Here is a 72,089-nt window from a genome sequence, read left to right as displayed (position 1 = left end):
CATTAACACTTATGCATGCTTCTGAGACTGAATCTGTAGAGTTGGCCTCATATAGACTTCGCGACGTGGCGGTACTATGGTATAAGAATTGGGTGATGACAAGAGGGGAGAATGCACCACCTCCCTTGTGGTAAGAGTTTGTAGATGCTTTTCTTCGTCACTACTTGCCACCCGAAGTCCGCTGAGCTAGAGCGGACAAGTTCCTGAATTTAAAGCAAAGGGGTATGAGTGCCTGGGAGTATAACATGCAATTCAACTCATTGGCTCGATATGCTCCGACTATGGTGGCCGACATGGGAGACAGGATCTATAGATTTGTGAGTGGTCTGGGGCCACATTTGTACAGAGATTGTTTGACGGCCTCCCTGCAAGACGGGATGGATATTTCTCGGATACAGGCTCACGCCCAGAGTCTTGAGGAGCGACAGCAGCAGCAGAGAAGTGAGCGTGATGGTGACAGAAGTAGAAGACAAGGTAAGAGGGCTAGATCTATGGGAGAGAGCAGTGAGTATAGAGAGGGACCGAGACAGACACATCCCAGGCACTCAGGTCAGTCCGCGACTAGTGCGCCTCCCAGATTCTCAGACGGAAGGTTCGATCGCTCTTTCCAGTCAGGGCAGGGTCAGAGTTCGAGGGCCCCAAGTTCTCAGTATCAGGGAGATTTTAGTCAGAGGAGACCTCCAGTACCGCGGTGTAGCCAGTGTGGCAAATTACATTCCGGACGGTGTCGTCAGGGTTCGGATGCTTGTTATGCTTGCGGGCAAGTTAGTCACATGATGAGAGATTGCCCCTCAGCGAGAGATAGAGCTGGGACTCAGCCTACAGGTTCAGCAGCGGGTTCTTCTTCAGCACGCCCGACAGCACAGACTCCTCAGACTACAGCAGGTAGAGGCAGAGGTAGAGGGGGAACATCTACTTCAGGTGCTGTTCAGCCCCGTGTGTATGCTTTAGTGGGGCGACAGGATCTTGAGTCTTCCCCAGACGTTGTCACAGGTACCTTAACTCTATTTTTTCGTGATGTATATGCTCTGATTGATCCGGGTTCTACCTTCTCATATATTACTCTGTATATCGCTGATTGTGTTAGGGTGAGACCTGAGCAAATTAAACCTTTCGAGGTATTCACTCCGGTTGGTGATCCCGTGATAGCGAGACAAGTATATAAGGACTGTGTAGTGGTTATATGTGATCGTCAGACGAGAGCTAATTTGATTGAACTTGAGATGATAGATTTTGACGTATTTATGGGTATGGACTGGTTGGCATCGTGCTATGCTAATGTTTGTTGCCGGACAAAAGTAGTTCAATTCCAATTTCCGGGAGAGCCCGTACTTTAGTGGAAGGGCAATACAGCTTCCCCAAAGGGTAGGTTTATTTCCTACCTTAAGGCGAGAAAGATGATAGCCAAAGGTTACATTTGTCATCTAGTTCAGGTTCATGACACGGAGGCGGAAGTGCCAACTTTCCAGTCGGTCCCGGTAGTGAATGAATTCCCAGATGTGTTTCCCGACGAGTTACCAGGTCTTCCTCCAGAAAGGGAAATTGATTTTTCCATCGATGTATTGCCGGACGCCAAGCTTATCTCTATTCCTCCCTATCGAATGGCTCCAGCAGAGTTGAAGGAGCTAAAGGCACAGTTGAAAAACTTGCTCGAAAAGGGTTTCATTAGGCCCAGTTCATCACCATGGGGAGCACCGATCTTGTTCGTGCGGAAGAAAGATGGGTCGCTACGAATGTGTATCGATTATAGACAGTTGAACAAGGCGACTGTGAAGAACAGATATCCCCTCCCCAGAATCGACGACTTGTTCGATCAATTGCAAGGTGCTAAATGGATCTCCAATATAGATCTGAGATCGGGTTATCATCAGGTGAGAATTAGGGAAACAGATATTCCCAAGACTGCCTTCAGGACAAGATATGGTCACTACGAGTTTCGAGTAATGTCGTTCGGGTTGACGAATGCCCCGGCAGTGTTCATGAATTTGATGAATAATGTGTTCAGGCCGTTCATAGACCTTTTGTGATAGTGTTTATCGACGATATCCTGGTATATTCTCGCACAGAATCAGAACATGCATATCATCTAAGAATTGTTCTTGGTGTTCTTCGAGATCGGGAATTGTATGCAAAGTTTTCAAAGTGCGAGTTTTGGCTAAATTCTGTTGCATTCCTGGGTCATATTATTTCAGATGATGGTATCCAAGTCGACACTTAGAAAATAGAAGCTGTGAAGACTTGGCCAAGGCCTACGACGCCCACAGAAGTTCGTAGTTTCCTTGGGTTAGCAGGATATTATAGAAGATTTGTAGAGGGCTTCTCATCTATTTCAGCCCCGTTGACAAGGTTAACCCAGAAATCGGCTAAATTCCAGTGGAGTAATGCCTGTGAGCGTAGCTTTCAAGAGTTGAAAAACAGGTTGACCTCAGCACCAGTGCTAACACTTCCAGAAGGATCAGGTGGCTACGTAGTATATTGTGATGCCTCCGGTGTGGGATTAGGTTGTGTATTGATGCAGCATGGGAAAGTCATTGCATATGCCTCAAGACAGTTGCGAAAGCATGAACAGAATTATCCCACTCATGATCTTGAATTAGCCGCGGTCATTCATGCATTAAAAATATGGAGACACTACTTATATGGTGTGCACGTGGACATCTATACGGATCACAAAAGCCTTCAATATATTTTCAAACAGAAGGAGTTGAACCTGCGGCAAAGGCGATGGTTAGAATTACTGAAGGATTACGATGTGAACATTCTGTATCACCCAGGAAAGGCGAATGTAGTGGCAGATGCACTTAGCCGCCGATCGATGGGTAGTTTATGTGGAGTTCCTTCGGAAAAGCGAGAAATGGTTTGTGAGGTCCATCGGTTATCAAGTCTTGGCGTGCGGCCAATTGATTCAGGAGATGCAGGTATTAGCGTTAATAACCCCGTAGTTTCATCATTGAATCTAGAAGTGAAGGAACGACAATATGAAGATCCTCAGTTAAGCCATTATCGACATCTAGCTCATGAAAAGGGAAAGTCTCCATTCGAAGTTTCCATAAAAGGGGTCCTTAGATATCAGGAAAGGTTATGCGTACCGGATGTGGCAAACTTACGCCAACGGATTTTAGAGGAAGCACATTATTCTCGGTATTCTATTCATCCAGGTGCAACCAAGATGTACCACGACCTTAAGTTGCTATATTGGTGGGATGGCATGAAGCGAGACATAGCAGGGTTTGTAGCCCAATGTCCAAATTGTCAGCAAGTGAAAGCCGAACATCAAAAGCCAGGAGGTTTATTGGAAGCAATGGAAATTCCTATGTGGAAATGGGAAGAAATTAATATGGATTTTGTGGTAGGATTACCCCGTACGCGAGGGAAGTGTGACTCTATATGGGTGATCGTGGATAGACTCACGAAATCAGCTCATTTTCTCCCCGTTAGAACCACATACTCTGCGGAAGATTATGCTAAATTGTATCTCAAGGAGATTGTACGACTTCACGGTATTCCTTTGGCCATTATCACAGACAGAGGGGCACAGTTCACAGCCAAGTTCTGGAAGTCCTTTCAAGAAGGTCTAGGTACCCAAGTCAAGCTCAGCACGGCGTTCCATCCGCAGACCGACGGACAAGCCGAGCGTACTATTCAGACCTTGGAAGATATGCTAAGGGCATGTGTAATGGATTTCGGTGGTGGTTGGGATGAGCATTTACCTCTTATTGAATTTGCCTATAATAACAGCTATCATTCCAGCATTCAAATGGCCCCGTATGAAGCCTTATATGGAAGAAAGTGCAGATCTCCAATTGGATGGTTTGAAACCGGAGAAGTACAATTGATAGGCCCCGACTTAATCCAACAAGCGGTTGAAAAGGTTAAAGTGATTCGAGACCGACTATTAACAGCTCAAGGTCGCCAAAAGTCCTATGCGGACAACCGCCGACGAGACTTGGAATTTCAAGCCAACGATTGGGTATTCCTGAAAGTTTCACCAATGAAAGGAGTAATGAGATTCGGTAAAAAGGGGAAGTTGAGTCCAAGATATATTGGACCTTATAAAATTATCCACAAGGTGGGTCGAGTAGCCGACGAATTGGACTTGCCTTCAGAGCTCGAATCTGTGCATCCAGTGTTCCATGTTTCGATGCTCCGCAAGTGTATGGGAGACCCAACGAGAATAGTTCCGATTGCTGATGTGCAAGTAACAGAGAAGCTAACATACGAGGAAAGGCCCATTGCCATTTTGGATAGACAAGTACGAAGACTTCGGAACAAAGAGGTTGCTTCAGTTAAAGTTGGGAAGAAATGACTTGGGAAGCGGAAGAGAAGATGAAAATCAAATATCCGCATTTATTCCACTCCCTGGAAGAAACTCAAGAAGAAACGTCGACGATATAAGGTATGTATACTTTAGTTTTAATGTTTTTGGTCGTGCGTGGCCGTGTATGTGTTGATATTGTGATATAGCCTTGTGAGGCGATGATATAATGGGTCGTTGTGGTAAATTAGTAGTGCCCAATTTACGAAGGAAACTTTGGAAAAAATTTTCCAAAATCCCCAAGTGTCGAACATCCGAGGACGAATGTTCCTAAGGGGGGGAGAATGTTACACCTCGGAAGTTTTTCCGTACTGGTATGATGAGTGTATGGTGTTTCACTAAGTCGGGAATGGCTAATTACGAATCTCGGAAAATAATTACAAAGTTGCAGAGAAATTCACTACCAGTGGTCGTACGTGGCACTATACGGACCGTATAGTGGTTTACGGACCGTATAGTGCACTCGTCCTTCAACCTGCCAAAAATCTCAACTTTCTGGAAATTGTTGAATATGGTTAAATACGACCCAGTTTACAGCCCGTAAACTGGTTTACGGACCGTAAACCAGGTGGTAAACTGCCCTGTCCACCAACCAAACATTCTGTTTCTTGGAACGCTTAAATACGTTCACTGGGACGGACCGTAAATCAGAATACGGTCCGTAAACTGCACAATACGGTCACTGTTCATCCCGACAGAAATTCATTAAACATTAGCTTTTGAGTTATTAAAAGGAACATTGGCCTCATTTTATTTCATTCATTATTCATGCAACTCAGGAGACCTCTAGAACTTTCCAAATATTTTCTCCACAAGAATTCAAGAGAATCACAAGGAACATCAAGATCAACACCACCAAACTTATGAAATCAAGTGTAAGAACACCATAAAAGATCATCCAGGTCAAGAAATCCCACAAAGGGTGGAACTAGGGTTTTGGCTAAGTGAAGAATTTCAACTCAAGGGTTGTTCAACCACTATCCAAGGTACGTTTCATGATCATTCTATGTTGTTTGAAGTATTGAAAAGCTTAGACACTTGAAATGTAGAAGAACATACAAATGGACCATTACTGAGTGAATAGTGCCATAAATGAATGATAGTGGGATTGAATTATGAATGTTGAAGTGTTGTGAATACAAATACATTATGAATGATGTTTACATCATGAAACAAGCGTTAAACGCATGAAAACGCAATGACGAGTCATAAGGCTAAAAATGGGGAAATTGGAGGAAAATGGTGGATTTGCTAAATGTACGTAAATGACGATAGTCGATTGTGATATTATGAGTAATGTTAGGAATGTTAAGAGTTGAGATAAAACATGAGAAAAATAGTATAAACAAGTGAAGCGCTGTCCGACTTCTCCTAGAATTAGCGACGCATTCTTGTAGTTAGTATGCTAATGTTGATATGAATTCTTATGAAGGTAACGACGCGATATTGAAGGAGAACGAGTGAGCGATATCTTAGCTAAACGACCAAGGTATGTGAGGCTAGTCTTTCTTTCTAATGGCATGAATCTTTTGATGTAATTTCCTATTCCCTTCATGAGCTCTCACTTTCTATGAAATTAAAAGCCTACGTTTATGAATGTCCATATGAGATAAGTTATACGATATGATGATGCTAGTATAATGATGATGTTAATTATCGCTTACACTCACCTTATGTACTAGTTCCTTCAAGGTGAGGCAGAGTATCAATAGCTGTTCCATAATGGAATCGGGGGATCACGACCTTACGTCACCCCGATAGAGTAAAGTTGATCTTGAGCCTTATGCATGTATTACAATGAGATAAGTATTTTATGAGGAGTATATAATTATTATGAGCATTTTATGATAAGCATGACATGAGCATTTCACAACGTGCCTAGTTGGCCGGGCAGTCACCGCCAAGGCGGGCAGCTATACGGATACACCATGACCTTCGGGAATGGGCAGACACCACTAGTGGGCGGCATGAGATGGTACCCCGGACGCGGGCTAATGATATTGATGATTACACCGTTCCGACATGGACGGGCAGCTTGCATATGATGCATACAGGTTATGATGATGAGTATGAGTACGATAGCATGCAATACTGCATTTATGATTACCAATCAGATCCATATGTTTTATGTTGATGTTTTCCTTCTTTATGTATGCCTCTCATACTCGGTACAATATTCGTACTGACGTCCTTTCTTCGGACGCTGTGTTCATGCCCACAGGTAGACAGGAAGGAGAGCTTGGCCCAGGTCATCAGTAACTGTTAGCTAGAAGATAGCACTCCTTTGTTCGGAGGTGCTTGTGATTACTCTCTTTTGATGTACACTCCTATATGTATATTCTGGGCATGACGGAGTCTTGTTCCGTCTATGGATTCCTTATGTTAGTAGTGGCACGTAGATACTCAGTGTGGGTTAGCTGGTCCCATAAGACGATTTCCTATGTATGTATATTATTTTGACGGCCAATAGGCCAATGTATATGAAGTATGTATGTTTTAAATAAAATATGATTTTCTCACAATTAGTGTGCAAAATGTATAAGAGAGTATTAAGTGAGCAGAATAAGCAGTAGAAAGAGCGGTGCCCGATAAATTCTCCGGGTACCCGTCGCGGCCCCTAGTCGGGTCGTGACAATGTGTTTGGCCTTGTCGGCTTATGTTTTGTATATCATTTTGTCGGCCACGTTGGCCCATGTATATTGATGTGGCATGAATGCCTTTGATGATATAAATGTGCGGTTGTCCATATGGGACTAGTTGACGAATGAATGGAAATGCATGTATGATTATGTGGATCACCTAGATGTAAGTATAAGAGTAAGCTAAGAGGGTGCTCGGGTGGGTTAGCACCGGGTGCTCGTCGCGGCCCCGAGTCGGGTCGTGACATCTATCCATCGGCGTTGCCTGGAATTAAGATCTCTTTGGGTAAACACGTGTTGAAGGTTACGGTGATCGGTAAAAATCTCACAATGGACACCATACAAGTAATGCCTCTAGATATTCAAAGCGAAGGCCACAGCTAACAACTCTAAATCATGGGTAGGGTAGTTCCTGTCGTGGATCTTCAACTGACGGGAAGCATAGGCTATGATGATATGCCGGTCCGTATTTTATCTAAACTTACCTAGTGGCTTTAATGATGTGGCATGTATAAATACGGGCCTTATTAATAACCTTACATTTAAATATGGCCCGCACTTCCCGTTGTATTTTGGATGTCACCAAAAAAGTGAGCAGGTTTTCTCCCCTCCTTGGTACTATTCAAAAGTACAGTCCATATAATTAAATATGGCCCGTACTTTCCTCTCTTACTTAACTCGTTTATGCACATTGTAGTCCTAACATACAAGTAAACATCAAAACAGTATAAAAAAATAAGAAGTGCATGAATGTAAATGTCACGACCCAACCCCGTGGGCCATGACTAGTGCCCGAGCTGGACACCCATATGTGTACCTGTTAGACATAGTCAGACTGACATTATAGACAACATGGGAATCGACATAGACCCAAAGGTTCATAGCGTCACATATCATGACAATCTGTCTCCTGAGGAGTCACAACCAATCACAACGAAAAAAAATACGCAAGCCGACAAGGCTGTCACTGTATATCATTATAATACGCAAGCCGACAAGGCTGCCACTACATGTCAATATACTACGCAAGCTGACAAGGCTGCCACTACATGTCGATAACATATGCAAGCCGGCAAGGCTGCCACAACAAACGGAAACGTTCACAACAAACTATATAGACACAGCTGATCATAATCTATATACAACCCACACACACATGTCTACAGACCTCTAAGAGTATCAACAGTGAAATAGGACGGGACAGGGCCCCGTCGTAGCCCTAGACAAACATATATATATACATCAGAAGGTCTGTACCAAAAATCTAGGCTCCAGATTAATGGAGCTCTCCAAGACAGTTGACTGGAAATCCTAAGCTGGGGGATCACCGAATTGAGTGTCTATACCTGCGGGCATGAAACGCAGCCCCCCCGAAGAAAGGGGGTCAATACGAGATATGTACTGAGTATGTAAAGCATGAAATACAGTAAAGAGGATCATAACTGAAATAGGGAGTACAGGAGACAAGTATAACATCCAGAATACCAAAACTCTTGCCTTTATGTCAATATCATATATCATAAATCATTTATGTCAATATCATATATCATACCCGGCCCATTATGGGACTCGGTGAATAAAGTCATCAAATGCCATCCTGGCCGTCATAAACATATCATATATATATATATATACCGTACCCGGCCATCTAGTGAGGGACTCGGTGAACAATGTAGTGAAACTATGCACGATAACATACACGGCCCGGGACTCGGTGAAAGACATATTGAGGCACGCACGAGCAGAGTAGTGAGCAACCATATGCAAACTAAATCATATCTGAGACTCGATAGAATTATCAAAATGAACCATCATTTGAAAACCAGGGCAATAGTCATATTAAGTATCCTTCGAGTGTCACTAGGGAACATATCAAATAGAACTTCAGAAATTATAGATACGTATCAAAGCATAATAAAGTAAGTTCTGGAAATCAAGAACATTAGCCATCCTAATGGCTCTAAGAATAGGAATATCTTTGGAACCATATACACGTCGTCTGTTCGTTTCATAACGATCATGACAAAAAGAAAGAAAGGATAACTTTACATACCTGTTAAAGGTTAATCGTAATCACGTTCGCTTCGTCGCCCCTTTAGCCTATTTAATATGAAAGTAACGCTATCATTAGTAGACTATACTTCCTAGTTTATAAATCTATAACCAATCGCCTATAGGACTCATTCTTTAATTCATACTTTCTTGATTAGGAATTTGGTTAGTTAAGAACTTAACGGAAATCGGGCAGCATTTCCCCTATATACTCGCCTAACCCGAACTTCCAATTAACCTCCTGTTATCACAACAATACCAACAATGACAGTAATAGAGATATGCATATAAAACCCTTACAATTTAGCCCATAAACAACTCAAACAATCCAACAACCCTTCTTAATCCTTTTCCAATCTAAATCATTAACGTTTTAAGATTTTACACCAAATAAACCAACATACGCTTTGTATACGATACGTTATACACTTCTTTCTTCCAAATTTAGAATCCTCATCAACGACAACACGACCACAACACGAACAACAACATATGAACATAAATCATACTTTTAATACTTTCAACTCAACAATTCCATATAACAACGATTTCATGCAATTTCTTACTTCCAATTTCATCCAATCCAATTTTAATCCTTCCATTACAACACCATTAATACAATTATACCACAAAATAAGTAAATCTTACCTTAATTTACTCGGAGGAATTTCTACACTTATTTGCTCAAATTTCAATATTTCTTCTTCCTCAATTCAATATCCAATGTTGCTATCACCTCCTTGAACATGCAAATCACTTGGAACTTGATCAAAACAAGCAACAAAATAATTTTTGCTCAACAACCATGGCTGGCCGAGAGCTTGGCAGCCATGGAAATGTTCTTTTTTTTTTTCTCTAACTTTAATTTTTTGAAATGAAATGAATTGTTCATCATGCCAACTATATATATATGGTGTCCCTCCAATGGACACGTGCTACCCCCCTATGACTCACCAATTTTGGTTTCTTGATTATATATATATATATATATATATTTAATAACGGGTGGGGCCCACAAAACATAATTAAATTAATTAATTTTAATTAATCACTAATCCCTACTTAATAATCTAATCATAATTAATTAGTCCCTAATCTCAAATAATATTTCTACACTAAATAAAATTTATAAGCAACTTGTGTACTAATTAAAATTGAGAATTATGAGTCCTATTTCATATCCAAAAATAATCCCGTCCTTAACTTATGTCGATTAGCTTGCGAATAATTCGACGTATAAAAATACGGGATATAATAGTAAACATGGGTTGCCTCCCAAGAAGCACTTGATTTAACGTAGCGATACGACAGCGTTACCGTTTTACTCTAGGTCAGGAGTGTAGCCATGCCTCAAATGCTGCCTATCAATGACCCTTTATCCATCAATGCACCAATGGTAATGCTTCACCCCGGGCCATTTGTTACACCCCGTATCTTCGAAGAAGCAATTATAAATTTGAAACATATGTACGTTGAGTTATGGTTAAGTAAAACCACTTTCGAATATAAGAAGCAATAATTATTAAGTATATTTAATGAGGAAGGATGTATATAAGGTATACCAGAAGGTTTTATAAGGAAATGAGTGGAAGAAATGTAGTAGTACAACTTTGGAGAAAGGATGGGTAATGTTTTATGTGAAAATTTTTGTCAAACTTGGGGGACGAATATCTCTTAGCATATAAAGTGTTTTAAGGTAAAACAAAAGACTAAAATGAAGTTCGTCGAGTTTAGTTTCCAACGCAACAAACCGCTCATCGATAGGACTTTGGAGTAGAGAATTATGGACGTTACAAGTTCAGCTGACAGAGCAGAAGCGCGTGCTACAGTACTGCTACAGTAACCGACTTGCTACAGTGCTGCTATGAATCTTTATCTTTTGGTATTATTTAAGACTTAATTATGGAGATAAAGTCGCTAAATAATTGTGTAGTAAGATGGTTAGTTATGGAAGTTGGAAAACAGCGTGTGGGCTGTTTTTTGGTACATATTGGTGTTGGAAATGATGTTATTGATGTTGGTATTGTTGTTGTTGTTTTTATTGGTTGCTGAATTGAGATTCCGGGCTAGGCATATTTACAGGGGAAATGCTGCCGGATTTTCAGCAGGATATAACATAGTTTGACTTGAGAGCTTAGCACAAATATAATACGATGAGTCTAACGATTGTGTGAATCCTCTTAAATGTAGACTTGCGAGCTCGGACGAATAAGTGTAGATAATTAGAGGCTGAACAGGTATGATAGGGCTCATCCCTTTCTTTCAAAGGCATGATTCTTTATGATTTCATAAATGTTTCCGTAACCTTCTTTTTTTCAAAAACTAAAAGTCCATGGTTCTTAATGCTTCTCATGATGTGGAGGATAAGAATGATTTTATGATGGTGACAACGATAATGATGATTTCGTGTTTTAAGAACTCAAGTTTATGATTTCAAAGCGAATATGAGAATGTGGAGCTACTTCTAAATTTTCTCAATTTTACTCATTGATGATGACTCTACTTCTAAAGGCTCCAAAATGTATGTGAAGCTATCCCTTCTTTCTTTATTGCATGAACTACATAAAGTAAGCGAACGACAAACATACATGACTCTAATGAACTTTAATTCTCAGTGGTACTTGACATGATAGTTGTCTTTGATTCTCAAGTGTTGGTTCATTCTGATTATTCTGTTGAGTCTCAGATGATGATTTAGTTTGCATATGGTTGCTCATGATATTCTACTCGTGCATAACGTTAATATATCATTCACCGAGTCCCGGGTCGGGTACGTATTCGGGCACAGTTTCATTGCATTGTTCACCGAGTCCCTCACTAGAGGGCCGGGTACGGTATAAATATGATAATTTCACTGAGTCCCTCACTAGAGGACCGGGTACGGTATATATATGACGATTTCACCGAGTCCCTCACTAGAGGGCCGGGTACGGTATATATATGATGATTTCACCGAGTCCCTCTCTAGAGGGCCGGGTACGGTATATTATATATATGCATGACTCTCGTCTCATAAGGCACAAATGCATTGGTATCCTTGATTATCATACTTGTCTCCTATCATCTTCTACTCAGACGTGATCTTCATTATTGCACTTCATGCTTTACATACTCAGTACATTTTCCGTACTGACCCCCTTTCTTCGGGGGCTGCATTTCATGCCCGCAGGTACAGATACTCAGTTTGTTGATGCACCGGCTTAAGACTTCTGCCCAGCTGCTTGGAGAGCTCCATTGTTCCGGAGCTTGAGTTATTTTGGTACAGACCCTTTTTATGTAGACTTTGTTATACTCTTAGAAGTCTGTAGACATATGTGGATTGTGTATTCATGTTTTGGTCAGCTATATCGATGTAGTTCGTTTTGGATATTCCCGTGTATAGTGGCAGCCTTGTCGGCTTGTGTATTTAGTTATGTTTGGTTAGCTGTGGCTTCTCAAGGGACAGGTTCTTTTTGATTTATGACATAATGAGTTTACAGCGTGCTTTTACAGAGTGCCATATTGTTTTCTGTTTTGGTCTGATTATATCTAGCGGGTCGTATATGGGTGCCCAGCTCGGGCACTTATCATGGCCCATCGGTTTGGGTCGTGAAAAAAGTGGTATCAGAGGAGTTCATCCTCGGATTGTCTACAGACCGTGTCTAGTAGTCTTGTTTATTGGTGTGTGGTGCAGCACATCTATAAACAGGAAGCTACAGGACATTTAGGATGTCATCTTTGTTTCTGATCATAGATCGTGTGGTAGAGCCAATGATAGGAAAGCTCGTTCTTGGTACGATATTTGTTAAATTGCAGAATTGTATTGGAGAAGAGGATAAGTTCAGTTAATGGGAGCGTAAGTGAGGCTCCGAAGGGGGACATGAGACTTGTATCGGCCGTCGTCTCAGGATCGAGGATGTCAAGAGGTATAAGAAAGAGCATCAGTTATTCCATTGAGGTGGACCCATTTGAGGATGTGGCTCCAGTAGGAGGAGACCCGACCGAGAAATCATATGACAAAGACCCGTTTAAGGGTCACGAGACTCCTGTGGGCGAAGACGTAATTGAGGAAGTACAGATTTTGGCACATCTAGATTTTCCCTATGTTCTAGCATTATGTTAGGCCAGACTAATAGACGGTGGGAAGACAAGGATGAAGAGAACACTTCACTCTATAGCCCACCATATCAGGCTAAGGACCGATCGGCTATAGGTATACGACTTCTTATTGGAATTTTCTATGTGCGTATGTAATTACTTCAGGGTAATACTGATTAGTGATGAGCGAAAATCCTAAAGGGGATCGGTGACTTAAGTATTTGGAGGTAACTGCGATTAAGGTGTTGTCGCCACCATTGGGAATCTTGATATATAGGATGGAAGGTAGTCATATACACAGATGAAAAAGTGAATATTGAGGATTGAAAAGGCCAAAATAGCATTTGCTTAGTCGGAAGAGTAAGAGATCATTTTAATCCGGAGGGAGATGCATTACGGGAATTTATCGGCGCCCGTTAGAACTTCAACTGATTCTAGGTCATGCAATAAAGGTAACACAGTAGGGTGGATGTGATCGTAATAGCACTAACGCACCGGATCCTATTAGCACTCCAAGGTTAAGCGTTCTGGGGTGAGAGAAATACTAGGATGGGTGACCCCCTGGGAAGTATATCAAGAGTCCTACAAATTCAGACATAAGGGGAAAATGAGAAATTAGAGTAACTTAAGGGAGATTGGAGTATGCGGAGTGGTTGGAAACTCTAAAAGGTCGCGAAGGATGAGGCGGACTAGACCGGCAAAGAGAAAAAAAAAGTGCATCACAGCTCTAGAATTAGGATGAGTTCGAGTAGTGTTGGGAAGTACTTTGTAAGCGAGGCGTTAGTAAACATATATATATATATATGTGTGTGTGTGTGTGTGTGTGGCTGCGCCAACCGGTATATGTGTCCCAGCAACCGACGTTGCGGTATACTGAAGGCATCAATTTAACAGGGTAGTGAAGTTCAAGTGATAGATATTACAAGGTAAGTTGATGATATTGTCCCCACAGGCTAGAGTTGGAAAGTCCTAATGCAACAACATCAGGGAAAGGAAGAAAGTGAATATATATAGAAAGTAAAGAGATCAGAATGCCTTGAGAAAAAAAAAGTGTAAGAAACGAGGGTGAGTGAAGCTTCCAAGAGGGACGACGGGCAAAGCACGAGACTATTTGGGTAAAAATTCGAAGGTAGGCATGTGAAAGAGATAAAATGTGGTAGTATAGAACGAAAGAGTAATGTGTAGGATTGGGGAATGGATTTCGATAAGTGGGACAAGAAGGATAGCGACCACAACGAGGAATATGAAGTAATAGAAAGAATGATTAGGCCTTGCAACGATGCTAAGAGAGTTTCAGCTCTCTCGAGGTATATAAAAGGATAAAATGGATAGTCATATTGACAAATATTGACATGGTTGCCTCAAACATAGAGAAGCTTTCCTAAAAGATGATTTAAGAATAGAACAGATTTGCACGCTTAAAGGAATATTTTACGAACGTTAGGGTCGATACTATAAAATAACAAGTGGAGAACGGCGCTTGGGGAGGAAGGAACTCAAGGAAGGTTTGAGGATGAAAGCAGGAAAGGTATACTAATGGGCTGGTCAAAAGAAGAAGAAAGGAAGAAAAGAAAAATTAAGCAATCACCAAGGACAAGAGAGAGGTTAATGAACTAACAAAGCTAACTGGGAGGTAGTATATCAATGACATGGGATGAGGATAAGGAATACCGAGGTTTAATTATAAAGGAAATAGAAGGATGTATGGGAAATATTCATGAGTATAGACTAGCCTTGGCGGCAGGAAGGAGAAGAAAGAAGAGGGTATATTTGCAAGGAATTCAAGACACGAACAAGAAGTGGCAGAACACTGACTACAACGCATAGGTGGGACGCAAATAAGTAGTCAAGGAAAATTTCTGATAAGTGAGCCAAGAGAATAAAAGGATTGATTGTGGAAGGGGAAAAGTGTAGCATATTAACCCGCAATGATACATTGCAGACGTAGAGTGAAACCGGAAACTCAGAGTAAGAAGAATTTCAGTGATAATAGTTGTGGAGGAAGGCGAGGGATAAAAAGAGCAAAGTGTGACCAAACATTCCGTAAAATGTTTTGATGGATTCCAATGTTTCCATTAACCCGTTGATTCGGGAAATGTTCAGTCATAAAAGGTAGAAGTAGAAAGGCCTTAAAAAAAAGGCAGCGAGAGTGGATCTGTAATGCATAAGCGCTTCATTCAAATGCAAAGCCCTCGATTAGAAGAAAGCAAAATAAGTCAAGCTATACGATGAGAGAATTCCAGTATTATAAGAGACCAAAAGAGTCGAAGGATCGTTAGGTAGGCCGATAACTACAGATACTCGGGAGTTACTAGTGTATAAGAACACCCTTAAAAAGGGGGGAAGGGCAGATCTAGTAATGAAACGAGGTATGGCATTGTCAACATTCCAAGGAAAGAAAGAGGTTAGCTTAAAGAGGCCAAGATTCGGGACGTAGTGGCATACCAAGAATGCATTAAGAGGGAGAAGGAACGAATTCAAGATAAGAGTACCACAAAGCAGATATGAAAAGGAATTAAAATGGATCAAGAGAATACTTCATACGGACGTTAGATATGATATTTCTAGACCAGGGAAGTTTGTGCCGTACCTAAATAGGCAGCGACGCATCCTAAAGAGTAATAAAGAGAGTCAGAAAGCTCTGCAAGCTAACTAGAAAGATAATGACGAAATGGATGATGAGTACAAAGGACACTTTGGGTTACAACGGAAGAAAATCTTGATATTAAAAGAAAAATATAAGAATCTTAACAAAAGGAGTAACGATAAGCGGTGTGGCGATCTCTAAAGAGAGGAAGAACGATGTGGGTGCATATAGAAAGGCAGCAACATCAATAGAAATTAGAATGTATATCATGGGTCACTAACCATACTGAGCATAAGGGTATGTATTATAGAATTATATGATCCATCAGCGTAGGGTTATGCCCCGCATATGGGAATGGACACACCGGAAAGCCAACAAGGAATGACAGCTAACTAAGTGGTCACTGGAATAAGGAAGTCAAGGGTAAGTATACCATACCGATGTTGGAAAGAAGCTGTGGTAAAGTGAGAATTGCCCTAACCTTATAATTATAGTTATATTGCAAGATTTGAGGCAAAGGAATTAAAGGGAGAGTTTGACAAGAACTCGAAGATATTATGAGCTATAGACCAGTTCGAACTATGATTATTGGTTTATCGCAATATATAGTCCTGCTACGACGAATAATAGAGATGGTGATGGAACATTAGGAATGTATGTATTAAAGAAATCGTATTGAGGATATCGTTATAACCTATCATGGAAAAGAATTAAGATGGATGGTTGAAGAAACGTAACCGTTAAGAGTAAGGATTTGTCAGTAGCAGAGTAACATTGAACAAGCAAAGGGACATTAGTATAAGAAACTATGATGAATCAGAAATCTTGGCTGATGAATTACGAGGGGATAATCTAGCACGTATCTAAGCTCAACAAGTACAAGTAGGGATAGTCAAGTTAGCATCGGAGGAGTCAACAAGAGAAAGAAGAAAGTGCTATATTCGAGCAAGGGAGTTATCCGTTAATAAAGAAATGAGGAACGAAGAGGAAGGACGCTCGCAGGACGGCGAGTAATCGTGGCGTGGCTAGTTAAACCACAGGAAGGAAGACAAGAGGAGAATGGAATACTAGCTAACTTGTATTCATGAGGATTGAAGACTGTACGACTCATAAATGAATTTGATAAGGAGATAAGAAAGAGCAGGACGAAACTGACGAAATTATAGTATAAGTATATGGTAATCGAACAAACATTCAATGAGGATATTGAGGATCGGCGCACTACAACATTCTAGGATGAATGTTTTTAAGGGGGGAAGGATGTTACACCCCGTATCTTCGAAGAAGCACTTATCAAATTTGAAACATAAGTACGTTGAGTTATGGTTAAGTAAAACCACTTTGGAATATAACGAGCAAGCATTATTAAGTATATTTAATGAGGAAGGATGTATATAAGGAATACTAGAAGGTTTTATAAGGAAATGAGTGGAAGAAATGGAGTAGTACGACTTTGGAGAAAGGATGGGTAAAGTTTTGTGTGAACATTTTGGTCCAACTTGGGGGACGAATATCTCTTAGCATATAAATTGTTTTAAGTTGAAATACAATCCAAAAATGAAGTTCGTCGAGTCTAGATTCCAACGCAACAAACCTCTCATCCATTGGACTTTGGAGTAGAGAATTATGGACGTTACAAGTTCAGCTGATAGAGCAGAAACGCGTGCTACGAATTTGACGCTTATAAAAAGGGTAAGAACCCCCTTTTTTCATCAGATTTGCCCCAGAAAATTCCAGAAATTTAAAGAGAGAGAGAGAGAGAGGGAATCAAAAAGTGAGGAATTTTCAAGTAGTGGAGTACTGGTTTAGGTCCGGGCAACGCATGTTTGTAATTCTAGAGTTGCTTTGTGGTGGATTTTAGTGTGGATACTGAGGATATTGCATTCTTAACAAGAAAGAAGGTATGAATCTTTCTCTTTTGGTATTATTTAAGAATTAATTACGGAGATAAAGTCGTTAAATAATTGTGTAGTAAGTTGGTTAGTTATGGAAGTTGGAAAACAGCGTGTGGTCTGTTTTATGGTACATATTGGTGTTGGAAATGATGTTATTGATGTTGGTATTGTTGTTGTTGTTTTTGTTGGTTGCCGAATTGAGATTTCGGGCTAGGCATATAAACAGGGGAAATGCTGCCCGATTTTCAGCAGGATATAACATAGTTTGACTTGAGAGCTTAGCACAAATATAATACGATGAGTCTAACAATTGTGTGAATCCTCTTAAATGTAGACTTGCGAGCTCGGACGAATAAGTGTAGATAATTGGAGGCTGAACAGGTATGATAAGGCTCATCCCTTTCTTTCAAAGGCATGATTCTTATGGTATGATTTCATAAATGTTTCCGTAACCTTCTTGTTTTCTAAAACTAAAAGTCCATGGTTCTTAAAGCTTCTCATGATGTGGAGGATAAGAATGATTTTGTGATTGAGACAACGATAATGATGATATCGTGTTTTAAGAACTCAAGTTTATGATTTCAAAGCGAATCTGAGAATGTGGAGCTACTTCTAGATATTCTCAATTTTACTCATTGATGATGACTCTACTTCGAAAGGCTCCAAAGTGTATGTGAAGCTATCCCTTCTTTCATTGTTGCATGAACTACATAAAGTAAGAAAACAACGAACGACGAACATACATGACTCCAATGAATTCTAATTCTCAGTGGTACTTGACATAATAGTTGTCTTTGATTCTCAAGTGTTGGTTCATTCTGATTATTCTGTTGAGTCTCAGATGATGATTTAGTTTGCATATGGTTGCTCATAATATTCTTCTCGTGCATAACGTTAATATATCATTCACTGAGTCCCGGGCTGGGTACGTATTCGTGCACAGTTTCATTGCATTGTTCACAGAGTCCCTCACTAGAGGGCCGGGTACGGTATATATATGATGATTTCACCGAGTACCTCACTAGAGGGTCGGGTACGGTATATTATATATATGCATGACTCTCATCTCATAAGGACCAGATGCATTGGTATCCTTGATTATCATACTTGTCTCTATTCATCTTCTACTCAGACATGATTTTCATTGTTGTACTTCATGCTTTACATACTCAGTACATTTTCCGTACTGACCCCCTTTCTTCGGAGCTGCGTTTCATGCCCGCAGGTACAAACACTCAGTTTGGTGATGCTCCGGCTTAGGACTTCTGCCTAGCTGCTTGGAGAGCTCCATTGTTACGGAGCTGCAGTTATTTTGGTACAGACCTTTTTACGTAGACTTTGTTATACTCTTGAAGGTCTTTAGACATATATGGGTTGTGTATTCATGTTTTGGTCAGCTATATCGATGTAGTTCGTTTTGGATATTCCCGTGTATAGTTGCAGCCTTGTCGGCTTGCGTATTTTGTTATGTTTGGTTAGCTGTGGCTTCTCAAGAGACAGGTTCTTTTTGATTTATGACATGATAAGTTTACAACGTGCTTTTACAGAGTGCCATATTGTTTTCAGTTTCAGTCTGATTATATCTAGCGGGTCGTATATGGGTACCCAGGTCGGGCACTAGTCATGACCCATCGGTTTGGGTCGTGACACCATTCACCTTAAAGGTCTGAGTTCTATCTCCGAACTTCAATTCCATTGCGCCATTAGGTGAAACACTTTCCACTTGGATTGCAATTTTCCCGGGTAAAGCTTCAGCCTTGAGTTGTACAGAAGGACATTATAACCATTCTGGAAGTCCCACTTAAGGATCTTCATATCATGATTGTGCTTCATCCTTCCAATCCATATTTAGCTTCTTCAATACCTATATGGCCTTGTGTTCAAGTTTGACTAGCAGATGGCATGCCTTGACAAACACCAGCCTATAAGGGGAAGTTCAAAATGAACGTTTTGAATAATGTTCTGTAGGCCCAAAGAACATCATCAAGTTTTATAGACTAGTCGGTCCTATTTGTATTGACCGTCTTGGCAAAAATGCTTTTTATCTCCCGATTGGAGACTTTCACCAGGCCACTAGTCTGAGGATGATATCGAGTGGCCACCCTATGCTTGACACCATACTTTTCGAGCAGTCCCACAAATGCCTTGTTGCTAAAATACGTACTACTGTCACTGATGATAGCTCTTGGAGTGACAAAACAAGTTAATATGTCCTTCTTCATAAAGTTGGTGACACTCTTCCCTTCATTATTGGGTAAAGCCACTGTTTCTACCCATTTTGAGATATAGTCAACAACCACCAAGTTGTATTTTATACCGCATGAACTTACAAATGGCCCCATAAAATCAATGCTCCAAACATCAAAAAGCTCTACCTCCAACTCAAAATTCATAGGCATCTCATGCCTCTTAGCAATCAATCCTTGGCATTGACATTGGTCACAAGACCTTGCCATCATGTTTGTATCATGATAAAGCGTCGGCCGTAATGTCTGCACTCGAGAACCTTAACCGTTGTATGATTACCACTATGGTGACCCCCAACTAGAGAGTCATGGCAAGCATTCAATATATCCGTCACCTCAGATTCAGGAACACTACACCGAATGATGTTGTCGGTGCATGTTCGGAACAAGTATGGTACATCCCAATAATATTGCAAGAACTACTTTTTTTGGTATGCCTTGATTTCATCAAGAATAAGCCCAGCCACCAAATAATTTTCTATGTCAGCATACCATGACGCTACATCATATGACACTACTAAAAGCCTTTCATCTAGAAATGCATCATTGATCTCAAGTTCCCCCATCGATCTACCGGCTTCCTCAAGCCTCGATAAATGATCTGCAACCGATTCTCTGACCACTTTCGATATTTGACCTCAAAGTTGAATTCTTAAAACAAGAGAACCCAACGAATAAACCTCGGCTTAGCATCTTTCTTTTCCATTAAGTGCCGCAGTGCTGCGTGGTTAGTATACACCACCACTTGGTACCCCAACAAATAGGCCCTGAACTTCTCGAACGCATAGACAATGACAAGCAATTCTTGTTTGGTCACTGTAAAATTCATCTGGGCACCACTCAATGTCTTGATAGCATAATAGATCGAGTGCATGATCTTGTTGTGAGGCTGACCAAGCACTGATCCAATTGCAAATCCGCTAGCATCACACAGCATCTCAAATAGAAGTGACCAATCTGGTGGCACAATAACAGGAGCAGAAGTAAGTTGCTCCTTCAATTCCTCAAATGCCTTGCGAAAATTTTAATTGAACTCGAACTTAGCCTCTTTTTCAAGAAGCTTGCACATGGGATTGCTATCTTCGAAAAATCTTTAATAAATTGCCGATAGAAACCGGCGTGCCCCAAGAAACTCCGAACCCCTTTGCCTAAGATAGGTGGAGAAAGCTTTGCAATTAAATAAATATTGTCTTGACCAACCTCAACTCCCTGTTTAGAGATTTTGTGGCCAAGAACAATTCCTCATTTCACCATAAAGTGGCACTTCTCGCAGTTAAGAACAAGATTGGTGTCCTCCCACTTCTTCAACACAAGATCCAGATGGTCAAGACAATAACTGAATGAATCGTCGATGATAGAAAAGTCATTCTTGAAGACTTTCAAGAAGTCCTCCACCTTATTAGAAAAGATATACATCATGCAATGCTGGAAAGTGGCTGGAGCATTACATAGACCGAATGGCATTCGACTGAAGGCAAAAGTTCCATAAGGTCTCGTAAATGTGGCCTTCACCTAATCCTTCAAAGAAATATTAAACTGATTATAGCAATAATAAGTCTGCCCTGCTAGCCAATCAAGCATCTGAACAATAAAAGGCATAGGGAAGTGGTCCTTGCATGTTGCAGAGCTAAGATTTTGATAATCCATACACACTCTCCACCCTGTAACTGTTCTTGTCGGAATTAGCTCATTCTTTGCATTGGGCACCACTGTGATGCCACCCTTCTTCGGAACATATTGCACTACGCTAACCAATTTGCTATCAGCAATTGGGAAAACCACTCCAACGTTTAACCAATTAATAATCTCCTTCTTGACCACCTCTTGCATAGATGGATTTAGGCTCTTCTAATGTTCAACACTCAGTGTGCTATCTTCCTAGAGTTGAATTTCAAGTAACCTCTTTGTCTGCTCATCAGTCAGCAAAACAAAATCAATAACTAGCAATGTATTATTCGAACCGAGAAACTCATACCTCAGATGTGCTGGGAGTTGCTTAAGCTCAATCTTAGGAAATAGACGGTTTTGCTGGAAAAGTTTTTCGATTCTCAAGATCAAAAAACAATTTCTTTGGCTGATAAGAATAATATCCCAATCCTTCTAGCGAATTTATAGTGTCTACATACCCCTCCATATCATCTTAATCAAAATTCACTAGGATAGCTGCTAATGTTTCCCAAAGGCACTCTTTTTCCATCTTGAATTCAACGGCCTCGTCTACCATACCTATAGCATCAATAATCGAAATTCTTTCGTAAGCCCTAAGTAGTTTCATTCCCTTGCTAGCCTGAAAAGTCACCTCTTCATCATTAACATGAAATTTCATCTCATTCTTCTTTGAATCCATAAGATCCCTTCCAGTGGCAAGGAAAGGTCTCCCCAGATTAATAGGAATATCTCTATCAGCAACATAATCAAGAATCATGAAATCTGCTAGTAGAAGGAATTTGCCAACTCGAACAAGCACATCATCAACAACCCCAACTGGCCCTTTTATGGATCTATTAGCCATCTGTAGTCGCATGCTAGTAGGTGTAGGCATTCCCAACCCTGATTGCTTTTAGATAGCAAGCAGCATTAGGCTAATTCTAGCCCCATTATCACAGAGAGCACGAGCAAAATCATGATGGCTAACACTGCATGGAATAGTAAAAGCCCGAGGTCCTCCTTCTGAACCCTAGTTATAGATATGACAGAACTAACACGGTGAGTCACACTCTCGGAAGGCATCAAGAAACAGAATATTCATCAATAGCTGCTTCAGTTGATCATAGAAATACGTACACTTAGCATCCTCAGTTTTTTTTTTCACTATCCTTTGAGGAAAGGGAGGTGAATATTTTATCAATTGAGTCAAGGGCCTGAGTGCCCCCGTAACCTTATCTTTTTATTTGTCATCTCTCATATCTTGAGCCTTTGGAACATCTGGCAGAGGATCAACTTCAACCACATTTTGAAATTTCATCTTACACTTCCTCAATCTCACTTGGCACCTCAAATGGTACCTCTATATATTCTTTATCTGCAGGCCCCTTTTCAGCTACTTTTGCACCCACATCTTGAAGCAGTTTCCCACTTTGGGTGCTAATGCCCACACATTTCTCAAGATGATTACCTTTACTGCTCTTTAGATTTGAAATTGTAGCACTCGGGAGGCCTTCTCATTGTGGAGGGCATTTCGCTCTTGAAATGTCTCTCATCTGTGACTCAAGTTTTTGAGGAAGTAGTGTGAGAACCCACAGTTTCGGTCAACCCTTTCAAAGTTTTATCGGATTTCTCTTGGTTGGCTAGCACCTTCTCAAGCATGCTCTCCAACTTAGAACCTTCTTGCTTATTCGATTGACCCTTTGGTGGAACATAGGGATTGGAACTCTTATTTCTTAAATTATTGTGGTTGTTGTTGTTCCCTTAGTTCGAACCACCATAATTATTGTTGTAGTTACCTTGCCCCTGTTGAGGTCTCCACTGATTCTAATTCTGATAACCCCCTTGGTAATTCTGCCTTAGGTAACCCCTTTGAGAGTTATTCATAATTAGCATCTTTATACTGCATAGGAGGTCCCTCTTGATATGGACCTTCTGGAACTTAGTACATTATTTTCGACATATTCTGCACGTTTTCGACATCTAAATGATTAGATGTCCCGTGTATTGGTTCACCCACTAGGATTTAGTTGGGTACCAGTCATGGCGGGTTGGGTCGTGGCAAAAACAATCTGTTACAAACTCACTGAAATACGAAATTAGACCGCAAGTAAGTACTCAACTATCTTAGTAATATTTTCACACCCTATTCCTAGTGGACTTCAACCCTAGCCTAGTTGAGTTACTATATTTGACAACATCCATTTTACGCCATTTAGTAGGTGTAATTTGAGCGTATCAAATTTTGGCGCCGTTGCCGGGGGATACTGTTTGAAATTACTAAGTTATGTGTGCATTTCTTTAAGTATCTTTCTATTCCATCAATCGTTTTTGCTGTTTTGTGTGAACTAGGTGATCATGGCCAACAAAGGAGGACGTGGAGCAGCTGGTGGTAGGGGTGTGCAAGTAGCGCCCCCAGCATTGAAAATTGAGGAAAAGGAGAATGTATTTGCGGATTATATGCAGGAGATGGAATATGCATATGCTATTCTTCCACCTAGGGTTAATGCCACAAGTTTTAAGATCGATGCTACTATCTACTAATTGCTCAAACTTGAGGGATATTTTTGAAACTTTACCGATGATGACCCTCATCGACACTTGAAATTTTTTGTTGGTGTTTGTTCGACACATACCCAGAATGTTGTTATTCCTGATACAATTCGGTTAAGAGTTTCGAAATACTCTTTAGCTGGCGAAGCAAGAGATTGGTTTGAGAAGTTCCCCAAAACACTATTCATACATGGGGTGAGCTGGTGAATTTATTTCTCAAGAAGTGGTTTCCTCAGAGCAAGAAAGCTGAAATCCGTGATAAAATTTATGAGTGTAAAAAGCTTTTGAGGGAGAAATTATATGAGGCTTACGAGAGGTTCAAGCAGTATTTGCCGCGGTCTCCAAATCATGGTATTCCAGATCCTGTATTGACGAATAAGTTCTATATTGGGTTAGATCAAATGACACAAGCGGTGGAAAATAATGCAGCTGGTGGGTGCTTCATGGACAAGACATATACTCTAGTCACTCAATTGCTTGATAGGGTGACTACTCATAATCAAGCATGGCATTGGGGTGGTACTAATAGTGTAGCGCATGGAACTCCATTTATCAACAATATTGTGAAAGAAAACTAAGAGACACAACAAATTCTATCCTAACTTGCAACCAATATTACTTTGCTAACGAAGAGGTTAGATGAAAAAGAAACTTAGCTGCATTATTTTCCACTGCTTGTGTCATTTGATCTAACCCAATATAGAACTTATTCGTCAATACAGGATCTGGAATACCATGATTTGGAGACCGCGGCAAATACTGCTTGAACCTCTCGTAAGCCTCATATAATTGCTCCCTCAAAAGCTTTTTACACTCATAAATTTTATCACGGATTTCAGCTTTCTTGCTCTGAGGAAACCACTTCTTGAGAAATAAATTCACCAGCTCACCCCATGTATGAATAGTGTTTTGGGGAACTTCTCAAACCAATCTCTTGCTTCGCCAGCTAAAGAGTATTTCGAAACTATTAACCGAATTGTATCAGGAATAACAACATTCTGGGTATGTGTCGAACAAACACCAACAAAAAATTTCAAGTGTCGATGAGGGTCATCATCGGTAGAGTTTCAAAAATATCCCTCAAGTTTGAGCAATTAGTAGATAGTAGCATCGATCTTAAAACTTGTGGCATTAACCCTAGGTGGAAGAATAGCATATGCATATTCCATCTCCTGCATATAATCCGCAAATACATTCTCCTTTTCCTCAATTTTCAATGCTGGGGGCGCTACTTGTACACCCCTACCACCAGCTGCTCCACGTCCTCCTTTGTTGGCCATGATCACCTAGTTCACACAAAACAGCAAAAAAGATTGATGGAATAGAAAGATACTTAAAGAAATGCACACATAACTTAGTAATTTCAAACAGTATCCCCCGGCAACGGCGCCAAAATTTGATACGCTCAAATTACACCTACTAAATGGCGTAAAATGGATGTTGTCAAATATAGTAACTCAACTAGGCTAGGGTTGAAGTCCACTAGGAATAGGGTGTGAAAATATTACTAAGATAGTTGAGTACTTACTTGCGGTCTAATTTCGTATTTCAGTGAGTTTGTAACAGATTGTTTTTGCCACGACCCAACCCGCCATGACTGGTACCCAACTAAATCCTAGTGGGTGAACCAATACACGGGACATCTAATCATTTAGATCCAATTTTATATTAACCAAGTTAGGCAATTATACTCATTCACACATCAAGTAAACTAAATAAGTCATGCCATAAAATACTAAAATACATGTGGAAGTTCTAACTATTACAAAATCCCCAAATCCAAAAGTCATCGTACAGGAATCTAATCTAAAATATGTCTAAGAAATGCAATCTGACTAATAAATAGCCATAATGTCCAGAATACGAAAAGACATCATAAGAGGAAGATCTTCAGGCGGCCTGGCATGGGAAGAAGCTCACCCTAAAATCTGTCAGTAAACTTCCACCAAGCTAGATGTGAGGGCGAGTAACGACCTCCATATCACAATCTGCACTCAAATGAATGCAGCAAGGTAGTATCAATACAAACACAATGTACTGGTAGAAATCATAGACCGACTAAGATTAGTATCATGCATGTTTCATCAAATCAATTTAATAAGCAAGCCAGTCAACATAACTTAATATCAATAGATCATAACAAATCAACCAAGGATAATCACAATCAAATCACCAAGATGTCAAGAATCACAATCACGTAAGCTACAACGAAAATAAGTTTACCACAATAACCTCACTCACTGTACACACATGGTAACAGATGTCATTGCTCAGTAATCATGACCTGCAGGGGACCCATGGTGTCCATGTACCATTCGTTCCGGAATACTACTCGGACCCAAGCACAAACCACCACTCCGGAATGAACCTCGGACGCGCGATATATCAATGTACTAGTACACCTCTCACTTTAAGAGAATGAGCATTACACATACTTCACTGTATAAATGGAGTATCGGAGACGTCCCATGAATTTTTGGATGGTACAAGCCATGGAAAGTACGTAGCAATGAAGTAAAAGAAGAATTACGATCTCGTAAGTCATAACCGGGAAGGACAATCTTGGAACCAAAGTATATGACCATTATCAAGTATGATTAACAACAAATATCATGTATGGAGAGTTTCGGAAGATTCCAGGACTAAGCGAATCGAAGAAAATAAGTTGTCGAAAATTTGGAAAAAAGTTGGCTGAATTTTGGACAAATTTTTGGGTCAACTTTAGAGGGGTATATCTCTGGGTATATCAGGAGTTTTAAGTTGTTTCAAAAGCCTAAAATGAATTTCTTTGAGTCTAGTTTCCAACGCAACAAACCGTTCATCAATACGACATCGGAGTAGGGAGTTATGGGCATTTTAAAACGGATAGCCAGAGGAATCCGAACCTGGGGGAAAAATCCGGAAAGCTCACTTAAAAGCCCACATATGTGGTAACCCAGCCCAATCCGAATTTGGAACCTATAAAAGGGCCTCTACACTTCATTTTATTTATTTTTCTTCAACTTCACAACCCTCTAGAAATCTCCTAATACCTCCACACCTCTCTAGAATCTCCCATACTTCTCTCTCCATTATAAGAGTGTTCTTAAAGGTTCTCCACATTCCAAAACATTCTATACCATCACAAAAGAGGATCAATTCCAAAACCCCTAGCTAATTCATGGATAAGGATTGTTCTTGTCTTTACTAAATGTTGTGATGAACTTGGTTTTGGAAGAAGTTGAGTGGGGTGAAGTTCTTCTAGTGTAAGGTATGTTCTCCATCCTATTTCTCATAATTAAGTTGATTTGAAGGTTTAGCATGTCCTATAAATGAAAAGAATCAAAGTGGAGAAGTCACAAAGTATTGAATTGGAGATGATAACTATGGGATGAATTTGAAAGGAGATTTTGGATTAATTTGGGATTAAATTCAATATAATTCATTGATTATGGTATTATGGATATTGTTATGGTTGGTTGAGAAATTAGGGAAAAACATCGCGTAGGATGTTTCATAGAGTATAATGGTGTTGATATTAGTATTGCCATTGTTGTTGTTTTGTTGGTATTATGATTTCGGGCTAGGGATATAAACAGGGGAGATGCTGCCCGAATTTCGGTAGATTTTAAAAGGAATTAATTTGAGGGCTTAAGACAAGCATATGACGATAAGCCTAATAACAATGTAAATTTTCTTGAATGTAGATTTACGAGCTTGGGAGGATGAGCGTTAAGTAGTAGGAGACCGAAAAGTTATGTTAAGGCTAAACCCTTTCTTTCTAAAGGCATGATTCTTTTCTTATGAACTCATACGTGTTTTCCATAATATTCTATTTCCCAAAAAAGCTAAAAGTTTATGATTCTCAAGGTTCTTATGATGCCAAAGATAGATGTTTGTTGTGATGATAACGATGATGATGATGATGATCCCATTCTAGAAACTCCAAAGCTTATGGATTTGATGCTATTATGAGATTATTGAGTTTATTTCATGAATTTCTTGATTTTATTCATGGTTGTTGATCTCACCTTATAATAATTGTTCCTTCAAGGTGAGATATAGCGATGATGATTGTTCCATAACATAATTGGAGGTTACCGACCTTACGTCACTCCGATAGAGTTGTAGCTTTTATTTTGGCTCTCATGCATGCTTATGTATATGTATGATTACACCGGGCCTAGTTGGCCGGGCGGACACCACTACGATGGGCGTATTGGGCGGCTTATGGATAATGATAATAACACCGTGTCTACAGGGCACGGGCAGACACCACTAGTGGGCAGCGTGAGATGATTACCCGGATGCGGGCTAATGATGATAACACCGCGCCTATATGGTCGGGCAGCATAACACCGTACCTATATGGTCGGGCAGTTTACTTATATATATATTTATGATGTTGATTTTAAAAGTTAAAGGTAGCATGCATGGTATCCGCCTTAAGAGGAAATAAGATATACAGGTTATCTCTTTATGTCATGCTTCTTTATTCTTGTTTATGTTACTATTCATGCCTTACATACTCAGTACAGTGCTCGTACTGACGTCCTTTCTTGTGGACGCTGCGTTCATGCCCGCAGGTAGACAGGGAGACGAATCAAATTCGTAGGTGCTTTATCATCGGATTCTCAAGAGCACTCCACTTACTTCGGAGCTACAGTCTATTAGTATTAGTCTTTACGGTCACTTGTATTCTATGTAGAGGCTCGTAGACATGTGTGCACAGTTGGACGTTTCCTAATCCTACCGGTTCATGTCTTTGTGTAACATTTTAATAGCCTTGTCGGCTGGTGATGATGGACATAATTGTTGAAGATTATATAGAGATGTTGTTATATCCCGTATTTCTGTACGTTGGATTATTCGTAAGCTGAGGTGGGGTCCACATGTTGAGATTTTTTTTTAAAGACATATGACAAGTTATATGGATAATATATGTGAAGTTAAACACAACTCAAGAAGGACCCTTGCGCCAAATTAAAATGGATGTCCTCCAAAAAAAAAAATGTGTGTGTTTTTAAGTTACGATTAGGACAGATTGAATCAATTCAAGGTAAGATTTCTTCATCTTGAAATGTAATTGGAGTTAAAGATGTTGTAATGGAGAGATGAATTTGTATTATATGGAATTGTTGAAATATGAATTGGATTAAATTTTCATAAAGTGGTGGACTGTTCTTGTTGAGCTAAAAGATTAAAAGTGTGGTTTTATGTTCATGTGTTGTTGCTCTTGTTGTTGTCGTGTTGTTGATGATGTGGCTCCTAAATTTGGAGGAAAGAAGTGTATAAGGTATCGTATACAAAGCATATGTTGATCTATTTGGTGTATAATCTTAACTATTAAGGATTTGGATTGGAAAAGGATTAAGAAAGGTTATTGGGTTAATTGAGTTGTTTATGGGCTGGATTTTAAGGGTTTGATATGAATATTTCTATTACTATTGTTGTTGGTATTTCTGTGTTAACAGGAGGATAATTGAAAATTCGGGTTAGGCGAATATATAGTGGAAATGCTGCCCGATTTTCGTTAAGTCTTTAACTAACAAAAAACCCTAATCGAGAAAGTATAAGTTAAAGAATAAGTTCTATAGGTGATTGGTCATAGATTTATGAGCTAGGAAGTATAGTTACTAACGATAGCTGTCACGACCCAACCCCGTAGGCCGCGACTAGTGTCCGACGTGGACACTCATACGTACTTACCGACCAAATCTTACTTATGCGTCCTAAATTATAAGCATATCGTTTAAACCATTATTTATGTCATAAAACATAGGTCAACCATATTAACGTAGCGAAGGAACAGACTGGCACAAATCAAACAAACATCGCTGACCAAACACGACCCATGACCCACAAGCATGACTACAGGCCTCTAATACAGACAACAGAATCATATGACGGGACAGGGCCCCGCCGTACCCAACAGAAATCATAAACACGAAACCATATTCAACAAGAGTTCTGTACCAAAAGTATGGGCTCCGGATCAAAGGAGCACTCCAAATAGCAGACCGTGTACCCTAGGCTAGCGGATCACCACTGTAAGCTCCTGTACCTGCGGGCATGAAACGCAGCCCCCGAAGGAAGGGGGTCAGTACGAAATATGTACTGAGTATGTAAAGCATGGAATACAGAAATCAGAACTATAATCGAAATAAGCGGTACAAGAATAAGTAATTAGTCCGGAATATCAAAGTCACTCACTTCCCAGGTCAAGGTCATACAGATCGTCACATATCATATAAACCGCTATAATCTGCCAGACGGGTTACCAAGGGTACAGAGTTCTCAGACGCAACTTATGTCTACCTGATTCATGTGTCAGACGGAAGGCAGGACATACAGAATGCTAAGATAACGCCATATATCAAAAGGAATACGGAACTTACCGAGTGCTCAGACAATATGGTATGCCGATTGGAATACAGGACGAACAGGATATCAAAACTTACTTTCCAGACACAGATCACACATAGTGCACAATAGAGTCGCATCAGAACGCCGTAGCGTATCGAATCAGATATTGCAACCTGAGAATCATAGGATGTTTACAGAGAGTGTACCACCTCGAGCTCAGCCCAGTACAGTGGTCACACCATACACAATTATATCGTATCAGATCATAGCAAATCATATCATATCAAAGTACGCGTCTACAAAGGGTATGCCACCTCGAGCTCGGCCCAGTACAGTGGTCATCCCATGCAGAAACTGCCGTTTTTCCCGCTCGAGCTCTGCCCAGTACACGGGTCACGGATCAGTCTCGGGAGCTCGAGCTCCGCCCAGTACACTCCCAACGCGTTTTCCTGGTATCGAATCACACAGTGCAGATACTATCCGCTTTGGGGATCGAGCGCAGCCCAGACCACCCCTCACGGTTTTATTTCAGAACATCATAGGCAACATAGGAAGGTAGCGCACGACAGCATAGCTTATATAAGCGGATTAGTGAGAGATCAGATACACACACTTTCAGACTCGATAGATGTGAGCACATATTGACATTTGAGGATTTCAGACGTATTTCGGAACGATCAGAATTGATACGTGATATTCACGGACACGTTGACCACAAAATCGTTACGAACGTATCAAAACAGAACGTGTGGAGTCATTTTACATATCCAAGCGTTTCATAAGACTTGCGAGAGTGAGTGAACATACTATCGGAATATTCATAACGGATGATTCGATCAAAATAGTCATATCTGAATACTTATATCAGAATCGCCCTAGCGGGGCGCTTGTATCGAAATGCTTATACTCGGATACTCACGTCAGCAAAAAGAGCATATGGTCGACTTGTCATAATTCGCGTGATCGATAACCGGCCCGAGGACCTATGAACGGTATCAAAATAATGGGCACGAATTGAATCATGGACGGCTAATTCAATTTTTATGGATCGGAATAGCTATAGGGCCCAATATGGTTATACGTCGGCCCGTTAGTCTAACTAAACTGAGCAAGTGGTCATTACGGGGTTTGCTTCACGAAAGTTCTCCCAAGGTTATGTTTATATTTCAAAACTGTAATTTAAAATGTCGAAATACTTTTATAAAGTTAATAAAATCATAAGTTGACCCAGTGGTCGAAGTAATTCTGATAATTAACCAAATCGGGTTCATTTCACAAAATATTTCTAAAATGGTCGTTGTGGTTTAAAATATAGTTTAAATATCGTGGCGAGCCAAACATTATTTTATAGAGGTCAAATTCATAAGTGAAAGCCTTTTCCCAACATTATGTCAAAATAAACCTTATAGGGCTGACAGAGGGGTTTCGGACTTAGCGGGCCCACCTCGGGTCAAGTCGAGGTGGCGGACATGATTTATGGACATTTGAGGTCTATGGAATCATACATAAAGGTTTCGGAGTGATCTGACTACGTTCGCACAAGTTTCGGACATTTGGTTACTTTCTAGCCAAAATAGGGTCATTAGGCTTCAATAGAATTGAATGAATAGTAGTCGTTTTCTAATTCGGATTTCGTGGAGCAGAATTGCTCCCGGGGTTCCGATATCGACCTAGCATACTAAGACATGCCAAAGGAAGAAATAGGTAGCCTTACATACCTTTTATACGATTTACGCTTGCCCAAAACTTAAGTTCCGTTTCGTCCAAAATCTGCAAATGGTCAAAGTTACCAATTAGGGATTTCAAAGCTTAAAATTCGCTTAACTTCATTTTTGGCTACCGAAATTTCGGCAGCACCTCCCCTATAAATATAGCACCCCCGAGAATCATCTCGGCTCAAATAGTAGCAACAACAACCCAACAACCTCAACAAAGTCAACAATTATTACAATATAGCACAATATAAGGCCACTAGTTCTATTTTCCGACATAATGCAATAACGTCCATTCCGACTTCACACTTCCAAACTAAACTCAATATTTTCATGTTCATCGTTAATCAAGATCATCACCATATAGGTTAGAAGCAGTTCAAATAGTTATCACATAATATTCACACAATATACAAGATATACAATTTTCCACCAAGATCGTATTTCATCCAAAACTTTTAATCTTTGGCATACATATCCATAACATGTTTCCATCTTCCAAATCCATCAATGATCATCATAATTTGTATCCTTAACAACTCCATTTTCATAATGTCATAAAATCATCATAAAACGACATAAACTTCTACTTTCCATTTCAATGCAAACTCATTTCGTATTATCTTCATTTACATTGCAAGCATCACCACAACACAACTAACATGTTAAACAAAATTAATTCATTCCCATTTCAATGCCTAAACCACACGGCCATATTCAATTTTTCCATCTTCCATCAAATTTATTCAACTTTCATTTCCAATATGCATTCCATCCTACACACAACTAGAATGCAACCTAAAATTCAACTAATCACAACTATACAATCACTCACCCACACGGCCACACTCTACATCCCAAACCCACTTTGCAAACTTCAATTTTTCCATACTTTCAACTCATTTCTATATACTACAACACAAACAAACCTTCATAACATAACAACATAGAATGAATTCTTACCTTTTTCTTCAATCTTCTTCACTTGAATAAGTTGTCATATTGAACAAACAAGTGCTCTTTCTTTCCAAACAATTGCACCAAGTTATAAAGGGACCTCAACTTAGTATAAATTCACCAAGAGAAAAATTTTAGGAGCAAGATTTCCAAGGGTGAAATTTCTATGGCCAAGCCGAATAGGCCCTTATTTTTTTGCTCTCAATTTCTTGTTTTGCTTCTTTCTTGAATGTTCTAAGGATGAAGTTGACTATATAGCATGCTCCCTTAATTAACTAGTCACATGATCATCACATGACCAATTTAATTCATGGGCTTGCTATTTGTGGGCTATGGCCGGCCACTTTGTGGTCTTGGGCCTCAATTTTCTCTCAATTTTGTTGAGCCCAATTCGTAAAACAAAACTCGTTTTGTAATTCCCGAAACAAATTTCCAAAATCTCAAATTTGCCCTTAGCCTTGTACGACACTCCCGCATCGACATTCTTTCATGCACAACTCCTATGTCAAGTAAAAATTAAATTTTTGACCTTATTTCTCACAAATCAAAGATATCTCAAATTTTTCCAAGCGTGTGAAAACACGGGATATAACAATAGCGTTACTTTTATATTAAATAGGCTAAAGGGGCGACGAAGCGAACGAGATTACGAATAACCTTCAGCAGGTATGTAAAGCCGTCCCTTCTTTCTTTTGGCATGTCATAGATTTAAGTGACAAATGATATGAGCTTTGGGGTAATTCTATTCATATGTTTCGAGTGTGATTCATGATTCTTATTCACATCTTGATGTTAGAACTCTTAAAATGATTGAGCTTCCCTCTTCAGTTTTCTATACGTTGGATAGTAGTCGATATATATATAAGTTCTTATTCTTGGAAACTCTACGATAACTAATGTCCTTGACTTCTATAAGCTATTTCATACTATATTGACATATGTCTATGATTCCTAAGGTTATTTTTATATTATTTATGATGACATTCGAGGGATATTTGATATGATTGTCACTATTGATACTTAGGTGTTAATTTCTTTTTCTTATTCCGTTTGAGTCTTGATAATGTTTTAAATTGCATATGGTTGCTCACTACTCTGCTCGTGCATGCCTCAATATGTCCTTCACCGAGTCCCGGGCCGGGTATGTTATCGTGCACAGTTTCACTGCATTGTTCACCGAGTCCCTCACTAAAGGGCCGGGTACGGTATATATATGATGGTGTTATGCTGTGTTATGGCGTTATGATGTGTTTATGGAGTTATGCTGTGTGATGGCCTTATGATGTATTTATGGAGTTATGCTGTGTTATGGCGCCAAAGATGGGGTGGCGACCATGTTCACCGAGTCCCATAATGGGCCGGGTATGATATATGATATTGACATGCATGCTTTATGTTTCAAAAGGGCAAGCGTTTTGGTATTCTGGACATTGTACTTGTTTTCTGTACTCCCTATTTCAGTCATGATCCTTTTTACTGTATTTCATGCTTTATATACTCAGTACATATTCCGTACTGACCCCCTTTCTTCGGGGGGCTGCGTTTCATGCCCGCAGGTACAGATAGTCGGTTTGGTGACCCTTCAGCATAGGACTTCTACTCAGCTGTCTCGGAGAGCTCCGTTGTTCCGGAGTTTAGACTTTGGTTCAGATCTTATATTGTATATGTATATGTTTGTCCAGGGGTACGACGGGGCCCTGTCCCGTCATATTTCACAGATGATACTCTTAGAGGTCTGTAGACATATGCGTGGGTTGTGTATAAGTTTTGTTCAGCTGTGTCTATACGTTGTGCTATGTATACGTTCGTCTATAATGGCAGCCTTGTCGGCTAGCATATGACATGATATTGACGTGTAGTGGCAGCCTTGTCAGCTTGCGGATCATTTTATGATTTGATCAGTTATGACTCCTCAGGAGACAGTTTATCTGGACATATATATATGATGACGTTGTGAACCTTGGAGTTCCTTTACAAGTTTCCATATTGTTCTTAGATTTTGTATGACTATATTTAACAGGTACGTATACGGGTGTCCAGGTCGGGCACTAGTCATGGCCCACGGGGTTGGGTCGTGACAGATGTGTCGTTATGTTGTGATATATGTCCTTACAGATTATGATATCCACGAGCTATTTTTATGGTTCACCAAAAAATGATTATGAGATGTATGTTTAGAGGTGCTCGGTGTGTTAGCTCTGGGTGCCTGTCATGTCCCTCTAGTTGGGTCGTGAAAAAAGTGGTATCAGAGCAGTTTGTCCTAGCGAGTGTCTACAAGCCGTGTCCAGTAGAGTCTTGTTTATGGGTGTGAAGCACACCACACTTATAAATAAGAGGCTGCAGGGCATTCAGGAATGATTAACCTTTCGTCCGCATCTTAGATCGTGTCGTAGAGCTAAATTATAGGATGTGATGCCCCTGATTCTAATCCTAAATATGTCGCTATGAGGTAATTGATGAGAATTGAAGTTGATACTCCAAAAGGTATGTTTCCTGCCTTATTGATATTGATAGACTTTGATATAAGAACATGAACTAGATGTTACGGGTATTTATGATCGCCTTGTGAGACATTGGATATGTTTTCTGGGCTGTGTGCAGGAATGAGGCAGTAAGAAGTATAGAGGAAACTCTGTCAAAATTTTTACAAATTGAATTGTTTGAATCTATGCTATAAACAAAGAATGAATGGAAAATATGATAATCAGATGTTTGGTAAGGCATGATTGAATGAACCATTATAAGACGCTTTCAAAGAGAAGTTTTAGAATGATTTTAAGTTAAGGGAAGAACCCCGGAAGGGAAAAAAATGATTAGTAATCAAAGGAGTTGGAATGAGTGCACTCGAGATTTCGGAGAATTGAGATTTGTTGAAGATATAAGGAAAGTTGACACTAAGAATTCAAATGCAGTTTTATGATTTATAAATTGGTAAGTAAGAGATAACGAAGAGATATTGATAAGGGAAAGGAAGTTAACGAGTAGGGGAAAGTTTTACTCTAGAAGTTTATATATATATATATATACACAAAACATCATGACGGGTTGATGACAGGCACTCAGACTCGGTTGATGACAGGCACTCAGACTCATATAGATGCACGACCATCATTGATAGGTATGAGCATGCATATTATGTGCCCATAGAGGCATTGTCAGTTACGCAGATTTAGGTAGATACTTCTTCATACAAGTTCATGCAATCAGTCATTTCAGTTATGAGTTCATATCTTATCCATGATTCTTATGTTCATATGTTGTTCTTATGCCTTACATACTCGGTACATTATCCGTACTGACTCCTCGTTGCTCAGGGGGGTTGCGTTCATGCCCACAGGTAAGGGAGACAGGCAGGTGGTCCAGCTCAGTAGGACCTCTAGATTTAGCAGTGGTCAGTATGCTCCATTTGATCCGGAGCTACAGTCAGTTTTGGTATGCCATTTTTGGATGTGTATGCATATGGGCATGACGGGGCCCTGTCCTGTCTTTTCTACAACTTTTATCCCAGTAGAGATCTGTAGATAGTCATATGTAGTAGTTAGATGATGTAGCCTTGTCGGCTTCTATTCTTTTGTGTACAATATATGTAGCAGCCTAGCGGGCTTGCACTGTTCTTCCGCATGTCGTGTATATATATGCAGATGGCAAAATTCATAGATAGCCCCCTAAACTTTGCCATATTTTCCTCTGGGGTACCTAAACCGAGGGTTGTGCCTATTGGGTACCTAAACTAGTCCGAATTTGTACCACATAAATACTTTTTGCTGATGTGGCAAAAAAAGTGAAATGCACTCTCCTTGGGCGTGTGAAGTACTCTTCAATACTAATTTTTTTTAGTTGAAAGCTTACCTCTTTTAAAATATGACTTAAATTAAATTAAAAAAAAAAAAACTAAAAACTGGACAGCCCCGTCAGTCACCTCCCCTCACCCCTCTTCGTCTTCTCCACCACTACTTCTCTTCTTCAATTTTTTTTTTATTCTTTTTTTTTGTTTCTTTTGATTCTTTGTATAAAAATAATTTGTGAATTAGATGTTTCTTTTGATCACCATTTTTTATTTTTATTTTCTAAATCTAAAAAGCACCGTCACTATCACCATCTTGTTCACCGGAAAAAATGGAGACTCACCACTGTTAGCACTCTCTTTTGTCTCACCACTGTTAGCACTCTTTTTTTTATGAAGTGTGCATTCTCAGCTTTCATTAATTAACTTATATTTAGCAAGAATTTTAAAGATGCAAGGACCATAATTTTAGTGGTGGTCCAGCGGTGGCCGTCGCCGGATTCGACGGTGAAGAAGTAAAAAAGGATCCTAAGGAGAGGGGAAAGAAAGGGATAAAAAAGGAGGGGTTGGTCTTGGAAAGGCATTGGTGGACCTAAATGAAGGAAGAAAAGATGAATAATTGTTGGTGGGGTGGGCGGATGGCTGCTGGGGGTGAGGGTACAGCGGTTGGGGGTGGTGGTGCGGCGGCTAGTAGTGGGGGAGCAGCGGCTGGAGATGAAAATAGGGGAGCGGGGGGGGGGGGGGTGTTGTATAATTTATTTTTTAATTATTATGATAGACCCTGCCGCCACGTGTCATGTTTTTATTTGACAACGTTGTCACGTCGGGGAGAGTGTAATACACTCTCCTAATTTTGCTGATTATTGTGAAAAAGGTACCCAATGGGATCGAATTCGGACTGGTTTAGGTACCCAATAGGTACAACCCTCGGTTTATGTACCTCACAGGAAAATGTGGAAAAGTTTAGGGGGCTATCTATGGCTTTTGCCTATTCAGATCGTACAGAGTTCTGATGTCTTTCTCTTATGAGATCAGTTTATGCCATTTATGGGCTTTGATGTTCAGTATGTTTCAGATGCGTGTTTAGGGGTTTTTGGTCGCTAGAGGTCAGACTCCGATCAAGGCTCATCCGTTTGGGTCGTGACAAAAGTGGTATCAGAGTAGTTTCATCCTAGGGTTGTCTACAGACCGTGTCTAGTAGAGTCTTGTTTACGGGCGTGTTGTGCCCCACACTCATAAACCAGAAGCTACAGGACATTTAAGATGATGTCATTCTTTCTCTCTTAGATTCTGCGATAGAGCCCTGTGTTAAGTGTTCGCTTCTGATGAATTGTTCTGATTTCAACGATACCCCGCAAGAAAGCTACAGCTACCCAGAAGGGTTAGAGGGTGGCCGGTGAGGCCACTAGTAGAACCCGGCCACAAGGGCCCAAGAGGAGATTCAGAGTGAGGGGTTGTCTGAGACATCGCATGCCCCTCCTCAAGCACCAGCCTCAGTTCCTCAGCCAGATGCAGAGGCCCAGGATGTACGAGATGTTGTACGGTTGTTGACCAGAATAGTAGTCGCCCAGGCACAACGATAGGGAGTTGGTGTTGACCCAGCAGACAGGGCTAGTAGTTCGAGGGTTAAGACCTTCCTTAGGTTAGGTCGTCCTGAGTTTTATATGGTAAAGCAAAATATGGACCCCCAGAATTTCATTGATGGTATGCAGAGGACCTTGAGGGTTATGCACGCAGATGAAGTTAAGTCGGTAGAGTTGGTTTCATATAGACTCTGAGATATTTCGATACAGTGGTATCAGGCATGGGATTTATCTAGGGGAGAAAATTCCCCTCCAGCAGTGTGGCGAGAGTTCTCAGATGCTTTTCTTCGCCATTATTTGCCTTCAGAGGTCCGACGGGCCCAAGCAGACAGGTTCCTACGTATTGAGCAGGGTAGTATGAATGTGCAAGAGTATTGTGTACACTTCTATTCCTTGGATCGGTATGCCCCAGCCATGATGGCTGAGATGGAGGATAGAGTTCATCGCTTTGTGGCCGGTGTAGGGCCACACTTGATAGATGAGTGCACGACTGCTGTATTACAGCCAGGCATGGACATCTCCTGTATACAGGCATATGCACAGAATTTGGAGGATTGTAAACGCCAGTGGAGGATAGAGCGTGAGTGTGACCGGAGCCGTGGTAAGAGGTCTAGACCTTTTGATATGGTTAGTGAGTTTAGGGGAGGACAGAGACAGCAGCATCCCAAGTATTCTTATCAGTTGGCAGTGAATGCACCTACATGGTTCCCAGGTCCGAGATTTGATCGTTCTTTTTATTCCGGAGTGGGCTAGAGTTCTAGAGCGTTAGGTTCTCAGTACCGACCAGAGTCAGGCCAGATGAGGCCCCGTTTTCGCGATGTACTTCGTGTGGAAATTTACATGCAAACCAGTGTCGGTTAGGTTCAGATGTTTGCTATGCTTGTGGACAGCCAGGCCACAGGATAAGGGAGTGCCCGATTGGGGTTAGTTCAGGTATGGTTCAGCCTATAGGGTCTATGGCTGGCTCATCTTCTGCAGTGCACCCTCCAAGGCAGGGCAAGGTAGGGGGAGGAGTGGAGCATCTAGCTCGAGCGGTCCTCAGCACCGCGTGTATGCATTGGCTAGTAGACAGGACCATGAGACGTCTCCTGATGTTGTTACAAGTATATTATCAGTTTCCTCCCACGATGTTTATGCACTGATTGACCTAGGTTCCACTTTATCATATGTTATGACTTTTGTTGCCGGCAAATTAGGGATAGAGCCCGAGTTGATTAAACCTTTTGAAGTGTCTACGCTAGTTGGTGATCCGGTTATAGCTAGGCGAGTATACCGAGACTGTGTTGTTATAGTTTGTGACCGCCATACCGTAGCAGATATAATTGAGGTAGATATGATTGATTTTGATATTATCATGGGCATAGACTGGTTAGCTTCTTGTTATGCTACTGTTGATTGTAGAGAAAAGATGGTTCGATTCCAGTTTCCAGGCTTGCCAGTCCTAGAATGGAAGGGCAATGCTATTTCGCCTAGAGGTAGGTATATTTCCTACCTTAAGGTAGAGAAGATGGTTAGAAAAGGGTATATTTTTCATCTAGTTCGAGTTCAAGATGTGCAGGCAAAGTCGCCGACTCTTCGGTTTGTTCCTATGGTTAATGAGTTTTTAGAAGTCTTTCCAGATGAGCTTCCAGGCATTACCCCAGAGACGGAGATTGATTTTGCTATTGAACTATTGCCAGACACTCAGCCAATATCTATCCCTCCTTATAGGATGGCACCTGCGGAGTTGAAAGAGTTGAAGGAATAGTTGAAAGATTTGCTCGAGAAAGGCTTTATCAAGCCTAGTACATCGTCGTGGGGATCACCGATACTATTTGTAAGAAAGAAGGATGGCTCTTTGCGGATGTGCATTGATTACATACAATTGAATAAGGTGACTGTAAAGAATAAGTATCCGCTCTTGAGGATCGACGATTTGTTCGATCAGTTGCAAGGCACTAAATATTTCTTGAAGATAGACTTGAAATCAGGATATAACAAGGTCAGTGTCAAGGAGAGGACATTCCAAATACGGCATTCCGGACTAGATATGGCTATTATGAGTTTTGTGTTATGTCGTTCGGGCTAACTAATGTCGCAGCTTTATTCATGGATATGATGAATCGTGTATTCTGGCCCTTTCTAGATTTGTTCGTGATTGTATTCATAGATGATATTCTGGTTTATTCGCCGTCAGAGGCCGATCATGCAGAACATCTGCGGATAGTGCTTGGAATTCTTCGAGGTAAAGAGTGGTATGCCAAGTTTTCTAAGTGTGCGTTCTGGTAACTCTGTGGCTTTTCTGGGTCACATTATTTCAGAGGAAGGCGTTAGAGTGGATGCCCATAAGATTGAGGCTGTGAAGCATTAGCCAAGGCCCACGACACCAACGGAGATACGTAGTTTCTTGGGCTTAGCAGGTTATTATAGAAAGTTTGTAGAAGGATTTTTTGCTCTTCTAACTTCAGCACCAGTTTTAACTCTTCCAGAGGGAGCAGATGGCTATCTGGTATATTGTGATGCTTCATGTGTTGGATTGGGATGTGTATTGATGCAGCATGGTAAGGTTGTCGCTTATGCTTCTAGACAGTTGAAGAAGCACGAGAAGAATTATCCAACCCATGATCTTGAGTTAGCGGCAGTGATTCATGACTTGAAGATATGGAGGCACTACTTATACGGTGTCCATATTGATATCTATACTAATCATAAGAGCCTCCAGTACATCTTTATGCAGAAGGACTTGAACTTGCATCAAAGGCGATGGTTGGAGAGGTTAAAAGATTATGATGTGGATATTCTGTATCATCCCGGGAAGGCTAATGTAGTGGCCGATGCCCTCAATCGTAAATCTATGGGTAGCTTGTCTTATCTGTCGCCAGAGAGAAGAGAAATGGTCTGTGAGGTTCATCGATTGGCTTGCCTCGGAGTTCGATTGCTAGATTCAGGTGATGCAGGAGTTACTGTTCAAGACACAGCGGTATCATCCTTAGTAGTAGAGATAAAGGAGCGTCAGTATGAGGATCCTGTTCTAGTTCTTTGCCGAGATACAGTCCCTCAAAAAGAAAAGATACCCTTTCTGATCACAGGTGATGGAGTACTCAGGTATCGAGGTAGATTGTGTGTCCCTAGTGTTGCAGGACTCCGTCAGCAGATTATGGGAGAAGCACATTACTCCCGCTATTGTATTCTCCTAGGCTCCACAAAGATGTACCATGATCTCAAGGAAGTTTATTGGTGGGATGGTATGAAAAGAGATATAGCGAAATTTGTCGCTCGGTGTTCAAATTGTCAGCAAGTCAAAATAGAGCACCAGAAGCCTTGAGGTCTATTGCAGGTTATGGAGATTCCGACATGGAAGTGGGAGGTAATTAATATGGACTTTATTACAGGTTTTCCCCGTACTCAGTGGAAGTGTGATTCGATATGGGTCATAGTTGATAGGCTTACAAAGTCAGCCCACTTTCTGCCTGTCAGAACTACTTACGCAGCCGAGGATTATGCAAAGCTTTGCCTTAAGGAGATTGTACGACTTCATGGTGTTCCTTCAGCCATTATTTTAGATAGGGAAGCACAGTTCACAGCCGAATTCTGGAAGTCTTTTCAACAAGGATTGGGGACCCAGGTGAGTCTTCGTACTGCATTTCACCCCCAGACAGATGGACAAGCAGAGCTTACTATACAGACCCTTGAGGATATGCTAAGATCTTATGTACTTTACTTTCAAGGTAGTTGGGCTGATCATTTGCCTCTTATCGAGTTTGCATATAACAATAGTTACCATTCCAGTATTCAGACAGCTCCTTATGAGGCCTTAAGCCCTATCAAATAGAGATTTTTTCTTTCGACCACATTTCGATTGTTAATACGATATATAAGGACCGCTACTACAAAGAGTATTATATGGGCGGAGATGCAGATCGCCCATAGGGTGGTTCGATGTCGGGGAGAATTAGTTACTAGGCCCAGACTTAATTCAGCAAGCAGTTGATAAGGTGAAAGTGATTAGAGAGAGGTTACTAACAGCTCAGAGCCGACAGAAATCCTATGCGGTTAATCAACGACATAAGCTAGAGTTTGAGATAGGCGACTGGGTGTTCCTGAAAGTTTCGCCTATGAAGGGAGTGATGAGGTTTGGTAAGAAGGGTAAGTTGAGCCTTTGATATATTAGGCCATATAAGATTATTCGTATAGTGGGTACAATGACATATGAGCTAGAATTGCCTTCTGAGTTAGAATCAGTACATCTAGTATTTCATGTATCAATGCTTCGTAAGTGTATCAGAGATCCTTCAAGAGTGATACCAGTGAATGACATTCGAGTGACCGAGCAGTTATCCTACAAGGAAGTTCCAGTGGCTATATTGGACAGACAGGTCCGTCAATTGCGGACCAAGGATGTAGCTTCGGTTAAAGTCTTGTGGAGGAGTAAGAATGTTGAGGAAGTGACTTGGGAAGCGGAAGAGGCAATGAAGATGAAGTACCCGCATTTGTTCCCAGCAGTACAAGAGGTTCAGTCTGAGGCATCATTGCCCCCAGGTATTATTTCATTTCAGTTGTCGTGATTGGTCGTGTGAGGCCATAGCATTGTTTGTTATAGCATGTGGCCCTCTGTGGAATTATTTGGGGTTGTTGTGTGCAGGGTGGATTGGTATAAGTGCAAGGGAAGCTCTGCCGAAATTTTATAACCCAGGATTGTTCGAACATTCTAGGACGATTGTTCCTAAGGGGGAGAGAATGTTACACCCCTCGTGTTCGTAGTTGTAGAACCTATGGTTTCCTAGTCGGGTATGCCTTGGAATAGAGACCCGATCCTGAGTTTGGAGGTACAAGGGTACCAGCAGATACTCCTGGCAATTTATAGAGTTAAAAGTTGGCGAATCGAATCGACGCGATCTAAACTGAATCAGTAAAATCTGCAGAACACCAGTCATCGTCGACATGATCGACGGACTATCGATCTGCGGTGTCTATAGGATCCCGTAGCCTTGCATCTGCAGGCGCAGGTCGACGAGGCAAATTGACTGGCCGTCGACCCGCTCGTTGAACCGGATGGTGTAGCCTTTTTGGTTTCCAAGTATAAATAGGTGGTCCACGACCCTATTTCATATTTTCCTCCTTCCAAAATAGGAAAAACCCAAAGATATTCTCTCCAAATATTTTCCATCATATTAGTGAAGGTTTGACAAGACCTGGACCCCGTAAACCCGAGATGGTGAAGAAGAAGGTTGCTTCTCTGGTTTCTTCAAGTTATGGTGTTTAGGGAGTTGAAGTCGAAGTGATTCTTGGGATTCTTGACCCCTCAAGGTATGTACATGATTTCTACCTTTGTATTTAAGTTGGTTATCAAGAGTTTTAGTGATATTAAGTGAAGCGGGGATAGTTGTGGAAGTGGTAAGTGGATGAAAGACAAGATAGTGACTTAGGGTTATTTTAAGAGATGATTGGGAATGGATTTAAATATATTTTGATATATATATATGTGTTGTCATTGTTGATGTGAGTATTGTAGTTGATGTGGGATCGAATGAGGAGTTGGAGAGTTGTAAGCTGACAAAGGAAATTATTGTCTATAGTTCGTTGAGCTTTATATGTATTTGAGGATGGTTAGTAAGCAAAATAAATAGCCTAATTAAGCCCTATGTTACCTTAATTGTAGATTTACACGTTCAAGAGGTGAAGGTTGGGCGATTGGAGATACTCCAAGGTATGTTAAGGTCATTCCTTTCTTCTTTTGGCATATTCCTATGATATGATCAAACAAGCGAGTAAGTGAGTTTCCATATTACTCTACTCTTAGAAGTATTAGGAGTATGTAAGTCTTTGATGTTCATTTACCCCATTTATGAGTAATTCTTCTATTCAAGGGTCCAGTCTTGTGTAGCTAGTTCTGCGCATACAGTTTATTCATGCATTTGCATTCATTATATATTACGTATATTGACCCGTGACTAGAAGGCGTTATATATGCACACACATCGGGCGTTATATACGCGAATATTTGATATATGTAAAGTATGAGAAGAAATATAGGCGTTATATACGCATTACTACTATGATGATAATATTGATTATGGCCACAGAGGAGCCAATATGATATGATGAGATGCCATAGAGGCTTACAGGCAATATATACGCACCAACATCAGGCGTTATCTACGCACTCATATAGATGCACGACCATCATTGATAGGAATGAGCATGCATATTATGTGCTGACAGAGGCGTTGTCAGCTACGCAGATTTATACAGATTTAGGCTGATACTAGCTCATACAACTTCATGCAGTTAGTCATTTCAGTTATGAGTTCAGATGTTATCCATGATTCTTATGATCATATGTTGTTCTTATGCCTTACATAATTGGTACATTATCTGTACTGACTCCCCGTTGCTCGGGGGGCTGCGTTCATGCCTGTAGGTACAGGGAGACAGACAGGTGGTCCAGCTCAGTAGGACCTCTAGATCTAACAGTGGTCAGTACGCTCCATTTGATCCGGAGCTACATTCAGTCTTGGTATGCCCTTTTTGGATGTGTATGCATATGGGTATGACGGGGCCCTGTCCCTTCTTTTCTACAGCTTTTATCCCAGTAGAGGTCTGTAGACAGTTGTATGTAGTAGCTAGATGATGTAGCCTTATTGGCTTCTATTCTTTTATGTACAGTATATGTAGCAGCCTAGCGGGCTTGAACTGTTCTTCCACATGTCAGGTATATATATGCAGATTGTACAGAGTTCTGACGTCTCTCTCTTATGAGATCAGTTTATGCCATTTATGGGCTTTAATGTTCAGAATGTTCTAGATGCGTGTTTAGGGGTGTTTGGTCGCTAGAGGTCAGACTCCTGTCACGGCTCATCGATTTGGGTCGTGACAGATACTCGAAGGTTACTGGTATATGAGAACATCCTCTAATGGGGGGAAAAACAAATTCAGTTCTAAGATGAACTACAATATTCCCAAGTTCAAAAGAGGGAAACGACTGGCTTAAAGGATCCAAAATTTCAAGATGAACTAATATTTCAAGAATGTGCTAAAGAAAAGTGAGAATAGATTAAATGCTGGTATATCATGAGATAAATATAGGAAGGAGAATAAGTTTCGCCAATGCGATACGTTGTGTTCCGGACATGAATCGAATCACTCGCGCCGAAGAAATTTTGGGTACATTTAGATATACAGTAAAGTACTCCAAGGGATAGCAGAAGGAGTGAGAAAGGCCGCATGTGACCTGGGATAAGTATAAGGGACAATCGGGACTACTAAAAAGAATTTGTAGCACTAGAAGAGATGAAAGCTTTAAAAGAGGAATATTTATAGGAAGTTCAATAATCTTCAAAGGAAAGGAAGATAGTGTGCCTATGGATAGCAAGACAGCAGTACTGCCTGAGATTAGGGAGAACCCTTGTCATAACCCAACTAGAGGGTCATGACGAGCACCCGGAGCTAACCTACCGAGTACCTCTAAACATGTACCTCATTATTATCTCTAGGTTGGAAATAAGCTAGATCATATGCAATATACGTTGTAAGGACATGTATCACATGATAATGGCACGTCATTATGAAACTATTAGCAACCGTGCCAATAACATAAGCCAACAAGGCTGTATAAATACGATATATAAACATATAGTAATAAGACTATGGAATATCTAAACACATGCATTGGTCTACGAGCCTCTATATGTAGAATACAGGAATCCATAAGGACAGGGCAGGACTCTGCCGTACCCAAGTCTATGTATAAAAAAGAGTAGTACCAATAAGCTGCAGCTCCGGGACAATTGGAGCCTTTTTGAAACTCCGCTGATAGAGCTTTATCAATACCAATATGCTCCATAAAACATCCCCCACGATGTTTTCCAAAGTTCTCAACTAACCAACTCGTTATACGACCATTTACTAACTTTATCTCTGTAAATAAAACTAAATCAATATCAACAAAGGAGGATTCATACCTTACTTCCTCTAGAACCGCAATATCTTCACTTTTCACCTTGAGTTCAAGCCAAGACTCACCGCAATACAATTTTATAACCACAACTATACGCTGTCTGAACCTAAATTTGGGGATTACACTTGATTTGGGCTTAAAATTTAATGATTAGAAGTTGGGGGAAATTTCCAGAATATTTGGAGTGTTTGGAGAGGTGTCTTGGATGAAAATGAGGGGGTAAGCCCCCTTTTATTAAGTTCTAGAGTCGGGTTGCACCGACCTAAAAATTGTTCAGCGCGTTCGCGCCACTTTGGGGCACATCTGCGCTGAGTTGTCCCTTAGTCCTCTGCGCGTTCACACAGGGTAATTCCTTTGTTATATCTCATATTTTTATACGTCGAGTTATTCGCAAGAGAATCGACTGAAGTTATAGACGAGATCATTTTCGGACACGAAATAGAAACCTTTAATTTTCAATTTAAAATTAGAACATAAATTGTGTATAAATTTTAATTAGTTTAAAAATATTATTGGAGATTAGGGATTATTTAATTGTGATTAGATTATTAAGTAAGAATTAGTGATTAATTAAATTAATTAGCCTAATCACTATGTGTGGCCCCCACCCGAATTATTTAAAAAAAAATAGATGCCACCTTAGGAGGGCACGTGTAGGGCCTAGGAAACACATATATACCTCAGCAAATATGACTCATAGTCATCACTTTCAACATTTGCAAGACAAAAAAAGAAAGAAGCAAAGTTAGAGAGGGAGAGAGGCAATCGGCCATGGAAAATTCTAGCCGAGAGAGAGCTTGAGGAAGAGAGGAATTAAAGTGTTAATTCGTTGTGAACATCCAAGTGATTAGCAAGGTTAAGGAGCCAAGTTTATTAAGGTAAGATTTAATCTTTTTTATACACGTTTTGGAGACAATTTAAACTTGTATAAATTGGTAGGTGTGTGATGAATATAAAGAGTTATAAATGTTGATGTGAAGGATAAATTGAGCCGTGTAGGGGGTTGTTCTAATTAAGCATGGAGAATTAATTCTTAAGTTGCATTATGGTTGTTGTTATCGTGGACCATATGGTAAAAGTATGAAAGAATTAGATAGTTAAGGTTGAAGTTGTGTTGTTATGAACATGTTGTTATGCTTGTTAAATTGAAAAGATTGAAGATATGACTATGTCTATATGTTGTTGTTGGTTTTTCTGTGTTAACAGGAGGGTAATTGGAAATTCGGGTTAGGCGAATATATAGGGGAAATGCTGCCCGATTTTCGTTAAGTCTTTAACTAACGGAAAACCCTAAACGAGAATGTTTAAGCTAAAGGATAAGTTCTATAAGAAATGGACTACAGATTTATGAACTAAAAAGTATAGTTACTGACGATAACGTTACTTTTATACTAAATAGGCTAAAAGAGCGACAAAGGAACGGATTTACGATTAATCGTTAACAGGTATGTAAAGTTATCCCTTCTTTCTTTTGGCATGTCTTAGATTTAAGCGATGAATGATATGAGCTTTGGGGTAATTCTACTCATAAGTCTTGAGTGTAATTCATGATTCTTATTCGCTTCTTGATATTAGAACTCTTAAGTAAATGAGCTATTGCCCCTCGAGTCCCCTATACGTTGGATAATAGTTGAGATGTAAAAGTTCCTATTCTTAAGACTCCATGATGATTAATGTCCTTGACTTTCAATAGCTGTTTCGCATTATCTTGACACATGACATATGATTCCCGAGGCTCTATTTGATATAGTTCATATTGACATTCAAAGAGTACTTAACATGACTATTGCCTTGATATTCGAGTGTTGGTCAGTCTACTTACTCTATTGAGTCTCAGATGATGATTTAGTTGTATATGACTACTTATGATATTCTACTCGTGCTTACTGTTATTGTATCTTTCACCGAGTCCCAGGTCGGGTTATCGTGCACAGTTTCACTACATTATTCACCAAGTCCCTTACTAGAGGGCCGGGTACGTTATATGACGATATGATGATATGATGATGTGATGATACAATAGTATGATTATTTACCAAGTCCCATGATGGGCCAGGTACGGTATACGTGTACACGACTTTATTCATCGAGTCCCTTACTAGAGGGCCGGGTACGGTATATGATGATATGATTATGGCACCGAGTCCCATAACGGGACTTTTTGTACAGTCCCTTTTTATGTATATATATGTTCATCCAGGGGTACGGCAGGGCCCTGTCCCGTCATATGTTACTGTTGATACTCTTAGAGGTCTGTAGACATATGGGTGGGTTGTGCATATATGTTGTTCAGTTATGTCTATATGACTTATATTTTGGGACGTTTCCATTCGTAGTGGCAGCCTTGTCGGCTTGCGTATGTATAGTTGGGACGTTCCCACACGTTATGCCAGCCTTGTCGGCTTGCGTACTATGTTATCTTTTGATGGTTGTGACTCCTCAGGAGACAGGTGGCTTTGATATATATATATGTGACAGGTTCGAGACAAAGTTTCGTCTGTATAAGTTCCATATTATGTTTAGTTGCGGATTGATTATGGACAATAGGTGTGTACACGAGTGTCCAGCTCGGGCACTAGTCACGGCCTACGGGGTTGGGTCGTGACAAAAGTGGTATCAGAGCAGTTCATCCTCGGAGTGTCTACAGACCGTGTCTAGTAGAGTCTTGTTTATCGGTGTGTTGTGCAGCACATCTATAAACAGGAAGCTACAGGACATTTAGGATATTATCTTTCCTTCTGTCTTAGATCGTGCTATAGAGCCAGAGTCTAGGAAAGATTGTTTCTGACCTCTTTTCCTGTAGGTAGGTGGAGAATTGCGAAGATGAAGAGGCTAGCTTCAGATAGTCGGGGTGCTAAGAATGCCCCTAGGGTAAATTCAGGACCCCAGGCTCCAGGACCGAGCAGGAGGAGCCTCAGTTATTCAATCGAGACTGACCCATCGGAGGACCCAGCGACAATTCCTCCAGAGTTATTGATATCCAGGGAGGCGGTCCCCGAGGTCGTACCAGTTGCTCCTATGGCAGGACACCACGTTAGACTGGCTACCCCGGTAAGCGTTACAGATTACTCCAGCCCCCTATCCTGGTCGTCGGTAAACCAGGAGTTACCTGGTTATCTACATTCCTCGGACTCCGATGAGGAAGGTGATGAAGGCCAGAAGAGTAGATGGCGGGCAGATGATGACGAGGAGCACACTGCACCTTCTAGATAACCAGATTAGACTAGAGACCGATTGACTACAGGTATATGAGGCTTTATTGAAATTTCCTATGTATGTGCATTTTCTATAGATTATTACCTAATGGCGGCGAGCGGAAATCAAGGGAGCCGACAACCAAATATTTATAAGTAACAGCGACCAAGGTGTTCCCATCACTATGGGGAATTTTGAAATCTAAGATGGGAAGTAGTTGTAAGTACGGGTGAAAGTTGGATATCAAGGTTACGTAATGAGAATTTGTATATACGGAATGGCAAACTGGCCATCATTATCGTGAGTTATGGTAAGTATAGCAAAGAAATGGGTGGAATGTATATATCGCGTAGATAAGTGCAGTTAGAAAGTGTGCACAGAAGAAGCTAAAGGAATCAGTAACTGTAAGTAGGATATATGTTAGACATAGTATGAATGCTGTAGGCATGTTTGGAACATGCAGTTAAAGAAGAAAAGGGGAGGTAGAGAGGAAGGTATAACAGGACAGATCGTTAAAGGATCAGGTGCGTCTCGAGGTGCGATATGTGAGGTAAGTTCCCACACCTTTATACTTTTTACCGGAAATTGGGAGCCCTGTGTGGCTATGATACGATATGATATATGCGTATATATGTTGGCCCTGTGAGGCATTGTTGGTATTTCCTGCGTGCAGGTTTCGAGATAACAAGAAATATAGGGGAAACTCTGCCAAAAGTTTCTTAGAAATAAAAAGAGAATGACATATAAGCTCGTAATATTTTTGAAAGGTCGTGGCAACAACAACGATAAGGTTTAACTAAGTCGCAAGTACGTCTGACTTCGAGAAATAAATTTAACGATTGAATTGATAATAATAATAAATACGAGGTCGACATTGATATGGTAAATTTATCATGTTGGAGTAAGGCTTTAAGAGATGCCCTCCATGTCAACTGTAAGGGGCATCATTCCTATATGGAAAATTTGATTTCGAAGAAGCAAATATGAGTAGCAAAGTTTGGAATTCATTTGAACGGACCAAATACTTTCCAACCGCATTTTACCTCAGAAAAAGCTCGTGTTGAAGAACAAAAACGTCTAGCAGTTAAGTTTCACTTTTATTCGAAGGGTAGGAAGCATACAGTAATGTCACACCCTAATCTCCCTAGGGTGTGATGGGCACCCGACCCTTACTTAGGGCCGAGCAAACCCTCTGACCCTTAGTACACACATAATCTTTTTGGACCTTTAAATCAAATAAGGATGAAATACATATTACAGCTTTCAGAAACATCCTTTTTATCATTCTCAAATCAAACAAAATCTGTAATCATATGGAATCTGTAACATAATATATAACGACACATCGGCCGGTGGAGCCGCTTACAAGACTGACATCCTATACCCACGACTCTGTTTGCAAAGTCTCTAACATCAATCAGAAATCGTAACATATAAACTCTGACTCGGCAACACTCCGAAAGGAAGTGGAGCTCGCCAATCCAGCTGAAGCATCTTCTAGCAATGTCCTTTACTCATCTAGGTGTACCTGCGTGGCATGAAACGCAGCCCCCGAAGAAAGGGGGTCAGTACGGAATATGTACTGAGCATGTAAGGCATGGAATACAGAAAAGAGGATTATAACAGAAACAGAGATTTACCAGAATCAAGTATGACTTTTTAAAAACATCAAAGCACTTGCCTTTTGAAATGAAAATCATGCATGTCATCATCATAAACCATATATCATATAACGTGCCCCGGCCCTCTAGTCAGGGATGCAGTGAGTAAATTCATGCATGTCATCACTATATATCATGTATGCATATAACGTGCCCCGACCCTCTATTGAGGGACGCGGTGAATAAAATCATATATGTCAATGTCATGTACCATGTATGCATGTAACGTGCCCTGGCCCTCTACCGTGGGACGCGATGAATGAAATCATGTATGTGAATGTCATGTATCATATGTGCATGTAACGTGCCCCGGCCCTCTATTGCGGGACGCGGTGAATAGAGTCATCATATGCCATCCTGGCCACCACCCCGTAATCATATGATATATAACGTGCCCCGGCCCGCAAGTGAGAGGGACGCGGTGAACAATGCAGTGGAGTACGCACGAGAACATACCCTGGCCCGGGACGCAGTGGAGGATACATTAAGGCATGCACGAGCAGAGTCGTGAGAAACTATATGCACATAAAACAAATTTTAAGACTCGATGGGTACGTACATAAATCGACACTTGAGAGTCATAAACACGTTTCAAGTCAATCCGAGTTAGTATGAAAACGTTATGGACGTTTTAGTACAGAACCTTCTACGAACGTTTCAGAAGCTATTTCTGGAAAATCTAAGCAATAATCATATCAAGTACCTTTCGAATATCGCCATGGATCAAATCAAAATAGAACTTTTGGAACCATAGGTACGTGTCAAAATATATCAAAGACTTAATGGAATAATCAAACGTGCTATCATTTGAAAATTAAGACATTAGTCATATCAATTGTCTCTCGAATGCCATTCGGAAACATATCAAACAGAACTTCGGACATCATAGATACGTGTTACATCCCGTATTTTGTACATTCGGATAATTTAAGATAATTGCGGGAAGTTAAGAGCAAGCCTATATTTTTTATCTTGTTTACCACACAAGTTGCTTATGAAAATTTTTGATGTGGAAATATTAAGAAAGGCTAGGGGTAAAAAGGGAAATTCGCAAGATGACTCATAGAAATATGGAGAAGGCTAAGGGCAAATTTGAAATTTGGAGAATAATTTTTTCATGAATTGCAAGACAAAAAAAAAAAAAAAAAGTGGGCTTGAAACAATGGGCCATGTGGCTGTCCCAAGTGGGTGTGGGTCAAGGCCCACATGGAGGCCCAAAATATGTTCATAAAAAGATGACTTAGTCATATTCTTCATCTTAACACTTGGAATATTCAAGAAACTAGGAGAAGAAAAGGAGGAGCAAGGCCATTCGACCATGAGTGACCAAAATTGAGACTTCAATTTTGATCCCAAAAAAAATATTTTCTTCTAGTATTCCTACTAATTCAAGGGTCCTCTTTAACGTGGTATAATCATTGGAGCAAGAAAAACATCTATTCTTGCAAGGATCAACTTTAGCCAAGAAGGAAGATAAGTGGAAAAGGTAAGAATTAATCTTCTTTTATATGGTATGGATGATTATGTATGTTGTAGTATGAAAAAGTGGATGAAATGCATGAAAATATGGAACCTAGGTTGTAGCCGTGTATATGTGTGGTGTGTAGGAACAATGATTCAATTATTTTATTTAGTGTTTTGGTTGTTGTTGTAATGGAATCTATGATGGAAATGAAAGTTTGATGATTCTAGTTGAAGTTGTAAGTGTTGGAGAGTTGTTTAAAAGCTAATGTGATGTCAAGAACCATTTCTTGTATATATGGAAAAATAATGTTGTTAATGTGTGAATTGTTGGTGTAGTTCATGAATTTGAAAGGAAGAAATATGTTATTGTTCTTGTTGAAATTGGAAGGTTTCGGATGGAATGGCATATTGGTTGGATTATTGTGAATATTGTGCGGATTGTTTGAAGTGTTCTTGAATATTGTTTGAATGGCTTCGGATTAGTACTTGAATGTGTGAGCAAATATGAATTGAGTATAAGTGAAACGCCATTGAAGCTTGTTGAAAGAAGTTGCTAATGTTAGTAGGCGTTTTGAATCGATTATGGATATTGTTAGAATAATTGTTGGTATTGTTGTTGATATTTTGGCCGAGTTAAATTCTCGGGTTTGTTGTTGTGTTTTTGGCCGAGTTGAATTCTTGGGGTTGTTGTATTTACAGGGGAAATGCTGCCGAAATTTCTGTAAATATCGTTGTTGCCGCAAATTTAACTCTTTCTGCTTGAAGATGTATTGTAGACTCTTATGATCTGTATAAATATCCACGTGGACACCATATAAATAATGTCTCCATATCTTTAATGCATGAACCACTGCGGCTAATTCTAGATCATGGGTAGGATAATTCTGTTCATGTTTTCGCAATTGCCTTGAGGCATATGCAATCACCTTTCCATGTTGCATCAACACGCAGCCTAGCCCAACACCTGAAGCATCGCAATAAACGACATATCCTTCCAATCCCTCTGGAAGTGTCAAGACTGAGGCTGAAGTCAATCTACCCTTTAGCTCTTGGAAACTGTGCTCGCAAGCGTCTGTCCATTGAAACTTTGCCGATTTCTGGGTCAACTTTGTGAGTGGTGCAGAAATAGAAGAAAAACCTTCAACAACCTCCTGTAATAACCTGCTAAGCCCAGAAAACTACGAACCTCTGTAGGAGTTGTGGGCCTTGGCCAAGTTTTCACGGCCTCAATCTTTTGACTATCCACTCGAATACCATCGGCTGCAACAATATGCCCTAAAAATGCCACTGAGTTCAACCAGAACTCGCATTTGGAAAATTTTGCAAATAATTCTCGAGTTCGAAGAACTCCGAGGAAAATACGCAAATGATCCGCATGTTCTGCCTCGGATCTAGAATACACCAAGATGTCATCGATAAATACTATCACAAATAAATCCAGGAAGGGCCTGAACACATTATTCATCAAATCCATAAATACCGCTGGCGCGTTCGTTAGCCCCAATGACATCACCCGGAATTCAAAATGACCATATCTTGTTCTGAAGGTTGTCTTAGGGATATGTTTCTCCCTAACTCTCACTTGGTGATACCCGGACCTCAAATCAATCTTAGAAAACCATTTGGCACCTTGCAATTGATCAAACAAATCATCAATCCTCGGAAGAGGATATTTATTCTTAATCGTCACTTTATTCAATTGCCTATAATCAATGCACATTCTCAAGGAGCCATCTTTCTTTCAGACAAACAATACGGGTGTTCCCCACGGGGATGAACTAGGCCTAATGAAGCCTTTGTCATGCAAATCCTTTAGTTGCTCCTTCAACTCTTTCAATTCTGCGGGTGCCATTCTATACGGAGGAATAGATATGGGTTTAGTGCATGGCAATACATCAATGGCAAAACCAATCTCCCGCCCAGGAGGAAGGCCTGGGAGCTCTTCCAGGAACACATCTGGAAATTCATTCACTACGGGAACTGACTGAAGAGTCATCGATTCAGCTTCTACATCTTGAACTCGCACTAGATGATAAATACAACCTTTCGTGATCATCTTCCTTGCCTTTAAGTAGGAAATAAACCTACCTTTTGGTGACGCCGTATTCCCTTTCCATTCTAAGACTGGTTCTCCCGGAAATTGGAAACGAACCATTTTCATTCGACAATCGACATTGGCGTAACAAGAAGCCAACCAATCCATGCCCATAATAACGTCAAAGTCTACCATTTCTAGCTCATGCAAATCAATCATGGTATGACGATCACAAATCGTAACTACACAATCTCTATATACTCGGCTAGCTATTACCGATTCACCCACGGGTGTAGACACCTCAAAAGGTTTGATCGACTCTGGCTCAACTATAAATTGACCCGCAATATAAGGAGTAACATATGATAATGTGGAGCCCGGATCAAGCAAAGCATATACATCATGAGAAAATACCGATAATATACCTATGACCACGTCAGGAGAAGACTCAAGATCTTGGCGTCCAGCCAAAGCATAGATACGGTGCTAAGGACCGCTAGAACTGGGAGCTCTCCCTCCGCCTCTACCATGGCCTACTGGCGCATGTGAACCTGGCCCCGTGGGGCGTACAGATGCCGAAGATCCGGGGGCTAGGTCCTACCTCTACCATGTACTGAGGGGCAATCACGCATAATATGGCCTGGTCAACCACATGAATAGCAAACATCTGAACCCAATCAGCATTGACCCCAATGCGACTTCCCACACTGGGAACATCGTGGTATAGGTGGCCTTGACTGTCCTGAATCACCTATAAACTGGGACCCCGAATAACTCTGACTCGGCCCGGGATGAGTAGATCTATCAAGGCTCTGGCCTGAAAACTGTGGAGGTGCACTGGTCATATAATAGCCCGAATGTCTAGCGAACTGTTGCCTGTGTCCGCCTCTGGACTCACTCATTGGGCCCGAAGATCTGGCCCTCTTGCTATGTCCCCTATCTTGCTCACGCTCACTTCTTCGCTGCTGTAGGCTTTCCTCTAAGTTCTGAGCATGTGCCTGAATGCGTGCAATATCCATACCGTCCTGAAGGGACGCAGTCAAGCATTTGTCCATCAAATATGGCCCTAGGCCCTTTACAAATCGATGTACCCTGTCGCCCATATCTGCTACCATAGCCGAAGCATACCTAGCCAAGGAGTTAAAATGGAGGCTATACTCTAGGGCACTCATACTACCTTTCCTCAAGTTCAAGAATTTATCGGCCCTAGCTCGCCGAACTTCTGGATACATATAATGACGGAGAAAAGCATCGAAAAACTCTTGCTATATCGGGGGAGGTGCATTTGCTCCCCGTGAAGCCATCCATACCGTATACCACTGAATCGAGACATCTCTCAATCTATATGACGCTGAATCCACTGACTCGGTGTCCGAAGCATGTATCAACCGGAGCGTCCTTAGCATACCAGCAATAAAGTCCTGGGATCCTCCTCCGGTTTTGACCCAAAGAATTCCGGAGGGTTCAAAGTAATAAAGTCACGGGCCCTTGCGCTAACAGCCCTATCACCATGCCCTGAACATTGCCTCTGAGCCTGGGCCGCAACCAACTGAGTCAACAAATTAATGGCCTCTTTTACATCATGGCTCAAAGCATTTGGTGGTGGAGCTGGAGGTGCTGAAGCTGGGGCCGAGGCTCCCTCAGGCTCATCAGAGATAGGCATTGTCTGGGAGGACTGAGATTGAGCCGCACTCTGGGACTCGCTTTCCTCTACTACCGGTGGTGGTGCTCTTTCAGCCCGCTTTTCTGCCACCGTCATGCCCTTTTGGGATGCCGTAGTCTTTCCTTTTTTGGGCATCTCTGAAATACACAACACACGATTAAGGAACAAGAATTTCTTACATCATGGCTCTATCGCACGATTCTTATGAAGAAGGAAGGTCATTTATTCCTAAAATGTCCGCAGCTTCTTATTTATAAGTGTGGCGCGCAACACACCCATAACCAAGACTCTCCTAGACACGGCTCGTAGACACACCCTAAGACTGAACTGCTCTGATACAACTTTTGTCACGACCTGACTAGGGGGCCGCGACGAGCACCCGGTGCTAGCCCACCCGGCACCCTCTTATGCTTACATCTAGGTGAGCCAAGTAATTAGACATACATTTCCATTCATTCGTCAACTAGTCCCATTGGACGACATTGCCATAATATCGTAATTGGCATTTATGCCACATCAAATGTACATAGGCCGACAAGGCCGACAAAATGACATACAAGACGTAGGCCGACAAGGCCGGACATATCTAACCACATACACGTGACTACGAGCCTCTAATAGTATAACATATCACATTAGCGAGACAAGACCCCGCTATGGCCATAATTATATACACAAAAGAATGAGTACCCAAAAGATATGGCTCCGAAGGAAATGGAGCTCTCTATGTAATCTCTGAATAGGCAGCTATGGATCTAGTCTGTCTCCCTGTGCACCTGCTGGCATGACGCAGCGTCCACAAACAAAAGGACGTCTGTACTGCGTATGTAAAGCATGAGCAACATCAATAAGTAAGCATCATGAACAACATATGAAATAGCGTAAGAAGGGCGGGGGGGGGGGAAATAATATCATCGTCATAGCACTTACATGCCTTTCATAGGGTGTTTCCATTTCTCATACGTACTCGTATACATACATCATCATCCGTATTCCATAATAGTACTCGTACCATAATTGTGCTCGTATTCGTATACATAGTCTTATCGCATTCATATTCATATTATATACTTAGTCATTTCATATACATAACATTTACATAGCATACCCGACCTCAGAAGATCGGTGTTTCATACATACTTGGCCAACCAAGGCTCAAGGTTACTCATACCTGGCAACATCAATAAGTAAGCATCATGAACAACATATGAAATAGCGTAGGAGGGGGGGGGGGGGGAAATAATATCATCGTCATAGCACGTACTTGCCTTTCATAGGGAGTTTCCATTTCTCATACGTACTCGTATACATACATCATCATCCGTATTCCACATTAGTACTCGTACCATAATTGTGCTCGTATACATATACATAGTATTATCACATTCATATTCATATTATATACTTAGTCATTTCATAGACGTAACATTTACATAGCATACCCGACCTCAGAAGATCGGTGTTTCATACATACTTGGCCAACCAAGGCTCAAGGTTACTCATACCTGGCCCTACCAAGGCTTCAGGGTTATCCGTACCACCTGCAGAGGTGTGCGCGCGTTCCCTAATCGTATACATACTTTATACATAATCATATACATATATTCTACCCGGCGTTATAAGCTCGGGGTTTCATTATAGCCCTTCATAGGCACGCATATAAGTATAATTATCATTACTATCATCATCATTATCGTTACTTCTATATCATAGGGCTACTCGTCGTATGAGGTGCGTGGTACAATCTTAGTACATATCAAGGGTCGTGAGCTTATGAGCTCGGAATATCAACCAATTGAAAACAACATACTCATATAGAGGAATTACGAATTTGGCCAAAAATCATGCCTTATGAAAGAAAGGTTAGCCTTACATATCTTCTCGTCGGACTATTCTACACTTGCACTTTCCCTTCCAACATCTTACTAATAAAAAAAAAGGCTTTGAACCCGACCCGCGTTTCTACCTTCATTAATATTATAACAATGGCCATTAGTCATCCACATTATCCACATTGTCTAGGTTTCTCAATTTGCTTCTAATTTACCCATATTCAAGGTCATAACACCCAACTTCGTCCATTCGCCTAAAGTGTCTAGTTCATGATCTTAATACCATTTATAACACATTCATATCACGACACAACAACATTCATGATTCAACTCAAACTATTCCTCAAAATGTCACTATTCATCATTCATGACCCATTTTACCATATTTTCTACAATCCATATATTTTAACTCTCTAATACCTTAAATATCATGTAAATATCATGAATCTTACCTTAGAAGTGGTAGAAGCTAGCCTTAGTTGGTAATACTCCTCCTTGAGCAAAACCCTAGTTTTTCTCCATTTGGGTTTCTTGACTTTAGATGATCCTTGATGGGTTCTTACTCTTCATTCACTTATTTAATGTTGTTGATGGCTTATAATCCTTGAAAACTTGTATAATAAATGTAGAGAGATGTTTTAGAGAGAGGAAGGAAATGTTGAAATGATTTCATGAACTTAGTCATTTATTTAATAACATTCCACTGATCTGTCGGGTTCCATTATACGGTCCATTATACGGTCCGTATAATAGACCGTGAAATGGGTCTGCCTGCACCCCTTCACTGTGACCATTTGACGGTTCGTTATACGGTCCGTATAAATTTATATGATCTGTATAACTGACTGTAAAATTCCACCAGCAACGAACCTCCACTGTGATGGTTTTACGGTCCATTATACGGTCCGTATAATGAGCCGTATAACCCCTCAGTCCACTGAACTTATTCTCGTCACTTTGTTTGATATCTGATCCTTATGGAACCTTCTTAACACTTGTTCAACACTTCATTATCGATCTAAGGGACATTATAACTCTTCTCCAAGGCATCATTAAGTCCTTGCTAACTCGTTGCTCGTAATTCCTTCTCGATACTTATCAAATGCTTTCGCCTTCTCTTGGAAATCCTCATCCCTCATCTCTAACATCTTTAAAATCTCAACTAGGGTCATCAAATGTCGTTCCTCACTAGTTCGTTCACTTGCGTACCAACGAAAAATTTCCGAGGTGTAACAATTGGACTCTTAAGTGTTATGGCTAATGTTTGGTATGTATGAATATTGTTGTAGATCTTGCGAAGCCAAAGACTTAAGTTCGGATTAGCGTAGAAAGCGGGCAAGGTATATAAGGCTTACCTTTCTTTCTTTTGGCATGATCTTTATGAAACGAGCAAATGACGTATATGTAAGATTTCAAAGAAATTCCTATTCTTAGAGCCACTAGGATGGCTAATATTCTTGACTTCCATAAGCTGATTCATATGGTTTGATGCGTATCTATGATGTCCGAATTTCTGTTTGATATGCTTCCAAATGGCACTCGAAAAATAATTGATATGACTAAGGTTTTAATCTTCAAATGCTAGCACGCCTGATTATTCTATTGAGTCTTTGATATGTTTCGATATGCACATATGGTTCCAAAGCTCTATTGATTTGATTCATAATGATATCCGAAGGATACTTGATATGATTGTTGCCTTGATTTTCCAAAAAAATAGCTTCTGAAACGCTTGTAGAAGGTTCTGTACTTCAAACGCTCATAACTTTCCCATACTAAGTTGGATTGACCCGAAACTTGTTTCTGAGCCTTCAGGTGTCGGTAAGTATACTGATATGTCGAGTCTTGATTCATATGCATATGGTTTCTCACTACTCTGCTCGTGCGTACTACTATTAAATCATTCGCCAAGTCTCGGGCCGGTTATATCATTGTGTGCACTATGTTATACTCGCCACTAACATGTTATGTCATATATGGATCGGAGCCGACGCCCCGGCAAAATTATATGGGGTTAAAGGGATCGGAGTCGACGCCTCGGCAACATGATATGTTCTATGCTCTGTATATATATGAACAAGAAATGTTTTTCAAAGGAAGTATTACTATGGATATATGTATGTTATATATATATATATATGGATCGGGCTGCACGTTCCGCAGCAGTATAATATATGTGTGGATCGGGCTGCACGTTCCGCAGCAGTATAATATATATATGGATCGGGTTGTACGTTCCGCAGTAGTATAATATATGTATGGATCGGGATGCACGTTCCGCAGCAGTATAATATATGTATGGATCGGGATGCACGTTCCGCAGCAATATAATATATTTATGGATCGGGTCGGACGTTCCTCGGCACTAATATGTTATATATATGGATCAGGCCGAACGTTCCTCGGCACTAATATGTTATATATATGTATCAGGCCGAACATTCCTCAGCACTAATATGTTATATATATATATATATATATGGATCGGGCCGTACGTTCCTCGGCACTAATAGGTTATATATATGGATCGGGCCATATGTTCCTTGGCACTATCGCATTACATATGGATCAGTTATATGTATATGTATATGGTGGCATATGATGTCGGCACGTATGATCTGTGTTTGGAAAGTAAGTATTTTGGTACTTTGGATGCTTTACTCATTTTCGGTACTTTTTCTGACATATGACATTGGTAAGCATGATTTACGTTCGGAAAATAAACACCTTGGTACTCTGACTAATGTACTTCCTTTTTGTACCGTTGTTCCGGTTATGTTTCTGGTTTCTGCATTCCATGCCTTACATACTCAGTACATATTCCGTACTGACCCCCTTACTTCAGCGGCTGCGTTTCATGCCCGCAGGTACAGACGCGCACGTGAGTGGTCCGTCAACTTAGGCCAGCCATTCTGCTGTGTGGAAGTGCTCCCTCGTTCCAGAGCCCATACTTTTGGTACAGATCTTTCTGTTGTACATGCTTATGTATATATGACTATTTAGGGGTACGGGGGGGCTCTGTCCCGTCATATGGTTTTGTTATGTTTGTTAGAGGCCTGTAGACATGTATGTGGGTCATGGGTCGACGTGGTTCGGATATGTCTGTGTGGCATGCGTCTAAGAGATTCCATTTGCTATGGCAGCCTTAACAGCTTATATGTATGTATACGTATATATATATGTTTGGGATGACATGTTCTACGACAGCCTTGGTGGCTGCTGTATGATATGTATGTTATATGCGACCACTTCAGATGATATCTGTTCACAGTATCTGTACAAATTAATGTGTGCTGGATATGGATAAGTCATTGATTTGTCGACTTGGTAAGTAATTATGTATGGGTGTCCAGCTCGGGCACCAGTCATGGTCCACGGGGTTGGGTCGTGACAAAAGTGTTATCAGAGCGGTTTGTCCTCGGAATGTCTACAGGCCGTGTCTAGTAGAGTCTTGTTTATCGGTGTGTGGTGCACCACATCTATAAACAGGAGGCTACAGGACATTTAGGATGTTACCTTTCCTTCGATCTTAGATCGTGCGATAGAGCTGTAATATTAGGATGGTTCCTTTCTGACAAATTGTTGTGTCTACAGCGAGTCTCCAAAAATAGTGATAGCGTCAGCATATTCGAAAATTGCTTCTGATCCTCTTCCTGCAGGTGATTGTAGATTGACGAAAGATGAAGAGGACAACTTCAGATAGTGGGGGTGCTAAAAAGGCCCCTAGGGTATCTCTAGGATTGAGTAAGAGGAGCCTCAGTTATTCGATCGAGACTGATCCTTCGGAGGACCCAGTAACAATTCCTCCAGAGTTTCAGACCCCCAGAGCAGAGGGTCCCACGGAGGGCAGTTACGATACAGATCCCTCGGAGGATCCGACGACGATTCCTCCAGAGTTTCTTACCCCTAGGAAGGAGGATAGTTATGATACAGATCCATCAGAGTATTCTTCTGGGACACCGGATGAGGATATTTCTGGGGCCATGCCGGTTGCTCCTGTGGTGGAGCACTACGTTAGACAGTCCTCCCCGGTGAGTGTGACGGACTACTCCAGTCCCTTATTCTGGCCGTCAGTAAACCAGGAATTTCCTGGTTATCTATACTCCTCCGATTCAAATGCGAGCAATGACGGGAGTCAGACGAGCGGATGGCCGACAGATGATGATGAGGAGCACACTTCACATGGCAACTCCCCAGATCAGACCCGAGACCGATCGGCTACAGGTATATGAGTTTTCTTGGAATTTTCTATGTATGCGTAACTTCTGTAGAGTATCATTTGATGATGGCGAATGGAAATCAAAAGGGCCGACGACCCAGTGGTTATAAGTAATGGCGATTGAGATGTCTCCGCCACCAGTGGGAATTTAGAAACCCCGGATGAACGGTAACCATATGTACAGATGGAAGTGAATATTGAGGATTCAAAAGGGCAACAACGGTAATTGTATGGTTAGAAAAATAAAAGGATCCTCTCTAGATCAGAGTGGGACCCGTTACGAGAACCTTTTGGAAGTTGTTAAGACACCGACTTGCCTTAGATTAAGTGATAAAGGTCATACGGGGAAGTGGAGATAATTATACCAGCATTAACGCATCGAAATGTATTAAAGTTTCCAGGTTAAGCGTGCTAGGGTGAGAGCAATTTTGGGATGGGTGACCCCCTAGAAAGTGTACTAAAATTTCCACAAATGTAGATATAAGGGACAAATGGGAAATTTGGAATAACCTAAAGGAAATTAGAATATGCAGAGTGGTTAGAAACCTTAAAGAAGTCGCGTAGGCTAGAGCGGACTAGGCCGGTGAAGAAGAAAAAAAGTACAACGCAGCTCTGGAATCAGGGTAAGTTTGAATAGTGTTTGGAAATATTCTGTAAGCGAAATGGTAATAAATATATGTGTATGCATATGATATCTCATTTATGACTGTATCGATCGATAGGTGAAACCTATCAACCAGTGATGCGACGTATGTAAGACATTAACTTGACGAAATTCAAGAGATGAAGCGAAAGGTATGGTATAGATGTTATGAAACAAACTGATACTGATTTCCCTACAGGTAAGATTGGAAACATTCTAATACAATGATATTTGAAAAGGAAAGAGAGTGAGTAAATGGAAGGTAAGGAGATCAAAATGTCGGAAAAGTGAAAGGTAAGAAACATGATTGAGCAAAGCCTCCAAAAGAGCCGACGGGCAAAGCATGAAACTATTTGCGTAGAATTTGAAGGACAGGTCTGTAAAAGAACTAGAACGTGATAGTATTGGAAAAAAGAGAAACAAACTTGAGGAAGGTTAACGATGAAAATAGGACAAACATATGGAAGTACGGAGGATATTTTAATAAGATGGCGATAGCCGACTGATTACTTATCAAAGGAAGGACTGAGATATTGAGTTGACGCAGTCGACTAGAAAACCCATGACATGGAATAAGAATTCATGCGAGGACCGAGAGGTTCGAATTCTTATATCCCGCATTTTTGCATGTTCGGAAAAATTCGAAATAATTTTGACTTGTAAGAAATAAGGCCATAATTTGACCCTTATTTAAAAATATGGGGGTTGCTTATGAAATGTTGATGTGGAAATATGGAGGAAGGTCAAGGGCAAAATGGGGAATTTTGGAAATTAGTTCGGGAATTACAAAATAAGCCCCATAAATGAATTGGGCTAGAAAAAAAAATGAAAGAGAGGCCCAATACTTTTGAGGGGTGGCCGGCCAACTAACCATGGCCCAAGCCCATGTGGAAAATTTAAAATGCAAGACCAATAAATATACATAAGGGACTCCATTTGTTTCACTCTAGAACTTTCAAGAGAGAGAGAGAGAGAGAGAAATTGAGAGCACCAAATAGAGGGCCATTCGGCCAACTCAAAGAAAGAAAGAAAAAAAAAATCTTGAAGCCCAAATCTTTGATGCAAAAAATTATTTCTTTTGAATTACTACTAAGTTGGAAGACCCTCTTCAACGGGATATAAATTTTGAGGCAAGAAAGTACCTTTTTTATCAAGTGGAGAAATTGGAAAAAGGTAAGAATTCTACCCTCTTCTTATGGAAAATTTATATTGTTATAGTGAGTAGAATTTAATGAAAAATATGGAGATGTTGTGTGTGGTGTGTGAGCCGTGTGTGTGTTGTGGCCGTGTGGTGTCTTTTGTGAAGGAAGATGAATTGAATTTGTTTAGTATGTTAATTATGCTGTTGTGGCCTTGTGATGTAAATGGAAGATTTATGGTTCTAGTTAGCATGAAAAATTTGTTGTTAAGTTGTTGTCAGAAAGTGTGATTTTATTATAGTTAACGTAATTATGGGAATGGAGTTGCAAGATGCAAATTGTTGTTGTTGTTGATGAAAATGTGTTGTGAATGTTGTGTCGAAGGTTGGAGGTTTCGGGTAAATTATAGTTTTTGGTGGGATTTTTGTATATTTTGTAGAATGGTATGACATGCTTTTGAATTGCACTTGAATGGTCTTGAATTGGTAGTGAATATGTAAGTGTCGATATCGGCTTGAAAATTCGTAGTTGAATTGAATGTTGATGAATTATGTCGAAAGGAAGGTTACTAATGTTAGAATGTGTTTTGAATTGATTATTGGTATTATTGGTATGGTTATTGGTATTGTTGGTATGGTTGTTGATGAATTTGGCCGAGTTTAATTCTCGGGGATGTTGAATTTACAGGGGAGATGCTGCCGAAATTTTTGTAGACAAGTACTAGTTAGAATTTTGATTTCTAAGTACTTGTAGCTAATGTTTGGTAATTAATAACGCTATTGTAGATCTTGGAGAACCCGAGACTTGATTAGGGATTTGTCTAGCGAGCGATTGAGATATGTAAAGCCTACCGTTCCTTATTTTTGGCATGATCCTTTTTGGAAGAAACAAAATGTATATGTATGCTTATAAAGAAAATCCTATTCTTAGAGCCACTAGGTTGGCTAACATCTTTGACCTCCATAAGCTATTCCACATGGCTGGATACATATTCTATGATGTTCCAAGATTCTATTTGTTATGTTCCGAATGTTGTTCGAAAGAAACACGAGAAGACTAAAGCCATTGATGAATATTTCGATATGAAAATATGGTCTTAAAGTCCCCATTTGATTTGATCGATAATGTTATCCGCAAGTTTCCTAGTATGAATATGTGACCCACAATGATGTTCGAAAAATATTTGATATGGCTAATGTTTTCGATACATATATTTTGATACGTACACATAATCTAAAAGGCTCCATTTGATTTGCTCCATAATAATGGTTAAAAGTTCCCCTAATATGAATGTCGCTTGAATTTCCGAAAAGAGCTTCTGAAATGCTTTTAGAAAGTTCTGTACTTCAAAAGTTTGTAACTTTCGTATACTAACTCCGATTGACCCGAAACTGATTTCTGAGCCTTCGGATGCCGTAAAAATATATTTGTTCGTCGAGTTTTGAAATTTATTTATTTATATGCATATGGTTTCCGCACTACTCCGCTCGTGCCTACTACTATGATATCGTTCGCCGGATCCCGGGCCGGTTTTGTGATCGTGCGCACTATGTATATTCGGCAGTATGATGTGTTGCGGTTCCCGAGACCTCGCCATAGGGCCGGGTACCGCTTATATATATGGCGTTATGATTCGATATGGCATATGATATGTTCTGATGTTTTTATATGATATGATGATATGATATGTCGGGGATTGTACGGAGATTTGAAACCTTCGGGAGTATGATGTGCTGTGGCGCCAGTGTCGGAGTGGCGACCACGTTCCTGATGCCTTATGCATGATTTTATTTGCATTATTTATGTTTTTATTAACAAAGCTAACTCAGAAGGCAGCAAAATGTCAGTGGACCGATGCTTGTGAACGCAGCTTCCAGTTGCTGAAGGAAAACTTAATTTCAGCTCCAGTTCTATCTCTTCCAGAGGGGTCTAACGGGTATGTCATTTATGGTGATGCTTCTGGTGTTGGGATAGGTTGTGTATTAATGCAGCGTGGTCGAGTTATAGCCTATGCTTCCTAACAGCTCAGACCGCACGGGAGAAATTATCCTACTCATGATCTTGAATTAGCTGCGGTGATTCATGCTTTGAAGATATGGCGGCACTACTTATATGGGGTCCATGTTGATATCTATACGGATCACAAAAGCCTTCAGTATATTTTTAAGCAAAAAGAGCTGAATTTGCGGCAAAGAAGATGGCTCGAATTATTGAAAGATTATGACGTTGATATTCTGTATCATCCTGGAAAAGCTAATGTTGTGGCAGATGCACTTAGTCGCAAATCTATGGGCAGTTTGACCGACGTGCAGCCAGAAGAAGGAATTAGTTCGTGAGATTCATCAGCTAGCCAGTCTTAGGGTCCGTTTGGCCGATTCCGGAAATGCTGGGGTTTCTGTCCGAGAAGTTGCTGAATCATCGATTACGGAAGAGGTAAAACGACATCAGTTCGAGGATCCTATTTTGGTACAGTACAGAGATGTGGCCCTTAATAAAGAAACGACCCAATTCGAGATGTCCCCTGACGGGGTATTGCTATATAGTGGCAGGTTATGTGTGCCTGACGTTGCAGGACTGTGACGATAGATTATGGGAGAGGCACATTATGCTCGATATTCTGTTCATCCTGGATCCACTAAAATGTACCATGATCTCAGATGTTTATATTGGTGGGGCGGTATGAAAAGAGATATTGCCGAGTTCGTTGCTCAGTGCCCAAATTGCGAGCAAGTTAAGATCGAGCATCAAAAGCCCGGTGGATTGCTACAGGAAATGGAAATTCCAGCTTGGAAATGGGAAATAATCAATATGGATTTCATCGCAGGTTTACCGCGCACTCCACGCAGGTATGATTCTATATGGGTTATTGTTGATAGACTGACGAAATCAGCCCATTTTCTTCTGGTCAAGACTACTTATTCGGCTGAGGTTTATGCCAGATTGTATATTAACGAAATAGTAAGGCTTCACGGAGTTCCTATATCTATTATAACCGACAGAGGTGCTCAGTTTACAGCAAATTTCTGGAGGGATTAGGGACTCAGGTGAATCTTAGCACAACATTCCATCCTCAGTCCGACGGACAAGCCGAGCGTACTATTCAGACACTGGAAGATATGCTACGGGCCTGTGTTATTGATTTCAGAGGTAGTTGGGATGATCATTTGCCGCTTATTGAATTTGCTTATAATAATAGTTATCATTCCAGCATCCGGATGGCACCGTATGAAGCCTTATATGGTAGAAAGTGCAGATCTCCGATTGGTTGGTTCGACGTGGGTGAAACTAAATTGATTGGTCCAGATATGATCCAGCAAGCAGTCGACAAGGTAAAACTTATTCGGGAACGGTTATTAGCAGGTCAGAGTCGGCAGAAATCATATGCAGATAAAAGACGTCGACCGTTAGAGTTCCAGATTGGTGACTGGGTATTCCTGAAAGTGTCGCCTATGAAAGGTGTAATGAGATTCGGCAGAAAAGGAAAGCTCAGTCCGCGATATATTGGGCCTTATCAGATTATTCGGAAGATAGGCGAGGTCACCTACGAGCTAGACTTACCATCCGATCTGGATGCAGTACATCCGGTATTTCATGTGTCAATGCTCCGTAAATGTATTGGTGATCCTTCCAGAGTATTCCCCATAGAAGATATTCGGGTAACAGAAGAATTGTCTTATGAAGAGCAATCTGTAGCTATTCTGGATCGGCAGGTGAGGAGACTACGCACCAAAGATGTACCCTCTGTTAAGGTCATGTGGCGAAACAATAATAGAGAAGAAATGACCTGGGAAGTGGAGGACAAGATGAAGAAGAAGTACCCTCACTTGTTTCCTATGCCTTCAAGTAATCTAAATTTCTAAATTGGTTATGTTCATTAATGAATGATTTATATGTGCCGTCCATATAAAGAACGTCCCCCAAAATGCTTGTAAAAAAAAAACCTATAAGGATAATTTAACATTCGAGGACGAATGTTCTAAAGAAGGGAGGATGTTATATCCCGCATTTTTGCATGTTCGGAAAAATTCGAAATAATTTTGACTTGTAAGAAATAAGGCCATAATTTGACCCTTATTTAAAAATATGGGGGTTGCTCATGAAATGTTGATGTGGAAATATGGAGGAAGGTCAAGGGCAAAATGGGGAATTTTGGAAATTAGTTCGGGAATTACAAAATAAGCCCCATAAATGAATTGGGCTAAAAAAAAAATGAAAGAGAGGCCCAATACTTTTGAGGGGTGGCCGGCCAACTAACCATGGCCCAAGCCCATGTGGAAAATTTAAAATGCAAGACCAATAAATATACATAAGGGCCTCCATTTGTTTCACTCTAGAACTTTCAAGAGAGAGAGAGAGAAATTGAGAGCACCAAATAGAGGGCCATTCGGCCAACTCAAAGAAAGAAAGAAAAAAAAAATCTTGAAGCCCAAATCTTTGATGCAAAAAAATTATTTCTTTTGAATTACTACTAAGTTGGAAGACCCTCTTCAACGGGATATAAATTTTGAGGCAAGAAAGTACTTTTTTTATCAAGTGGAGAAATTGGAAAAAGGTAAGAATTCTACCCTCTTCTTATGGAAAATTTATATTGTTATAGTGAGTAGAATATAATGAAAAATATGGAGATGTTGTGTGTGGTGTGTGAGCCGTGTGTGTGTTGTGGCCGTGTGGTGTCTTTTGTGAAGGAAGATGAATTGAATTTGTTTAGTATGTTAATTATGCTGTTGTGGCCTTGTGATGTAAATGGAAGATTTATGGTTCTAGTTAGCATGAAAAATTTGTTGTTAAGTTGTTGTCAGAAAGTGTGATTTTATTATAGTTTACGTAATTATGGGAATGGAGTTGCAAGATGCAAATTGTTGTTGTTGTTGATGAAATTGGAAGATGAAAATGTGTTGTGAATGTTGTGTCGAAGGTTGGAGGTTTCGGGTAAATTATAGTTTTTGGTGGGATTTTTGTATATTTTGTAGAATGGTATGAAATGCTTTTGAATTGCACTTGAATGGTCTTGAATTGGTAGTGAATATGTAAGTGTCGATATCGGCTTGAAAATTCGTAGTTGAATTAAATGTTGATGAATTATGTCGAATGGAAGGTTACTAATGTTAGAATGTGTTTTAAATTGATTATTGGTATTATTGGTATGGTTATTGGTATTGTTGGTATGGTTGTTGATGAAGTTGGCCGAGTTTAATTCTCGGGGATGTTGAATTTACAGGGGAGATGCTGCCGAAATTTCTGTAGACAAGTACTAGTTAGAATTTGGATTTCTAAGTACTTGTAGCTAATGTTTGGTAATTAATAACGCTATTGTAGATCTTGGAGAACCCGAGACTTGATTCGGGATTTGTCTAGCGAGCGATTGAGGTATGTAAAGCCTACCGTTCCTACTTTTTGGCATGATCCTTTTTGGAAGAAACAAAATGTATATGTATGCTTATAAAGAAAATCCTATTCTTAGAGCCACTAGGTTGGCTAACATCTTTGACCTCCATAAGCTATTCCACATGGCTGGATACATATTCTATGATGTTCAAAGATTCTATTTGTTATGTTCCGAATATTGTTCGAAAGAAACACGAGAAGACTAAAGCCTTTGATGAATATTTCGATATGAAAATATGGTCTTAAAGTCCCCATTTGATTTGATCGATAATGTTATCTGCAAGTTTCCTAGTATGAATATGTGACCCATAATGATGTCCGAAAAATATTTGATATGGCTAAAGTTTTGGATACATATATTTTGATACGTACACATGATCTAAAAGGCTCCATTTGATTTTGCTCCATAATAATGGTTGAAAGTTCCCCTAAGATGAATGCGGCTTGATTTCCGAAAAGAGCTTCTGAAATGCTTTTAGAAAGTTCTGTATTTCAAAAGTTTGTAACTTTCGTATACTAACTCCGATTGACCCGAAACTGATTTCTCAGCCTTCGGATGCCGTAAAAATATATTTGTTCATCGAGTTTTGAAATTTATTTATTTATATGCATATGGTTTCCGCACTACTCTGCTCGTGCCTACTACTATGATATCGTTCGCCGGATCCCGGGCCGGTTTTGTGATCGTGCGCACTATGTATATTCGGCAGTATGATGAGTTACGGTTCCCGAGACCTCGCCATAGGGTTGGGTACCGCTTATATATACGGCGTTATGATTCGATATGGCATATGATATGTTCTGATGTTTTGATATGATATGTTCGGGGATTGTACAGAGATTTGAGACCTTCTGGAGTATGATGTGCTGTGGCGCCAGTGTCGGAGTGGCGACCACGTTCCTGATGCCTTTTGCATGATTTTATTTGCATTATTTATGTTTTTAAAACAGGTTTGATATACTGATTCTGTAACCGCCTTCCATACTCCCTATTTCAGTTCTGATTTGGATTACTATTCTTCATGCTTTACATATTCAGTACATATTTCGTACTGACCCCCTTTATTCGGGGGCTGCGTTTCATGCCCGCAGGTACAGACGTTTGTTTTGGTGACCCGCCAGTGTAGGATACATTCTGCTACTTTGGAGTGCTCCTTTGACTCGGAGCCCATACTTTTGGTAAAGACCTTTCATTGTATATGTCTCTGTATATATGTATGACTATCTGGGGTACGGTGGGGCCCTGTCTCGTCATATGTTTCTATTATGGTTTGTAGAGGCCCGTAGTCATATCTGTGGGTCATGGGTCATGTTTGTTCGTTTCTGTTTATGATCTGTGCCTTAAGCGGTCCCGGTTGCTGTTATGGCCAAAACGGCCCATATGTTTGTATATGTTTGTATATTTGGGTGATGTGTATTCCGCCAGCCTACCGGATATGATATGATATTTTTGTACGGGTAACCGCTTAAGATGACATTTGTTCTTAGTATCTGTTTGGAATAACGTATGTTAAGTCTGAATAAATCTTTGATATGTCGATCTGGTACGTAAGTCAATTTGGGTGTCCAAATAGGGCACCATTCGCGGCCCACGGGGCTGGGTCGTGACACGAATATACAAAGAAAACAGGACGAAAAATAAGGAATGGGCATGAAGGAAAGGACAGCTTGGCCGAATCCTTTATTGCGGAAGGATATAATTACAAAAGGATAATTACGTAGCCATATTGGTATAGTTGTTTTGAACATAGAGAAGCCTCCCTGGAAGGTGACTTAAGTATGGAACTGAGTCGCGCGTATAAAAGAAAACCTTGCGAACTTCAGAGTCGATGCTACAAACAACAAGAGGAGAGAGTTACTCCCTAAGAAAGATTAAGGATATTGACAACTTGATCGAAGGGAAAAGAAAGTGGTTAGGAAGAAGGTAACTGGAAATGGATACGCACCAAAAGGGTAATGACACTATTGGACATAAAGGATAGTATAGGGAGGAAATATGGAAGACACCTGGAGAGGTCAACAAATATAAAAGAACAGTCCGAAACGACACCATATGAGGCTCGGCATGACAGAAAGTGCAAGTCACAGATCGGTTGGTTTTATACTGTCAGAATTAAGTTAATTAGCAAATATGATTCAGCAGGCAGTCAATAAAGTGAAACCCACACGGGGACGATATGTGATAGAAAGGAGATTCCCCCCCCCCCTCCCGAAGTGTTATGAGACCCCACAAGGCTAGTTTAACATTCGAGGATGAATGTTTTAAATGGGGGAAGGATGTTATATCCCGCATTTTGTACATTCGGATAATTTAAGATAATTGCGGGAAGTTAAGAGCAAGCCTATATTTTTTATCTTGTTTACCACACAAGTTGCTTATGAAAATTTTTGATGTGGAAATATTAAGAAAGGCTAGGGGTAAAAAGGGAAATTCGCAAGATGACTCATAGAAATGGAGGAAGGCTACGGGCAAATGTGGAATATGGAGAATAATTTTTTCATGAATTGCAAGACAAAAAAAAAAAAAA

The sequence above is a fragment of the Lycium barbarum genome, chromosome 4 (genome assembly GCF_019175385.1).
Source record: "Lycium barbarum isolate Lr01 chromosome 4, ASM1917538v2, whole genome shotgun sequence".
Classification (NCBI taxonomy): Eukaryota; Viridiplantae; Streptophyta; class Magnoliopsida; order Solanales; family Solanaceae; genus Lycium; species Lycium barbarum.
This window is presented reverse-complemented; position numbering follows the sequence as displayed.